We start from the raw sequence: 72089 nt of genomic DNA, 5'->3' as shown, positions 1-72089 counted from the left end.
AGTGGCTAGAGCATTGAGAGTGTTGATGGAAGCTCCCAGATAAGATTGCACTTGTGCCGGACACAGGTGAGATTTCTGTGCAATTATTGTAAAACCCAACTGGTGAAGTAGATGTACTGTTGTCCGATTGTGTAGTGTCCTTGGTGAGAGAGAGGATCATCTGGGTGTCGTGGGCGTAGAATACTATACGATGTTGAAGAGCGTGTGGCAGAGCGACGATCCTTGTGGTACTCCGTGTTGGACGGTGACCTCAGGGGCAACCAGGAAGTGTACCTGACCACCCTGGGGCCCACCCTCCTAAGTACAAAAGCCGAGCGCTGGCGAGAGACTTCTCAGGAGGAGAGTCTCGAATCTAGGATCGTACACACTATACCAGCACCACACGAAAAAGAGACACCACACCGTAGCTTCTTAAGAATGTTCTTTATCTCGTGATGCAAAAGGATCTTTATGATCAGCAAAGGCAGGTATTTACAAATAGGGCAAGGGCCCAGAAAGTCTCTGTCAGGATGGGGGTAGCGGGACAGTCTTATGGTTCAGTGTCAATATCGGTGCATATCCGGCGCACAGCTCTCAATCCTTGAGCCGGGGGATACGATGTGATCTTTGGGGATCCAGCGGGACCAGGAGAATCAGGGAGCCGCGAGTCACTCAGCCGGGCTCTAGCAGGATGTCAGAGGGCTTACGATCTTTAGGGGAGCCGCGAGTCACTCAGCGGGCTCAGGTGTTCCGAGGTCTGCAAGGGAGCCGCGAGTCACTCCGCTGGGCTCAGGTGTTCCAAAGTCTGCAAGGGAGCCGCGAGTCACTCAGCTGGGCTCAGGTGTTCAAAAGGCGCAACGGGAGCCGCGAGTCACTCAGCAGGGCTCAGAGTTTCCAAAGGCGAATCTGTCGAACGTCCCAGAGCATCCCCAGTTATAGGACTGCTCCTCTTTGATCTCCTGACTTCTGGTATGCCGGGGTAAGGACGTCTAAAATTGGTTCTGGAGGCTCGAGAACATTGTCCTCGGATTTCGGCTAGTCTTTAGAATGTTTTGGCTCAGAAGCGAGATTGTGTTTCGAAGCGGAGGGTTTTGGCTCCGAAGCATGATTGTGTTTCGCGGCGGAGGGTTTCGGCTCCAAACCAGATTTGTCCTTGGAGCATGATGATTTCGGATCCAAAGGTAATTTCTTCTGACTCGATCCAGAGCTGGAAGGCTTGACGGTTTGTTTTGGTGCCGAGGGACGTGGCGTTGGAAACATTGTCTCGGTGCCAACTTTGGCCAGAAGGCAGAGGTGGTGCCGTAGCCTTATGAGTTTTAGAAGAGGATTTAGGGGGCAAGGGTTCTTCGGTACTCACTGTACCATGTCCCGAAGGCACATCTTGGAACTCCAGATAGATTTCGAGCTCGGAATCAGACTCTGGAATCGAGAGGGCCTCTTCTTCTACGGAGGATGCTTCTATCTCTTCTTGGTCAGATTCTTCTGCAAAGATATCCAGTGTGTTGAATGCTTTGGCGCTGCCTCTCTCGTCATCGAGCCTGATGATCGGGTAGAGTCCTCTTGGACCGCAACGACTTACAAGCGTCGCAGTCTTCCTCCTTGTGCTCCGGAGAGAGGCATAAGTTACAAACTTGATGTAGGTCGGTGCGAGGGTACTTGGTGTGGTACCAAGGAAATAAATGGAATGGAGTCCGTTCCATTTGTAGAAGGCTGGCCCTACGTAGCCCGACGGTTGCCCGCAAGGTTTTCTATCGAAAATGGATAGTTTGTCGATTGATCTGAAACGCAGAGAACAAAGAAATGCATACTGAAACAATACTGTCGAGGGTAGAGTGGACTGCGCAGCAAGGGGAACCCGAAGAACGGTTTCGGAGAGCAGCAATACACATCCAAACCTGTTGGGGGTAAAAAACAATCTAACAATGGAGTCAATGCCCATGTGCACTATCACCAAAAGGAGGAGTCACCTTGCCTCGTGACTGGAAAGACTTCTTCAAAGAAAAACAACTTGCAAACATCCGGACCCAACACAAGATGGCAGGAGTATGCAAAGCATTTACATCTACAGCATACATGCCTCAAACATAGGATTAATGGCCCCAAATCCCTGCAGTGGTATCTGGTCATGTTGTGGCTGAGTGTGCCATGTGATGTGGCAGGCTATAGTGCTTGGTGTGATTTGGTCATTTTTGACAAGGTGGAGTGCTGAACGGTTTGGCAAATTTTGATTTTCTTTGTTTTTGGGATTGTGTGATATAGTGCGGTACCTACCGTATGATGTAAGTAAATTACATTGCTAATATACCATAAGGATGTGGGGTGAGTGTTATTATGGCCGAAGCCTTGCTGATTATATGTAGAATAACAGGTCTGGGAGGTCACTACTGACTAGAGCAGGCTAGCAGCTACACAGGCCTTGGGCATTGATCCTATTGAGGATAATATGTGACGGGCCACTATTTACTGGAGCTGGCTAGCAACAACGCTGGCCTCTGGTATTCATTACGAGCAGGGTAACAATACATGTCAATATTGACTGGAACTGGTTGGCAGTAGAGTTGACTTCTGGTTTTGAATATTAGCAGGATTTAAGGTACAGGGGTCACTACTGACTGGAGTTACTTAGCAGGATAATAGGTCTCAGGGGGGCAATACTGACTGAAGCTGGTTAGTATGATCACTAGTCCCAAGGTGCTACTAATGACTCAAGTTGGCTAGAATGATAACAGGTCCCAGGGGCCAGTACTAACAGGAGCTGGCTAGTAGGCTTACATACAGGTCCAAGGGGCCACTACTGACTGGAGCTGGCTAAAAGAATAACAGGCCCAAGGGTGGTGGGGTGCGAGTGGCACCAGTGACAGGAGTTGACTAGCAGCATTGACAACCTTTGGTATTGATTAAGTGCAGGATTACAGGTCACAGGTGGAACTGCTGAATACAGCTGACTAGCAGCAGTGGTGGACTCTAGGAAGAAGGAAGTGAGAAAGCATAACTGGATATACTGGTTTCTTTAACACCGATTTGGTTCCACATGAATGCCACAACGTACATTGATATATTACATTACCAAATTACAATATTCTTATATTCATTTGACGTGACTGTTCGCTTTAATATGCCTGCAAAGTTACATGATTCTATTAGGGCTCAGAACCATTTTATTTAGTGATGTCCATCTGCACACTTTTCTGCATCTTGTAGTAAATTGAATATTGACAAACAGAAGTGTTATTTCCAGAAACAGTGAATTCTGTAGTTTGTCTGTGTATCTTTGATCTGCACCTCACGGACTCCTCACATTCCTCTCGAGAGAAGATCCTGCCTCCTACTCATTAGTTTCGTTTCAGTAACTGTTTCTATCACGTGTTCATGTTTCATTGACTGGTATTAGGAGAAAAGTGCATAAAAATACATTGTGTAGCATTAGCATTATATAGTCCAACTTGCTTTAGGGTGGATGCTCTCGTCCATTGCAAAGACAATTGTCACTTGTTAGCTTGCTTGGCCTTTTGCGATTTTTGCATTAAATGTATGATAGATGTGTTGGCCTCCCGGTGTGTTGTGTTTTATTTTACATATCATAAGAGATGAAGAGGAAAATGACAGTCCAGTATACACATTCTTCATATAAATCAACTCACAGTATACTGTTCTGGAGGTTCAGTCCCACAGACATTATCTCTAACTGAACGCCCTAGGAAGCATGTGCTTTTCAAACCAGTTGCCCTCTGATGCGGCGTCCTCGCTATTGGATAAGTCAATATGTCCTGAATTTTAGGAGGGTTACCTTATCTAGTGCACTCTGTTAGACAGTGCTCACCTGTGGTAGTAAGAAGTTAATAGGAACCTTATCACCTATGCACGGTGCAGGGCTTTGAGTTACAGAGCTCCTTACGCTGTGGAGAAGATTAGGTCACATTTACTAATTTTCCCATATTTGGTCCTGATGAAATGCCAACAGATTGATCCATGACTACACAAGGCATGAAAAACATTGACCTGAATTATAGACCCCAGCTTACCAGCAGGTCCATAGCTGATCGACACTTTCACACAGTGATAGGGGCCATTAGTTCCTCAATTTCTCTGCCACTGTTTTTAATCTCAACAAGGACAAGGATGATCACAATAACTATATTGTGGCAACTGGTTGATAGTTGATCTTATATTCAGGCTTTCACCAATCTCACATCCTATGACACAACATCCTCTGTCCTGCTATGCTCATCCGACGTACTTAATAAAAGATCTCCAACAAAGTGCCCTCTTGTGGTGCCCGCCAGGCATTGTAGTGCCGGCCTGGTGAGGAGTATAGCCCAATGATGAAGCATGCCACCTTCAGGTGAGTGAACACAACTTGTCCTAAAAGCACATGCTTCCTAGGGTGTCTGCGTTCAGTTTCAGATAATGACTCTGGGACTGAATCTCCAGAACAGTATACTGGGATTTGACTGTTTTATTTTAACAAATGTACATAGTCATTCACTGACAGTGAGCCGATCGTGAGAGATGCCAGCCTGCAATGCGTGGTGACGAATAGAACCACCGGGGCGGTGTGACCCCCTGTGCACCCTGACGGCTGCCTTTGCATACAAGAAAAAGAATTGAAAACAAACTCAAAACTGCGACTGGATTGCTACGTCCCAGTTATACTCTTCACCATAGGAACCTAGGACGGTCCTACCTTAATAGCCACTGGATGGCCAGATGTAAAGCGCTCCTGTCCTATCTATGTCCTGATGAAGACCCCAGAATGAGGTTTCCACTAACCCTTACACCAGACGGGGTCGAAACGTAGACCAGACCACACCTTTTTCTCTACGCATAGGATAAAATAAATGGAATAAAACAAATCCCATGTAAAAGAGCAATACGGAACTACTGATCTTAATCAGACTGTAAAGGTTTTACTGAATTGCACTGTGATTGTTTTATGGTCACAACACCTTTACCCAGTCCCCACACGTATTCCATCACACCTATCCCACCTAACTACCTCCTTTCCTTTATCATCGAGAGCGCGTTGATATGCAACTATGTAAATAACATGTTAAAACTCATGACTGATACAAGTTATACATTTGATTTGTTTCTAATCAATTGATCTATATGTTTTTCTACAAGTTTTTTTGATTCATTGAATTGATTTATATGTTCTTTACAAACTTTTCTGATCCAAAGATTTCTGGAACTTATTGATTGATGCTAAGTTTCCGTTCTACTATGTGCGAAAATAAAATATGCACTATATAAATGGACTGGTTATGATTTGAGACACGCTATGTTCATATGTGACATTTTATGCTTTGAAAAGAAATACTCTCTGACCACTTCATACGTAACTGTTTTTAATCTCAACATGGACCAGGATGATCACATTAACTATATTGTGGCAACTGGTTGATAGTTGATCTTATATTCAGGCTTTCACCAATCTCACATCTTATGACACAACATCCTCTGTTATACTATGCTCATCCGACGTACTTATTAAAAGATCTGCAACAAAGTGCCCTCTTGTGGTGCCCGCCAGGCATTGTAGCGCCGGCCTGGTGAGGAGTATAGCCCAATGATGAAGCATGTCACCTTCAGGTGAGTGAACACAACTTGTCTTAAAAGCACCTGCTTCCTAGGGTGTCTGCGTTCAGTTACAGATAATGACTCTGGGACTAAACCTCCAGAACAGTATACTGGGATTTGACTGTTTTATTTAAACAAATGTACATAGCAGATATTGGCGCTTGCTTGTTTCACAAAAATTATCGGATACCTGCCTCGGAGCGCACTTCTTACAGACGAGTACAGGGTTATCATGTTGCTGCTACAAGCTCCTTACCTGTGAGAGTTATCGGGATCGATGCAGGGGGCAGACCCAAACCAACCACACGTGGCGATCAAAGACAAATACTGAAGAATTAACAGAGCTTCCAAGCTGGTGACCATTACTTAATTGACCTTGAAAATAAAAGACACGTTTTTAGTATTCTGGTGACTCGTGACCATAAAAAACAAAGGATATAAATTCAATATTGTGTCAAATACTTAAAAAATGGAACTGGGTGTGCTGAATCTGATGTTGCCCCAGGTCATGCGTGACACCTTCCACCACTATTGCTTATGGGACTTGTAGTTTTGTTTTTCTCATTAAAAGGATGGGTTCTAAAGTCCCAGTGTTCTAAGCGATGTTGGTTAAAATCAGAGGCCTGAGTGAGGGTGAAGCAGGCTCTGCTCTGCTCTGCTTAGCAGTGAGATGAATGACAGTTCCCCAGCCCTTCCATTCTTTGACAGACAGAGGCTCGTCGGCCATTCATATTTTTTTGCAACAGCAAATAATCTTTTATTGCAACTTGTGTCACTGAAGAGATAAAATCCATGGAAGTGTTTAATTAACTACTGACAAACATGAACAATCAAGAACATGAGTTTCTGGAAAATTATCAAGCACTCAATCAGAATCAGCCGCCCTTCACACCCAGGAATTCTTGAGGCTTTGGAGAGGATGAATTGCACGTGGTATAAGAAGAACAATACATCGACTCAAAGCTCACTTCTCAGGGGTGTACTGAACTGCCAGCCTCATGGCACACTTAGACAGCTCTTCACCTCCTCCTCCTCAAACTGTTGACCAGCTATCAGGGCAAATGAGCCTGCAGCAAAGCATCGCTGGCTTGGTTCCACACCGGACCAGGCAAGGTGGTCAACTCCATACTCCTCCAAGTCAGCAAGCACTCTGGTCGAGCCAGTCCTAACCCCACATGAATGTTCCCCATCACAACTATTTTAATGGTACTAAGTTATGTTTCTGCCAAATGATTGAGTCAAAAATTGAAAGTTTTACTATGAATGCTGAAAGAGAAATCATTACGTTTTTCAATATTTCTGAGTCTGCCACAGTACACAGGAGCATTATTTCTCTACAACAGCAAATCATGTATGTGCCCTGCAGAAAGCATGTTTGAATGAAACATGGAATGCATTGCAGCCAAAAATCCATGCAACAACATAGAGTACAAGATAACTTGTGTTATTATTCCAGCAGAACAAAATGCCATTCCTAATGTGTACGTCATTTTAAAGACAAACCCAGAAAAATGTACAGTCAGTGTTCTTCTTCTGCCTGTTAAAAGACAATCTCCATTAATGTGTCAGGAAATAAAATACTATGAGAAATCCTACTCTATGGCAGGGTGCTTCCTGCCACTATATTTCAGGTTACTTGCAACATAATCTGATTTATACATACATACTCCAGGGTGCTGCCAGCTATCAGGTCTGCACACAGCAGTCTGGAGCCACTCAGGAAGGAGGTAAGCTCTTCATTTCATGTTAAGCCCTTAGGTTACATTCACAGCCTGATGGGTCCGGAGAACTTTATCCTCGCTCTAACTGCGCCGACGTAGCCCAACATAGTCTGTGTTGTGTGCTGGGTGATGCCTGTCATCTTATTATCGTTGGCGGGAGGATGAAGCTCTGATATGAGCTACTACAAGAAGAGCAGAGAAACAGGACCACAGATCGCCACAGAGTGATAACTGCCCAGAAGCTGAAGAAAGAACTCTGGAACAGCAAACCTCCTACACCCTGGAGATTCTCCAGAGTAAGCAAATGATGGTAATGAAATGCAAAGTGCAGCATTATGGTCACTGTAACACTGGACAGGGGACGGGAGGAAAAGAACCGGATAATGTTGAGTGGTGGCGTAGTGAACTGACGTCCTCCCCCTCTCTGTCTCATTATCAGCATAACTGGAACAGGGCAGAACCTTGTTCCTGGGACCTAGCCGACGAATTGGATGACGGCCCCTTTAACTGGAAGACACACGAGTACGCAGCTCCGGCCCCTGATGACGACGCGGGATTCCTAGTGGGTAAAAACGCGGAAGAAGATGTCCTGGCGTGTGACGTCACCGACCGAGGATCGAGAGTGGGAGAGCGGACCGGAGGAGCAGAGAACGTAGCTTTTGGAGGCGAACCCGAGGAGGACAGGAGTAAGCCAGGGGGCCACCGAATCCGTGGAAGACGGGGTTCTTGTAAACCGTAGCCGCGTGTGTGCCACAATATATGCCTAACCTTTCTTTGTCCTCACCGTGTAAATATACCCCTTCTCACCAGTAATCACGCCTCTGCACCCTCGCACGTTTAATAAAGTGTTTAGCACCTTAGTACAGGTGTCCCCTGCACTTGTCCGGTTCCCTGTGGGAGAGTCCAGATAGAGTACATATCTTGACGACCTGTAACTGTTTCTTTTCCCTGGCGGAGTCCAACGAGGAGTTAGGAAGAACGGAAAATCCCCTGAAGTCTGCTTCTTAACCATCTGGAAACAAGACCATAACCAGACGCCATCACGCACCCCAGAGCTTTTCAGAGAGACACCTTGACAACCTGTCATAAAAAGACGTTTTCCAAAATAAAACCTTACCTACCCCGAACTGGTCTTAGGTCTCTTCTTGATCCCACGCCACAGTCACACACTACAACATCTTTCCCTTTAAACTGAAGATAACAGCCTACAATAAAAAACTAACCAAAAAGCAACAAAACTAGAAAATGCATTTCCAAAAGCTGCAAAAGAGAAACTGTTAATACAAATGAACAATATTAAACGTTGTTGTTACCTTAGTAATGTGCTTGTGGTGTCGGAAGATAACTTTCTCTTATTTGGCTTCATAGATCCACCAGTCACGCCATCGCTATTAGCAGACAGGCCACTGTCAGCAGCATCATAACTTCAGGCAGACCAGCAAAGCGGATCTCACCACTCACATTGGGAGGACAGACTCGTCTCTGCTACATACATCCACTCTGTTCTCAAATTTCCTTGGGGCTGCCAAAATGCAAAGAGCTGCAATATATTCGCCACACTTTCCTGACTACCTTGTTTTAAAAAGTTGTGACATTCAAGCGTGATTCTTGATTCATCACCAAGCTGAATTTTTTTAGAGGTTCTATTGCCACACAATACTATTCCCATATTCCAGTTTGTCCACAGGGTGCTTCAAGCCTGGTAGGTTGTCTCCTGCCTGTTTTGCAGATAATTTCAGATAGTTTCTGTAAGAAACTGAATTATTATTTACGGTAGATGAGGAACAATCACAACCGTTGTCAGAATGAACTTTCAAAGCCATTCAATTAACCTAGGATCAACCCCCTGGTACCTAAGCACGGAACAGGCAGGCTTAACTTAAGGTAATATGTAAACTATTTATGCAGAAACCAAAAAAGTAAAAGTCAAAATGCAAAACAATAAAAAACCCAAACCAAAATAGAAAAAAAAAGTAAAATGTATTGAACAAAATAACACTAAAATGACAAAATCCAATAAGGGGAATGAGATATGAACTGTAACGCTGTAAGAATCACAAGGTGCCAATGGATGAGGGGCCCGGGCATGGATTAGTCTCTCTGGAGCTGACTGCCAAGTCTGAGTGAACTTGTTCTCCCAGTTGAGCAGGAAGTCACTATACCGGAGGAAGGGCTTTAAGTGGAATGAAAAACCTTGTGATGGCTCCCAGAGGGACGTGGTCGATGTAATGAAGGACATGGCTTAAAAACCCAAACTGAAAATACATGCTCGGCATAGTGTCTCGCCCCACTGGTATTTTGCTGCTTCGCCATTCCATCCATATATAACAAGTAACATTACATCTACTACAAGCCAGGACTATTGGCTTTGTCAATGGTTGTTAGTTGCATAAGATAAATATGCAACAGCAATGGCTTCAAAGCTTGAGGGGGGCTGCTAAGGGTGAGAGGGGGCTGCGAGAGGTGAGAGAACTGTAGCTGGTGTGAGAGCGGCGTGGCAAGGGTGTAATGGGTGCTGCGAGGATGTGAGAGGTGCTGTGGGTTCGTGAGAGGACGCTGTGAGGGGTGCTGCTGGGGATGAGAGTGGCGCTACTAAGGGTGAGAGGGGCTCTGCTAGAAGTGAGAAAGAACTCCAGGTGGTGTGAAAGCTGCACTGCTTGAGCCTGGTGGGGGTAACAGATGTGCTGAAGAGGGAGCGAAAGGGCACTGTAGTAGACAAGCAGTAATTCGGGGGTTAGAAGGGTAACACAGGGTTCGGGGACGGCGGCTGCAGAGGGCAAGGGATGCCCTGCAAGGGGGGAGAGGGGACATTGCTGGTGGGAGAAGGACACTGACGTGTACCTGGGAGCTGTGCACGAGAGGGGATCGCTGCAGACTTCATCGAGGGCATTGAAGAGGGGCGGCTGGGGGCACTACCACAGTGAGGAGTGCCATGGCAGTGGCTAACAACAACAAAAGGATGGAGCAGATAGAGTGATAAGTGTGTAAACGGGCGCCCCTCTGGTGTGAGATTGGATGCCCCACGGAGGGAGGCCGATCAGCGCGTCACTGGTTGAAGGTGTAACTCGGGGAGTGATCAGAGGTCTGGTAGTGAGCCGTCACAGTGAGATCTTGAAAGGAGTGAGTTTGTATGGGAGGGGAAGACCCTGTGTACCGGGACTGTATGTGCACGCGTGTGGTTGAGGTGTGGATAGGGCGCACACTGCAAGAAGTCACTGTGGGGAGATTGGATGTGTGCACGGGTGATAGTGAGTGTATGGAATCACCGTGTGAAGGTTGCATCCGTGCAGGTGGTGAGGAAGCAAGGAGAGGGTGAACCAGTGAGTGTAATGACTGTCTGCTGGAGGGCTGTGTGCAGCGATGAAGGGCTGCTCGTTGAAGGTGTGTGCAGCGTGATTGTGAGGGGACTGTGAGTGCAGGTAGTGTCTGAGAACAACTGTTGCCAGCAGTGCGTGATACGTCACCGATACCCTGAAAACGCGCTGGCGGTATATATATCGCTGTGACACCCCTCATGGAAAGTGCGTGCAAGGCGCGTGTCTACAGAGAAATGTGTGCACCGGGAACCATTGTGCAGACGTTATATCAGAGGGAGTGTGTCAGTGAGATTGTGCATAGAGAGGCTTCTTGCAGAAAGTCACTACAACAAAGTGTGTGCAGGGGGAGTGCGTGTATGGGGGTCACCAGTTAGGAAGTCACCACAGCCGATTAGGAAGTCACTGCCAGAAAAGTGTGTGCAAAGGGGGTCACCAACTAGGTAGCCACTAGCCACTGCAGGGAGAGTGCGTGCAGGGTGAGTGCGTGCATGGTGAATACCAGCTAGGAAGTCACCGCAAGGAAAGTGTGTGCAAGGTAAGTGCGTGCATGGGGGGTCACTGGCTAGGAAGTTATTGCAACAAAAGTGTGTGCAGGGCGAAGGCATGCATGGGGGTCACAAGCTAGGAAGTCGATTTAAGGAAGGTGTTTGCAGGGTGAGTGCATGCATGTGGGTCACCAGCTAGGAAGTCGCTTTAAGGAAAGTGTGTGCAGGATGATTGCATGCATGGGGGGTTACTGGCTTGAAAGTTATGTGGCCTACACTGTCATCCACTCGAAGGGTGCTCTGTTCTGTATTATTATATGTGTGGTATACGAGGCTCCTTGTCCACCACCACGTCCACCACCACCACATCCACCACCACCACAATGTCCACCACATCCACCAATACCACCATGTCCACCACCAACATGTCTATCATCATCACCACGGCCACCACCAAGTCTACCACCACCACATCTACGTCAACCACCACGTCCATCCCCCAATTCCACCACGGCATCCACCACCACCGCGTTCAACACCACTGCGTCCATCACCACCACGTCCACCACCACCACATCCACCACCACCAACTCCACCACAACCACCACGTCCACAACCACCACCATGTCCATCGCCACCACATCCATCACCAGCACGTCCACATCGTCCACCCCACCATGTCCACCACCACCACCACCATGTCCACCACCACCACACCCACCACCACGTCCACCACCATCATGTCCACCACCACCATGTCCACCACCATCACCACGTCCACCACCACCATGTCCACCACCATGTCCACCACGTCCACCACCATGTCCACCACCACCACGTCCACCACCATCACCACGTCCACCACCACCACATCCACCAACACCCCATCCACCACCCCGTCCACCACCACCACCATATCCACCACCACCGCATCCACCACCACCGCATCCACCACCACGTCCATCACCACCACCACATCCACCACCACCATTTCCACCACCACCACCACCTCGTGCACCACCACCACATCCACCACGTTCACCACCACCATGTACACCACCACCACGACACCCACCTCCACCACCACGTCAACCAGCACCACACCCACCACCACCACGTCCACCACCACTACCACCACCACCACATCCACCACCACCACGTCCTTCATCACATCTACTACCACCACATCCACTACCACCACCACATCCACCACTACCACTTCCACCACGTCCACTACTACCACGTCGACCACCACCATGTCCACCACCATCACGTCCACCACCACCACGTCCACCACCACGTCCATCACCACTATGTCCACCACCACTATGTCCACCACCACCGCATCCACCACCACCGCGTCCACCACCACCACTACATCTACCACCACCACGTCCACCACATCCACCACCACGTCCACCACAACCACTAACAACACCATGTCCACCACCACGTCCACCACTACATCCACCACCATCACGTCCACCACCATAACATCCACCACCACCACGTCCACAACAACCACATCCACCACCACCACATCCACCACTACCACGTCCACAACCACCACCTCCACCACCACCATGTCCACCACGACCACCACGAGGCCACCACCACGTCTACCACCACCACGTCCATCACCACCACATCCACCATGCCCACCACCACGTCCACCACCACGTCCACCCCCACATCCACCACCACCACGCCACCACCACCACCACGTCCACCACGGCGTCCACCATCACTATGTCCAACACCACCGTGTCCATCCCCACCTCGTCAATCACCACCACGTCCACCACCACCATGTCCACCACAATGTCCACCACCACCAGCATATCCACCACCACCACCAAGTCTACCACCATCACTATGTCCACCACCACATCCACCACCACCACCACCGCACCCACCACCACCACCATGTCCACCACCTTAATTTCCTATGCAATGAATAACGTTAACAGATTTTTCAGGGCGCATCCGCAGAAAAGTCCTCTTCCTGTTGGAAATTAAGAGAAATTTAACCCCTCACCTAAACAATACATTTACGAAAAAAATGGACCGAATGAGAGCCGTGGCCTGCGGCCTTGGTGCTACAGTAATATTACACCTGGAGGCCAAGAAACCAAGCGTAGAAGCCCTGAGATCACGGCCGCCGTGCCGCAGATGCACACACCGCGGCGGCCTTCTGTGGGTTCTGCCCCGGTAGCTCGCGTGGTTTAATGTAACAGGCCATTGGCTTTGAATAGATTGCACGGGCTTCCCAGGGGCGGGATACACTTACAGGGGCAGATTTAATCTTCCATGAAAAATCAGTGGGATGCCAGTGGAGCATGGGACAAAGAGGCGCGAGTGGTTTATAGCCGCTGCCAAAAGGACCACTGGACATAACTTCTTCAAACAGTATATGTCCATCTTCACCATTGACCCAGTAATGCACACCAGAATCGGAGTCCTCAAGGACAACTGTGACAATCAAACCACACACACAGGTATCTAGGTAATCCATAGGATTGCTTCTGTTGTGGGGTGGGAAGGGGGAATTCCATAAATCTAATGCCATTTAAATATAATTAAATTGGGGACTTTACTGTAAGGAAAATAGTACTTCAAGGAAGTAAGCGGCCACTAAGGCATTTATGCCACACACATGTTTATTTGTTGACAGGAAAATACACTATGTAAAATGTTTCAGTAACTGACAGCTTTTGGTTAAACCTGGGCAGAATCATTCAAATTCAAACTTTGTTGACAACGAATTAGAAATGTATTGTTGTGTGTACAGCGCCCTAGGCCATAAGAGCCCACACAAAAGCTTCAAATTTAAGTTTTCTAATGTTACTAAAAAGACCATGAGACTGAAGATAACAAGCATTTGCAATGCAACAGGTAGGCCATTTACACGAGTTTAAGCTATTGGGATTGTAAATGACAAAGCATTTTATTTATGTTTTGAAACCCAAAACATAAATAAAAGGCATTGTCATTTACAATGCCAATAGCTCAAACTTGCGTAAATGTGAGACCAATTGCTTTGCAAATGCTTGTTCCAGTTTGTTGCGGGTCCAAACACCCATTTGGTAGCAAGTAGTGGGTTTACTTCAACTGCCTGGTATTTAGTAAACATCAAATGAATTGCTAGTGAGCTGCCAACTATCAGGGTCGCACTGAGATAGAGAATATTTACGGGCACCAAAATAAAAATGCTCACCATTAGTGAATAGCTGAAGAAGTGGCATCTATAAGCTAACTGTAATGCACAGTTATCATGTAAAAGGAAATTAATAATAGACTACTGCGTAGAATATCTATGCAATGCAGTAAAAAAAGTACATAGATATGCAAGTCAGATTCAGAGAGCACTATATTCATTCTATATCATGCATTACAATATTTTAGCTTTTTCCCACTGGAAACTTGCTCTGCCCAATAAAAGTCAATGTTAACATGTTCCCCCACGTTTCATTAAAACTCTCCCACATTGTTGTACCAAAATACATTTAAGCCTTCTTTATTTATGTACATGAGGGTATACACTGCTCAAGTGAGTGCTTATATTACGTGAATCACGGTTCATTACCATTAAAGAGAGGCATATTAGACTTGCAATGTCCTCTGAAACCTATTTTTTGTTTTGTTTAGGACTCGTGCCCCCTGTACTTTTCATTTTTGTACTTGCGGTTTGCTGTTTTCAGTATCTGTATGGACTTAAATATACAAAAGTGATGTTATTACAATCCTTAAAATAGCAAATGTGTCACAAATTGTGGCTTACGTGAGGACGGAGGGACAGGAGACTGATTAGTTAAGTGGTGAATAAATACACCAGCCTCGTCACACTCACACTTCTTTGAAAACTTGACAAGCCTGTCTGCTCAACTGCGACCCCTTTTCGAAGAACATGGAAATACACATGTAGCTGGGGTGGTCGCCGGGAGGATCTAGATCAGTGATACTCAAAGTACGGCCCGGGGGGCGCATAAAGCCCTTCAGGTCTTTACTTGCGGACCCCTGGGCAGCAGCAGCACTGGGCTGCCGTTTACTTGACTTAGAACTAACATGAAAAAGAAACGTACATATACAGCAAACACTTATTTAAAGGTTAATTGCAGTTAGGAAAAGGAAGTAACTAGGCCGTTAACTTTAGGAACACCTTCATTCTTAAAGGCAGCCACTAGATATACATGCTTTGTTTCCCTACCCCGACTTTACACCGTGCTGGCATCAGTGCGGCCCTCGGTCACACCACAGACCAAACTTTGCGAAAATGTTTGTGAGTACCTGTGACCTAGATCAACAAAATGCGGGAGTAGTTAGACAGGAGGACGAAACAGAACCTTGCATCTCTAAAAGGCACAAACAGGAACCAATTAAAACAAGCATTGGCATAGCCAATAGGTCTCACCTTTGGGACCTTATAAGTGTTTAGCCATGCAGCAGTTGATGTTGTTGCACCAAGGATATTGTGCTGGATAACTAAACACGTATAAGGTCCCAAAGGCGAGACCTACTGGCTATGCCAATGCTTGTTTACCTGATGGGCATTGGCTGACCGCTGCCTGGTTACTGAGGCCCTGGTGAGGTTGAGACATATTTGGGGGAGTTTTATCCTCATCAGATGATGCTGTGCAGGCCCAGCCCAGGTGCAATGAGGCGCATCGGTGCTGCCTGGGAGTGCGTTGCCAATGCTTGTTTACCTGATGGGCATTGGCTGACCGCTGCCTGGTTACTGAGGCCCTGGTGAGGTTGAGACATATTTGGGGGAGTTTTATCCTCATCAGATGATGCTGTGCAGGCCCAGGCCCAGGTGCAATGAGGCGCAGTCGGTGCTGCCTGGGAGTGCGTTCTTTCACTTTCGATTGACGGGGCTGCCCCCCTCCACTCTGGTGAGAGCCACAAACGGAATTTAGGTCAATATTCTCATCACAGACTTTTCAGGTGAAACAAATGTCCCCGTTTGCTGAGGCCTTGAAAAGAGCGACCCAACTCCAGCAGTGAGGGCCAATGAGCATTGTTGAGACAAAATAATCAACAACAACAACAACAAATGAATCCCGGACAGCAGGCTGGAGTCCCTCCCAGCAGCAGACAGTCTTTGTATCCCATGGCCTCACCTGGTCGGGCCTCACCTGGGGTTTATTTCGGGGCCTGGGCTCCCTGCTGAGGGTCATGACCTCACCTGGGGTTTATTTCGGGGCCTGGGCTCCCTGCTGAGGGTCATGACCTCACCTGGGGTTTATTTCGGGGCCTGGGCTCCCTGCTGTGGGTCTGGCCTCACCTGGGGTTTATTTCGGGGCCTGGGCCCTCTGTTGAGCCCGAGTGCAGGACTGAACCATGAGCGCGGGGTAAAGAGGCCTTGGATTAACTGCGCATGCGCGGAGGACAGACACCTCTCCCACCAAGGACCACGAGGCGCCTCGCGACACAGCAAACGCTGAGATTTCAGGGCAAAGCGTCTCGGGTTGGCTCCTCTATATTGGGGGAAGTGTCTTTGCTCTGCGCAGGCGCAGTGAGACTGAGTATCTTCTGTCCAGGGCACAGGCTGCACTCCGAGCAAGGCCCTAACTCGGCGATAGAAAGGAATCTCTTCGCTCCGCACATGCGCAGCAGTGACGAGCGGTCCTGCGCGTGCGCAGCCGTGAGACGCCATGTTTTGTTCGCGCGCCTGTGGCTCGGCGTGAGCTCGCGCGTCACTCCGGGGGCAATAACACACCGGGCCCCACTCCTTACAGGCAGCCGGGCCCCCGGTGCCGGACTCAGCGGGGCTGCCCCCACCTCTCCCCCAGGCCCTGCTGCCCCCACTGAGCGGTGCACGAGGAGAGGTGAGGCACTCTAATCGCAGTTTACAAGCTCCATTGGGACTGTCATCTTTGCGCGTGCTGAAGACAGTGTCTGTTTTCCGCGCATGCGCAGTTGCCCGGCGCGTGAGACTGACCATTCTAAGCCTGGCTGCAGCAATCCCCGTTTCTAAGGTGCGTTGGTCGCTCTGTATCTGGGACATTTAAACGGCCGCTGGGGCTGGGGGGAGCGTGGAGCTGCTGCTGCTGCGCCCCCAGTGTGGTCATGGGGCGGCGGGGGGAGCATTGAAGTGTTGAAGAAGCTGAGTCAGTCACCGGTCACTCCTTGTACAGACCCTCCGAGGGATCATAAGAGGGTCAGTCACCGGTCACTCCTTGTACACACCCTCCGAGGGATCATAAGAGGGTCAGTCACCGGTCACTCCTTGTAAAGACCCTCCGAGGGATCATAAGAGGGTCAGTCACCGGTCACTCCTTGCACAGACCCTGCGAGGGATCATAAGAGGGTCAGTCACCGGTCACTCCTTGTACACACCCTCCGAGGGATCATAAGAGGGTCAGTCACCGGTCACTCCTTGTACAGACCCTCCGAGGGACCATAAGAGGGTCAGTCACCGGTCACTCCTTGTACAGACCCTCCGAGGGATCATAAGAGGGTCAGTCATCGGTCACTCCTTGTACAGACCCTCCGAGGGATCATAAGAGGGTCAGTCACCGGTCACTCCTTGTACAGACCCTCCGAGGTATCATAAGAGGGTCAGTCACCGGTCACTCCTTGTAAAGACCCTCCGAGGGATCATAAGAGGGTCAGTCACCGGTCACTCCTTGTACACACCCTCCGAGGGATCATAAGAGGGTCAGTCACCGGTCACTCCTTGTACACACCCTCCGAGGGATCATAAGAGGGTCAGTCACCGGTCACTCCTTGTAAAGACCCTCCGAGGGATCATAAGAGGGTCAGTCACCGGTCACTCCTTGTAAAGACCCTCCGAGGGATCATAAGAGGGTCAGTCACCGGTCACTCCTTGTACACACCCTCCGAGGGATCATAAGAGGGTCAGTCACCGGTCACTCCTTGTACAGACCCTCCGAGGGATCATAAGAGGGTCAGTCACCGGTCACTCCTTGTACAGACCCTCCGAGGTATCATAAGAGGGTCAGTCACCGGTCACTCCTTGTAAAGACCCTCCGAGGGATCATAAGAGGGTCAGTCACCGGTCACTCCTTGTACAGACCCTCCGAGGGATCATAAGAGGGTCAGTCACCGGTCACTCCTTGTACAGACCCTCCGAGGTATCATAAGAGGGTCAGTCACCGGTCACTCCTTGTACAGACCCTCCGAGGGATCATAAGAGGGTCAGTCACCGGTCACTCCTTGTACAGACCCTCCGAGGTATCATAAGAGGGTCAGTCACCGGTCACTCCTTGTACAGACCCTCCGAGGGATCATAAGAGGGTCAGTCACCGGTCACTCCTTGTACAGACCCTGCGAGGGGTCACAAGAGGGTCAGTCACCGGTCACTCCTTGTACAGACCCTCCGAGGGATCATAAGAGGGTCAGTCACCGGTCACTCTTTGTACAGACCCTCCGAGGGATCATAAGAGGGTCAGTCACCGGTCACTGCTTGTACAGACCCTCCGAGGGATCACAAGAGGGTCAGTCACCGGTCACTCCTTGTACAGACCCTCCCAGGGATCATAAGAGTGGCAGTCACCGGTCACTCCTTGTACAGACCCTCCGAGGGATCATAAGAGGGTCAGTCACCGGTCACTCCTTGTACAGACCCTCCGAGGTATCATAAGAGGGTCAGTCACCGGTCACTCCTTGTACAGACCCTCCGAGGGATCATAAGAGGGTCAGTCACCGGTCACTCCTTGTACAGACCCTCCGAGGTATCATAAGAGGGTCAGTCACCGGTCACTCCTTGTACAGACCCTCCGAGGGATCATAAGAGGGTCAGTCACCGGTCACTCCTTGTACAGACCCTCCGAGGTATCATAAGAGGGTCAGTCACCGGTCACTCCTTGTACAGACCCTCCGAGGTATCATAAGAGGGTCAGTCACCGGTCACTCCTTGTACAGACCCTCCGAGGGATCATAAGAGGGTCAGTCACCGGTCACTCCTTGTACAGACCCTCCGAGGGATCATAAGAGGGTCAGTCACCGGTCACTCCTTGTACAAACCCTCCGAGTGATCATAAGAGGGTCAGTCACCGGTCACTCCTTGTACAGACCCTCCGAGTGATCATAAGAGGGTCAGTCACCGGTCACTCCTTGTAAAGACCCTCCGAGGGATCATAAGAGGGTCAGTCACCGGTCACTCCTTGTACAGACCCTCCGAGTGATCATAAGAGGGTCAGTCACCGGTCACTCCTTGTAAAGACCCTCCGAGGGATCATAAGAGGGTCAGTCACCGGTCACCACTTGTAAAGACCCTCCGAGGGATCATAAGAGGGTCAGTCACCGGTCACTCCTTGTAAAGACCCTCCGAGGGATCATAAGAGGGTCAGTCATTTCATGGTTTTGCAGATTCTGTTTTCTGAGGAAACCAAAGCCCCCCTCAAGATGCCACATTTGTCATACACCAGGTACTCCTGCAGTGCAATTAGGATGATGATAGCAAGATATGGGCTGGATCTGTGCCTATACCTGCGTACAATGAGTGTCATTTAAGCAATACATATTCGGAGGCACGAATGTGTGTTTGTCGACATGGCCGAACAGACTATTCAGTGACTAATAATTACTGTATCGAGTTACTCTTTCTCTTAACTATAATACACTTGCACCGATTATATGGGGCCCCGGACTGAAAGCTGGGTGTTTCCGGTTATCATACCAGATTTGGGCACACATACTCATCCAATATGGCGTAGTTTACCTATAGACTACATTTACACAGATATGATTCATTGTCTCTGTATAATGTGTGTGTGATGTATCGATCTCTGACACTACATTGTTATGAGCAGCTCTATAAAACAAATAAAACGTATATGAGAAGGTAAGTACCCTTCCATTTTCATAACTTGATTTTGATAGAAAGTGTCACTCTAAGTGTCACACATTTGGTCGTTTGAAGTCATTCATAAGTACACTGAAACTATGAAAATGTCACACATAAGCAATCTGAAACCTTGGCAGCTATGGAGATTTAGTGTGCCTCACTCACATAAATGCACTTTTTGCATCAGAGAGTGATTGATACTGCCAGGATTCTGTTCCAGTGTTAGCCAGCCAGGTGTTCGCTTGGGAACATTTAAGGGATGCTACTAATATTATGATAGTAGTATACCAGGGGGGTTAGCGTTCTTCTTTGCCGCTTTATGTAGCTCATACAGTCTCAATCTCCCTGATGTACGTACTGTACTATGCAAAGGGAGACCAACTTGGCCCTTCAAAAGAGGTTGGAGAAGCAAAGATCATTCATGGAAATGAATTAATAGTTCAAAATGTAATTTTAGATTAGGAATAAAGGAATAGGTTATCTGATTTAAAATAATCAATACTGTGTCTGTCAAACTGTTTTTTGTAAAGAGAGTACCACCAATCATTGTTCTTTTTATCTTTATTCCTTTCATAAGCACCCAAGCGCAAGAGGGCACCTTCATAAAAAGCTGCCACCACCACCAGCGCCGTGGAACGTTTGAAGACAACCACAACCAGGTTGACTCCCACCACCAGCTCTGCAGCCTTGGCAGATGGTTCTGCCGACCCCAGTAAATCATGTTTATTATTATTTCTAACTTGTAACTATTCCCACTAGTAAAAGTATGGCCTTGTACATTTATACTATTTACTTTTCTTCAACTTTACTATCAAAGGTTTTTTATCCCTTCATTTTCCAGTGTTTTTCTATCTTGTGCGGCTGACTTTCTCCTGTCTGTAACTTTTTTCTGGTCCCCTGTTAGGTTTTGCATGGACATCGATTCACCAAAATGCCAGGGGTAGCAGAAGTGACATCACACAGCCTTTGACCTTAATGAATCATAGCATTTGTAAAGCACACTACTTACTCGGGTTTATAGACGAGGGTTCGTCTGAGAGTGGTGTTGGGGTCGGTGGGGATCTGGAAGTGGAGGTGTTCGGTGGTGCTGAGGGCTTCGTCGGTGTTGGGCGATTCCTCCTCCTACTCCGTTGGTGCGGTCCCTGCTGGTGATCTTGTAGCCTTCCGGGATGGCTATGGCGATGTCGGGTGCCGAGGAGGGGTTCAGCTAGGTCTCCGTCAGGAAGGTGACGTCTGGGGTGGTTGAGTCGAGTAGGTCTCAGAGTTCAACTGCGTGTTTGCGGGCAGAGCGGGTGTTGAGAATCAGGGGAAGTTATATCGTATGACCTTTAATCCTGAGTCTTTCCAGGAGGTGAAGTCATATAACCTTAATCCTTAGGACATCACAAGAATTGACATCACTAATATTCTATAATAACTGCATCATTATTATGAAAATACAAGTTAAACAAATGTCTGTTTTAATTTCCACCTGTATTATGGTGCTGATATGATCTTCGAAAGTGGTGGGAAATAATACTAGCTCTGAATTGTAGAAAGTGAAGCAAATGAGCCAAACCTCCTCTATGGAGTGTGCAGAGAGGTTCAGAAACTGAGGAAATGTTTTTAAGTATTGGGTCAAATAGTGCATTGTAAAGCACATTTTTTCAAATAGATTAGCTAAAAAGGGCTCTCATGAAAATATTCATGTCTTTTCCTATTATGCCAAGGCAATCAACCCCATTGTTTCAAAATGTGATCTAGGGCCCCTATATGTTAAAAAATATCTCTAGCATGTCAGGACCAGCATTTGATCATGGCTGCCACGCTCCCATTTCCCACTGTTGTGCTCCCATATGCAAAGACTTACCTCCAATGTGCAGTAATCATATCTACAAAAACATCAGCGAACACATACAGAGGAAAAACCCTTTAAGTGCAGCTAGTCAATCATCAGTCTTAAAAAGGCATCAGCAAACACACACGGGGGAAAAACCATACCATTGTAATGAATGTGGAAGTAGTTTTCATGACTCTTCCGCATTAAGGATTCATCAGCAAAATCACACAGGGGAAAAGCCTTTCCAGTGCAGTGAATGTGTGAAAAGCTTTAGTCAGCTATCAATCCTGCAGAGTCATCAGAGAACACACACGGGAAAAAACATTCCATTGCAGTGAATGCGGAAGTAGTTTTAGTAACTGCTAAAACCTAAGGATGCATCAGAGGACACACACGGGGGAAAGCCATACAAGTGCACTGAATGCAGGAAAGGCTTTAGTCGCTCATCAGTTCTACACCACCATAAGCAAAAACACATCTTCATTGAACACACATGGAAATAATCCAAGAGATGCAGAGAATCTGGCAAGACCCTAAGCACATCAACAATAATACTGACCCATTTGTGGACACACACAGGAACATAAAAGTGCAGTTAGTGTGATAGAATTCTTGACTAGAAGGAAAGAAATAAAACGGAGATATTTGTGGTATTATGAAAGTGTCTATTCTCAGCAAATGTTAATTTCTCTACATGGAGGAAAAACCAAGAAGTACCAGGAAGCTTATTGGGAGACTAGCATAATGTGGAATAAAAGAAACGAAACATTGTATCTTTTCGAGTGAAACAGACAGAAAGAAAAGCATCCAAGCACAACTGATCACGCTACTGGTTAAAGCAACACTATGAACAATACTTGGACTCATGGGTATTTTCAGCGAAATTTAGGGATTAGTGATGAAAACCCAATAACCCATAAACCCAAAACAAATGTACTCCCATGGAATGCTCGTCCAAAAGTCAAAGGTAGTTCCTAATAGTGAACAGTGTAGTATACACGTCATTCAATCAGAAGGATGGTAAAGAGGCTTTACTCCAGGGGAGTGACAAGCACAGGAAGAGCCAACACAGGCTGACGCACAACATGCAAAATAGGCAAGCTACTGACAACATTTATCAAACAATATCCTAGGATAAAAGCTAGATATGAGCATAGTTTTTGTTCTCTACACTAAATAATACAATCAACCACTCACTCACTCGTGTCTCTCTTTAATGAAGAGTGCTGTTATCAAATTTCCTGATACTCATTGTACGAAACATAGATGGAAGAAAGGCTGAGTCAGTCATACCGAGCTGACTGGTGTTCTGCCAGTTTATATTTCTATTATCCCTACCTTGGGAAGGCAAGAATAACACTATAACGCTATAAACTCTAAAGTAGAAAATCACTTGTGGGAGGGAGGCAGCAACTTGAGTCAGTCACACGTAATAAAAGAGGCACATATTTCCCCTATTGGAATTTATATCATAAGACAAACATATATGTTCAAAATCTGACTCAATGCCGATGAATATAAAAGATATTTGAAAACTGTAGACTGTATGAAGTGCTTTTTTAGTGTCATCACTGCCAGACGTTCATGGGCATGTGGCATTGTTAAGAAATCGTTTTGGTGTAATAGTGGAGGAAGAAGGTGTTAGACAGATGCTGATAACATAACATATAACAAATCGAAATTGATCAGCGTGTGGGGGCCATCGGTATATGTATTACACTGAAAGCTGGACTACCTGATCAGGATTTTTGTTTTTTGTCCTCATCTTGCCAACTCGCTTGCTAGGGTTGATCTTACCCCACAAATGTCCGGGAGGGGACGGAGTACATCTCTGCAGAAGAATACTGCTGGTTCCACTTCCAACTCCTTTACGAAAAGGGGACCACAACACAGGAGAGGCCAGGACCCACATCATGTTTGGCTTAATCATTGGACCCACTGATGTTATCTCTCCAATTTACCAACATTGTCCAGATCTTATCCTGACTCCTTGGGTCACAGGCCATATCAGACTGGCTCGTATAGATGAGAATTTTGAGGCACTCAGAAAAAGATGGGGGACTTTCAGACTTCCAAAGCCTACATATCTCCCGCCTCGCCACCAAAACCACATAGAAAATAAACTTGGGAACAGCAGAATGTATTTGTACATCTTCCTCTTGGTTGAGTCCAAAAGAAAACAAGACAAGGGCTTACCTTAATCTGTTTACCTATTACTTCCCCAAGAAAATCACACACCGAGGTCCAGTAAGAAGCGATCTTCGGACACAACATAAACATGCAGATCATCTGCTGATGGAAGCATACACCTTGGGAAGTTGTAGATATTACCTGTGACCTTTGATAACTTCACTGGGGACCAATAAACTCTATGGGTGGAAAACAGATGAATACGTTTAAGCGAGGCGGGTTTTACCAGAGTCCAGAGAGATTTGCTTCAAATATCCATCCCCAAGCTCCTTTGCACATAAATTTGAGATTTCAATCTCGATCTTTTCATCCGCCTCCATCAAGGTCCAATACCAGAATGAGACTTCCTTTTCCCATCGGTCGACTCTCATGACTTGATCGAACTTAGAGTTGTAGAGTGATGGCGGTAGAGTGGTTGAGTGAGGGCGGTAGAGTGGTAGAGTGAGGGCGGTAGAGTGAGGGCAGTAGAGTGAGGGCGGTAGAGTGAGGGCGGTAGAGTGAGGGCGGTAGAGTGAGGGCGGTAGAGTGAGGGTGGTAGAGTGGTAGAGTGAGGGCGGTAGAGTGAGGGCGGTAGAGTGGTTGAGTGAGGGCGGTAGAGTGGTAGATTGAGGGCGGTAGAGTGGTAGATTGAGGGCGGTAGAGTAGTAGAGTGAGGGCGGTAGAGTGGTAGAGAGGGCGGTAGAGTGAGGGCAGTAGAGTGAAGGTGGTAGAGTGAGGGCTGTAGAGTGAGGGCGGTAGAGTGAGGGCAGTAGAGTGGTAGAGTGAGGGCGGTAGAGTGAGGGTGTGAGGGCGGTAGAGTGGGGGCGGTAGAGTGGGGGTAGTAGAGTGATAGAGTGAGGGCTGTAGAGTGAGGGCGGTAGAGTGGTACGGGGAGGGCGGTAGAGTGAGGGCGGTAGAGTGGTAGAGTGAGGGCGGTAGAGTGGTAGAGTGAGGGCAGTAGAGTGGTAGGGGGAGGGCGGTAGAGTGAGGGCGGTAGAGTGAGTGTGGTAGAGTGGCAGAGTGAGGGCGGTAGAGTGGTAGGGGGAGGGCGGTAGAGTGAGGGCGGTAGAGTGAGTGTGGTAGAGTGGCAGAGTGAGGGCGGTAGAGTGGTAGAGTGAGGCCGGTCAAGTGAGGGCTGTAGCGTGAGGGCGGTAGAGTTGTATAGTGAGGGCGAGATGGTGGTAGAGTGAGGGCGGTAGAGTGAGGGCGGTAGCGTGGTAGAGTGGTGAGGGTGTGAGGGTGAGGGAGTGTGTGAGGGTGAGGGAGTGTGTGAGGGTGAGGGAGTGTGTGAGGGTGAGGGGTGTGTGAGGGTGATGGGGTGTGTGAAGGTGATGGGGTGTGTGAAGGTGAGGGTGTGTGTGAGGGTGAGTGGGTGTGGTGGTGTGAGGGGGTGGGGGTGTGAGGGGGGTGAGGGTGAGGGTGTGGGTGAACAGCCACTATCAGCGGAGCAGAAGGCAAGAAAAACGAGTGCAATCAGGAGAGCAGAAGGCAAGAGAACAGGCACAATCAGGAGAGCAGAAGGCAAGAAAAACTAGTGCAATCAGGGGAGCCGTAGGCAAGAGAACAGGCACAATCGGGGTAGCAGAAGGCAAGAAAACGAGTGCAATCAGGGGAGCAGAAGACAAGAGAACGGGCACAATCAGGGGAGCAGAAGGCAAGAAAAACGAGTGCAATCAGGGGAGCAGAAGGCAAGAGAACAGGCACAATCAGGGAAGCAGAAGGCTAGAAAAACTAGTGCAATCAGGGAGCAGAAGGCCAGAGAACAAGTACAATCAGGGGAGCAGAAGGCAAGAGAACAAGTACAATCAGGGGAGCAGAAGGCAAGAAGAAGGATTGCAATCAGGGGAGCAGAGGCAAGAAGAACGAGTGCAATCAGGGGAGCTGAAGGCAAGAGAACGAGTACAATCTGGGGAGCAGAAGGCACGAGAACGGGCACAATCAGGGGAGCAGAAGGCAAGAAAAATGAGTGCAATCAGGGGAGCAGAAGGCAAGAGAACGGGCACAATCAGGGGGGCAGAGGCTAGAAAAACGAGTACAATCAGGGGAGCAGAAGGCAAGAAAAAGAAACTGTCTCACACCACTGCGGTTTTGTGTTTTAAACACAACTAGGACATAGATTGCACGACCAGAGTTTTCCTAATGCAGACTGCATAAATGAAACCAGCGGCACCGTTCGCTTTTGTCAAACAAGCTCTTGGCATTGCTGTGGGGGTGCGGGGCGGGAGCGCATTGCTTTGAAGTTTGAAGGGGGGGGAGCAGCTTGGGAGGCAGCATTCCATTGCGGTGCGAGGCTGATGGGTTTGACGTGCACGCGCGTCTCACACGACTGGTTCACATGAACTGGACGTAATCTGCGCTTGGTCAAGAGTTTGTTTTGCCTACTATATACTCTCGCTATTAATCCCTGCGGGATATAATAGCGAGACCTAACAATGTACATATGCAAGCATATAAAAACTGTATATAGCGTTTTCCTACTATGCTTTCCCGTGGTGTAGCACGGTTACAACAAATTTTTTACAACGCACTACCATTACATCGCAACTTTTACCACGCAAACCATTACAACGCAATGCGCTGGGGGGCGCTCTAGGATAGGGAATGTATTTAATATACTATCCAACACCTTCCCTGCTATCCACGGGGACTGGAGTTGGAATAGTAAATTAAATAATTCACTATCCAGCGCCTAAAAGCATTATGCGTTGTAATGGACTGCGTGGTAAAAACCGCGTTGTAAAGGCATGCGTGGTAAAAGCATGCGTTGTAGTGACACCAATCCTTTCCCGTATGTGTGTGTCTGTTGGTCTCTGTGTTTCTGTCTCCCATTCCCTGTAGGGAAAGTATGTAGCTCCCCTTTGTAGAAGAGTCGGTCAATAAGGAGCACACTGCATTGAATAATTTCTTGGTATGCACTTTTTATTAGTATTACAGGAAATCACAATGATTGATTGTCTCTGTTATATTCTTCAGTCCCTTAGGTGTGCCTTGGCCGCCGCCGTCCCTCGTACAGAAGGAAAAGACTCAGGTAAGTGTTTTTGCTTTATGGTTTAGTCAAGGGAAGATGTGAGGGATAAATGATAACTATGCATAAATGTGAAGGGTGTAGAGCACAGCTTTCCAAATTTTTCTTGTTGGTGACTCACCCTTTTGTGAAAATATTTTCAGGGACACAGTAACACGAGAAAGCGCAGCGAGCATGCCCGGACCACCAATGGTGGGTTCGGGCCCCACACAGACACACCCCACCCCACACACACACACCCCACACACACCACCCCACAGACACCACCCTACAGACACACCACCCCACACACACCCCCCACACACAACCCCCCCACACACAACCCCACTCACCCAACACCAACCCCACACACCCAACACCAACCCCACACACACACACACACACCCACACACACACACACCCACACCCCCCCCACACACACACACACCCCACCCCCCCCACACACACACCCCCCCACACACACACACCCACACCCCCCCCACACACACACACCCCCCACACACCCCCCACACCCCCACACCCCCACACACACCCACACCCCCCCACCCACACACACTCCCCACACACACCCCCCACACACACACACACCCCACACAGAGAGACTTGAGGGGCACTGTTAAAGGGTACTAGTGAGGGAATCAGTGGCAGAGGTGGCCTTTCCCCCCATCTGTCTCCCTCCATCGGTCTCCCTCCCTCCCTCTCTGTCTCAATCCCTCTCTGTCTCACTCCTTCTCTGTCTCCCTCCCTCTCTGTCTTCCTCCCTCTGTCTCACTCCCTCTCCCTCAGACTGTCTCCCTCCCTCCCTCCCTGTCTCCCTCCCTCCCTGTCTCCCTCCCTCCCTGTCTCCCTCCCTGTCTCACTCCCTCTCTGTCTCACTCCCTCTCTGTCTCACTCCCTCTCTGTCTCATTCCCTCTCTGTCTCACTCCCTCGCTCTCACTCCCTCTCTCTCACTCCCTCTCTGTTTCACTCCCTCTCTGTTTCACTCCCTCTCTGTCTCACTCCCTCTCTGCCTCACTCCCTCTCCCTCCGACTGTCTCCCTCCCTCTCTGTCTCACTCCCTCTCTGTCTCACTCCCTCTCTGTCTCACTCCCTCTCCTGACGACCGTCTCCCTCCCTCTGTCTCACTCCCTCTCTGTCTCCCTCTCTCTCTATCTCCCTCCCTCTCTGTATCCCTCCCTCCCTCTCTGTCTCCCTTCCTCTCTGTCTCCCTTCCTCTCTGTCTCCCTTCCTCTCTGTCTCCCTCCCTCTCTCTCTATCTCTCCCTCCCTCTCCCTCTGTCTCTGCCTCCGTCTCACTCTATCTCTCCCTCCGTCTCCCTCTGTCTCTCCCTCCGTCTCCCTCTGTCTCTCCCTCTGTCTCACTCTCTCTGTTTCACTTTCTGTCTCCCTCCCTGTCTATCTCCCTCCCTCCCTCCCTCTCTGTCTCACTCTCTCTCTCTGTCTCACTCTATCCCTCTCCCCCGACCAACATATTCTGTGGGTTCCATAAGGGTCTGTGACAAAGAGGAAAAAATGTTGCTTTCATTCTTAAATCTTTTTTATATTTTCCTGTATTGGTGGTGCCCAGGTGCGCAGCGCCCCTACCCACTCCCTCCCCCGCACTCCTCCATGTCCAAGGCTCACACGGGCATTCTCCATTGAACTGAATTGTTTATGTTTTTGTTTTCGTAAGGTTACAAGCCGCAGCGTGCAGTATGATGTAAATGTGAAAGCTTCTATAGGGCTTCTTGGCAGCTTTTCTTCCCAATGCACCGCGATCCCGGGGCTGCCCCAAACCCCAGGTCAACCCCCTGGACCCAATAACCCACCGTATTCACTCATTGAAGGGCCCTTTGCCAAATGGACTATCCACAAATGAAGACCATTTAACGTGCTAATAAGGCTTTGTTGTTATTCATATAAGAGCCCCTGCAGCGCCACTCTGCCTGTTGCTGGAAGGCCCGCGGGGGTGATCTAAACAGCATACTAAAACCGGGACATTTGGATGTTTTACCCGGATGCTGTTGTAAAACCCGGACATTTCTCTACTTTGGAGAAAAGTGTCGGGACACTGGGACACTCCGCCAAAAACGGTGGTCACCCTACTTCAGCACCCCTCCCCCTGCCCCGTCGTGTGTGGCAGCCCGGGACCGCTCACAGCCGCACCCGAGCACTTCACAGGTCTTTAAGACCTTGTGCATGTTAATAGGGCTTTGTTGTTGCTTCGCCCCTTCTAAGAGCCCTTGCAGCTCGACTCTGCCGATGCGACACACCTGCATATGGGTCGCGCCACATAGTTTGGAAAGCTGTGGTGTAGAAGTTGGAGCAACCAAAAGAAAAAGAGTAGCCGATGATTTCTGCTCTTGTCTCTGTTTCCGTCTCACTTATTTCCTTTTCCCTTGGTCCCTTTCACCCCTCAGCCTTTCCTCCCGTCCCTCTCTTACTCAGCCCCTTTCCAAAAGCCCTGTAGACGCCCACGCACCTGGAAGAGCCACGTCACTCCGGGGCCGTGGCGTTGTGACTCTGCGTCCTTCAGTGAGGTCTGGTCTTCTGCTTCGACTTTCCCTCCTCCGCCAGGTTCGGGTGTTCTGCCCGCCGACAAGCTGTTACATATACAAGGGGGTCCCAGTACAGATAACAGACAAACAATTGAAAACTAAATGAAAATACAACTAAACTGAAGTCTTATCACACTTGTTTTTACTCACAGTGTGATAACATAGCAAAGGATTACACAAATTACAAAACCAATAAAGGCATTTCATAATCATCATAGAAAAATGTGTGCCCCAAGGGAAGAGGGGAGAAGGGGAGGCAGTGCAGGGTGAAGGTAAAATATAGCAGATCTTAACTTCTATCTAAAGAGTAAACATTTCTTCATAGTTTATAAAACAGTCCGTAATAGCCCTGGCTTCAAATGTGAGCCAGTTATGAAGAACGACATCAACTCTTCATGACCATTTAGTTAGACAACATGCTCAAAAAGCTCCTGCATGTATCAGGTTAACTGTTAGCTTAAGCCGTTGTTGAGGTGAAATCAAAAGTTGACGTTTCGACCCCAATATGAAGGTAGGCGGCAGTTACAGCCTTAAAGCGCAGACAAGCTGTGACCTCCCCTGGGTTCCGGTTCGCTCTCTCGTAAAGCTGTTAGTTCTTCTCTGTCTTTCCGGTCTTCCCCCGCTGGTTTCTCTGCCTCGCGTTCCCATGCCGCGTGTAGCTGGACCAACTACTGACCAACCTGACACGCTCTCCGCCCCCGCCTTCTTCAAGTGTGTATCCTCTGATGTCCGTTCTCAGCTCCGGCTTAAAAGGGCCGCCTGCCGATTTCCCTCTCTCCACTTCTTGATGACAGCAAAGCGGACAACTGGTAAAAGGGTTCAGCCAATAATAAATGTCCAGAATGGAGTATCCGTGATCTTTAATTTTTCTTCAATTCTTTTTCTTCACATGAACTCATGAGACAATTTTCTTCACACACTTGTATCTTTAGATCTCCACAAAACAGCCAACATGCATGTTTCGTCTTTGGTGCATCAACACCATAAAGACTTCCTCAGGGCTGTAAATACAAGATACAAATAAAACCAACATCAGGTACTTCTCCACTCATGGTGGAAGCTAAGCCTAACCTCCACCAAGTGGAAAACCCAGTGTGAACCTTATATCCCTATAGGGTCATTACGCCGCACAGAGATAGGCAACAAAGAAAAGCATAAGTCCAAGTGTAATAACAAAAAGAAGAAAGAAATATTTAAAAAAAGTAAAAAAGTGAAATAACATAATTCAATGTAAGGACCTCTTACATAGCAACCACCAAGAATGACCCAAACATTCATCTGATAGGACATGCAGCGTGAAAACCAGCCCAAAAGGTAAAGCTACTTATTCCTAAAACTCACCTAAAGCAACAATCTGTAGTTCAATAATTTCCTTTATAAGTATTTAAGGCGAGTAAGCACAGCTAAAAATAAACATATAATAAAAACCATAATAATTATTTACAACATTATACCTATATTTACAATTGGATAAACAGCATTAGAAAACATCAAAAACCATATTAGTGGTCCCTTACCTTAAACGAATCTCTAAACGAGGCATATTATTAATTCTGTGCTTAAGAAGGGTATGAGTTTTTGCCCCACACCAAAATGTGATATGTCAAATGTTAAAATTGATCTGTATAGATTTGTACGCAATCTCAAGATTAAGAAATATTTTGCAAATGCTGAACAAAATAAACCATTGCAACAAGCACCAGTATGTGTGGGTAACCAATCTATCCAAGATATCAGAGACACTGTATTACTGTTATCTATTACTGATAATGAGCAAGATCCGATCACTTTAGATCAAGTTGTGAGAGACCTGGATCTAAATACAGTTGGGAGTGATGACAGTGGCTTAAGGCAAAAGTCCAAGTGGACACCGCAACTTACTAGTGGTAACAATATTGAGGTCTTCCATCGTATTGTTAATCAAGAGCTTGACAAATATGAAGATCAAATGCTCCGTAAATCTAGTAGGCCCTATACCCCACACAATTTAACTAAAGGAGAACAGAATGCCCTTAAATTATTGAGTTTAAACAATCAAATTGTCATCAAAGAAGCAGATAAGGGTGGAAATATAGTTGTGATGGGAAAAGAGATGTATGAGGCGGAATTGTTGGGTCAATTGGAAAATGCAGAATGTTATATAAAACTGTCTAACACTCTGATTTTTGATATTATACGAATTGTTAACTCAGAACTTAGAGATTGGAATATCAAAGGCTTGTTGAATGATGATGAACATGCTTATCTTAAGATTGTGAAACCACATTATCCGTGCATCTATACATTGCCCAAAATTCATAAAAATGCCATTGGAACGACTCTCTGAGTTCGTTGATATATTCTTACAGCCCCATGTTCTTAACCTAGCTTCTTATATTAGAGACACAGGCCACATCCTTAATATTCTGGCAGATTTTAATTGGGACAATACTATGACCTTAGTCACATTGGATGTCGTATCCCTGTATACGAATATCAAACATGAACAGGGATTGGATGCACTAAAATATTTTTTGTACAAAAGACTGATGGAGCACTCTGACATGTTAATCACTATGTCACGTCTTATTTTAGAACATAATGTATTTTTGTTCAACCAGGATTGGTATAGACAGAAGTGTGGAGTCGCCATGGGTTCCAGATTTGCACCATCTCTGGCATGCCTCTTTATGGGGAGGTTCGAGATGGTGCATGTCTGGGGCCCAGGGGGTGCAAAATGGCAGGAGAACATTCTGTATTATGGACGATACATTGACGACTGTTTCATTATTTGGACAGGTGATACCGAGAGACTTAATGAATTTGTAGGCCATATGAATAACAATCAATTTAACATGTCCTTTACAATGTCATCTAGTAAGGAGAGTGTTGTCTTCTTAGACACGGAGCTATTTATTGCTAATGGTACAATTAATAGTCGTCTCTACAGAAAAAGTACCTCATGTAACTCAACTCTATATGGTAGTAGTGCTCACCCCAAGGGACAGATTGATGCTATCCCATTTGGGGAAATGTTTAGAGCTCGAAGAAATAACAGTAGGGATGAGGACTTTCACAATTGTATTGAGGATATGGAAGTACGCTTCCTAGAGAGAGGTTATCATAAAGATACTATTTGTGTGGCCAAGAAGAGATCGTTGAAGTTAAATAGAGGTGAAACATTGCGGCCAAGGGGTGAGAAGAAAAAGACTAACATCATTAGGTTGGTAACGAATTATCATCCTTGGTCCCATAAAATCTATAACATCCTAAAAAAACATTGGCACTTGTTGAAGTCTGACCCAAGTATAAATACTTATATGAAGAATAAACCAAGTATCTCATATAGAAGGGGTTTAACAATACGTAGCATGATTAGCCCTAGCTATCCCAAAAGTGTCAACAAAGGACCCTCATGGCTCCATACTTACAATAAGGGTTCATTTAAATGCGGGCACTGCAGTATGTGCAAATTTGCAGAAAATGGTATTAAGGAATCCAAATACAATGGGCTTGCGAAATATAAGATCTTTCAACATATTGATTGTAGTACTAAGTATGTTGTGTATGCTATCAGGTGTAAGTGCCAAAAGATCTATATAGGAAGCACAATTAGGTGCCTTAAGGACAGAATCGCAGAACATTTCAGGGCTCTCAAAAAATTAGATCTCAGATACCCATTGGCCAACCATGCTAAGAGTTGCCCTAGTCAAAGGGGACATTTATCATTTACCTTTCATGGCATAGAACATGTCTTCGGTGATAAACGAGGTGGCAACAGGGAACTCAAGGTGCGCCAATGTGAGGCCAGATGGATACTCAAATTACGGGCGGTTGAGCAGGGGTTAAATGTGGATTCTGAACTTCAATATTTTTTGGGATGTTAAATTGTATCTCTTTGGCAACATTGACTTGATCTTGTGTTGTGATAAACTGTAAACATCAAGATGACCTTGATTGAATGGAATAATAATGATGATTTTTTTGAATGTATTATCAGTCTCATACAACTGTCTGTATTAAGGTCATTATTGGAGATTCTTTGATACTTTGCAATATTGGAGGGCATGAACGAACTGGTCTAGAACTTTCTCTGTCCCCATGTGTTTAGGTGTCAACCCCTAAATTGTAAATATGTACAGTAATTTCTCTCTTTTTTCTTATATGTGACCTGTTCACTCTAAATTCTTTTCTTTTGGTGTCCAACTAATTTTTGATTATCACTTCTTATTTCTTCTTATTTTTCTCATTTTATTATTATATAGTTCTTCACTTTTTTATTATTTTATTATTATATACTCACTGCAGGACATGCGAGCAATGTGAGAGGTTATTCAGGGTGCACGATATGCTATATACCGGCTATTTGTTGATAGTAATAGCCCAATATAACGCTATCTGTTTATATATTATTACCATTACATGGACGAACCCACTCCAAGATGGCGCCCATGATTTTCGGTTGCGCAACATCGGAGTAGTCCGTCTTCTAACCAGGTGTTTTTAACTAGGCGGCACGGCGGTACGCCGAACGATTGTTTGTTTCCGTGGGCGAGAGGCACGACTATACTACAGGTGAGGAGAGCGCTCTTAGATATTATTTTCTCGGTACACAGTTGTTTGATGAGGGTTTTTAGATATTCGGCTACACGCCGAACGCCTCACAGATTGCGTGGACGAGAGGTACTACTTTATTTAAGGTGAGGAGAGCGTCTATGGATGTTACACTGTCCCCGGCTTAAGGTCTAGTACAGCGAGATCTCTGTAGGACAATAGTTAATCACGGACATTGGCATGACAGTGATTTTGGCATACTACTATATTTAAATGTTAAGGGTATTAACTGGTTTGTCATGATAAAACGCGAATTTGAATCTATTTTCTATAATGTCATTGAGTAATTGCTGCTGTTACCTCTAATGATGGTGACCTATACTTGTAGGTTTTAGTTGTTGTAGACGATGATACTTTGGCAGTTGTGTTTTATACATTAAGGAGTTACTTTTCTCACACAGGAGTACTACACTAATATGTGTGAAGATAATCATATGAGGAAATTAATAATATGCCTCGTTTAGAGATTCGTTTAAGGTAAGGGACCACTAATATGGTTTTTGATGTTTTCTAATGCTGTTTATCCAATTGTAAATATAGGTATAATGTTGTAAATAATTATTATGGTTTTTATTATATGTTTATTTTTAGCTGTGCTTACTCGCCTTAAATACTTATAAAGGAAATTATTGAACTACAGATTGTTGCTTTAGGTGAGTTTTAGGAATAAGTAGCTTTACCTTTTGGGCTGGTTTTCACGCTGCATGTCCTATCAGATGAATGTTTGGGTCATTCTTGGTGGTTGCTATGTAAGAGGTCCTTACATTGAATTATGTTATTTCACTTTTTTACTTTTTTTAAATATTTCTTTCTTCTTTTTGTTATTACACTTGGACTTATGCTTTTCTTTGTTGCCTATCTCTGTGCGGCGTAATGACCCTATAGGGATATAAGGTTCACACTGGGTTTTCCACTTGGTGGAGGTTAGGCTTAGCTTCCACCATGAGTGGAGAAGTACCTGATGTTGGTTTTATTTGTATCTTGTATTTACAGCCCTGAGGAAGTCTTTATGGTGTTGATGCACCAAAGACGAAACATGCATGTTGGCTGTTTTGTGGAGATCTAAAGATACAAGTGTGTGAAGAAAATTGTCTCATGAGTTCATGTGAAGAAAAAGAATTGAAGAAAAATTAAAGATCACGGATACTCCATTCTGGACATTTATTATTGGCTGAACTGTTTTCTGAAGAATTGTGAAACGACACAAGAAGGGTTATATACTTTTTGCTCAGGGGGACCTACTAAATTGAGACTTTATTATTGCAATTTTCATACATTTTCATAAATTGCAACTTGGCAGTATAGGGTGGTGACTGTCTGGACTCCCTTAGTAGCAGATTATAAAATTATACACAGAGTAACACTTTAACCATCAGACATTGCGCAGAAATACCTTACTACCCTTTGGTTGGAAAGCAACTGGTAAAAGGGGACTGTGAATATAGGAGGGGAGAAATATATGAAGGGATGGCATGGCACTCCTTAGCCTCTATCCAATCGTCTACCACAGGGGCTACCTGACACACCCCACCCCCAGACGTTTCCCGTTCGGGGAAATGAGGGATGCGTGAAAAAAAATCAGCAACTTGGTATGCAGAGTATAAGAGATGACAATGCTAAAACTAGTGCCCATCCTGGAATAAAAGAAGTCACACCTAAAAATAGCTTATCCTAAAAACCCACCTTCTAAAAACAAGATACCAAACAAAAGGAGAATCTTAGGAGCTTCAGGTGATGTCCCTAGTGTCTGATTACCGGTGTTTGTTTAGGTTTACAGGAGTCCAGAGGTTACATAGCAAACCTTGTCTATGCATGCCGTGTATTTTTCATTCATTATTGTAGTATTTATGTAATCCACTCATCGCGTGCCAGAAGGGAAATGTATTTGGCTACAGTTGTTTGTATAGCTCTAGACTAGATCTGATCTGTGTCTCCTGCTCCACAGCTTGTACCCGTAAAAGTGCATTAATATCACGTTCCCTTGGAAGCAAATCCACTTGTATTCCAGTTTAAGCATATTTATTGAAGGTTTCACTGAAATATGGGATATTTGCTACCAAACATCTCAGCATAATAAACCTGTGCTGATTGCAGTGTCCGATTTATTAAAAATTGCACACAGAGTGCCCCTTAGAGGGGTCCCCTAAGATCTACCAATCCTTAGTGTGGTCATCGACTGGCCCGAGCCAGTCTGCTACCACAAGAAAGTGTTCTGTCCTCATGGGTAGAGTGCCTGCGCACTCTGAGGTCGAGAACGATGCCTTTCCTGGGTGGAGGTGTTCACTCCTCCCCTGGTCAGGAAGAGCCATCTGTGGCATAGATTTTCAAAGGACTTGCCGCCTTTGTAATGCGACCCCAGCCTCTCCTGTTAGAGGGAGCAAGCGATCTTCATGTCCTCACCCCCTTTTTGGCGCGAGGACAGGTGGGAAACCTTAGATAGAATAGGAGGTGTGCCCCCCGTCCCCTCTGCCAACTCCACCCCTCAGGTGCTGAAGGCGAGGTGAAGTACACTTTGTAGTGCCCACCATCTTGAAGATGGTGGGACTTATCCAATCAGGGCTAGGACTATGTCCCCTTCCCACAGGAGGTGGGCATGATAAGAGGGTGGAGATACCCCTGGAAAGTGGCCCATTGGCCACTACCTTTTACTCCCTTGTAACACCCTTTAAATCAAGAGTTTAGGTGGCATCCCTAGACCCTGAATCTCAGTACCTGCCGACCTAAGAAGAGCTGGGCACTGCAGCCTTCTCTGCTGGTGAGGCTCTGTAGAGAACTACGGACATGGTCCCAGCCCTACTGGCCTGTCTGCATCCCTGGATGATCCTGAACCAAAAGTCAACTCGTCTAGTAGCCCAGCGACCTCCAGAACCTTGGGAGGACTGCCGTTGGACGTTCTGTGGATCATGGATCATAATGCTCCGTCCATCACCACCTTTGGTTTTTATTTGTTCGCCCTAAGTTGGCAGGGTATGCTCAGACGTGAGTCCCTTGCTCATTTTGCCACTGGATTCAAGCAAGCCGGGCGGAAGACGGCTGTAACGCCAGAAACCGGTCCTCGGAAGCTTGTTTCCTGTCCAGGGAAGGCATTGGCAGTTCGGGCTGGACTGTTCCCATGAGGCACAGAGTCAGACTGATTAGCATATAGCCATATCTGAACTGCGGTGGCAGAGCGGGCTAAAGAACGGTGATGGATTATACCCAGATCTTTTGACTGGGTGTGAGTGTTTGATTGGTTCAGATGCTCCGTCCATCACCACCCCCTTTTGTATAGTATATAGAGAGCCAGCTTCCTACACTGGGGGGCCAGCGGTAGGGTACACAACTTTGCGTTTGCTGGACCACTCTGACAATAAATGACAACAAGATTCAATCCAGAAATTGCCTTTCGTTAAATTGTAGTTTTGCAAATTGACTATTTTTCCAAATTTTGAAATATGTCAGGGCCCTGGTTCGGTCCCCTTGAGTACAGCTGTTTCAAAAGTCAAACTCTTGCTTTAGTTAGGAAACCAGTATTAGGGTATTTCCTCTCCAAAAAGGTTCCCAACTTTGTAAAGACAATGAGTGCTAGAAGTAGTCACTCAGAAGAGCTGATACAGGTGAAGGAAATCGACCTCACACCTTATGTCTTTAAATATAAAATAGCTCAGAGGCTTGGGTAAAACCTACAGGTTCAGGACTGGGTCAAACCCTACCAAAGCAAAGCTCCAGGATCTTTTGGCAGAATATGACAAAGAGCATCCAGAGGATGACTCTGGTCTTACAGATCAAAATACTGACAGTAGGAGTGACCGTGTGACACCCCAAGACAAAGAAGCCTCTTCAGACGAAGAGCTTGCTCTGCAAAGACAAGCCAGGAGGGCAGCTTTAGAAGCCCAACTCCTAGCTACAGAAGAGAGAGAAAGGAGTTTGGCCGAGGACCCATCTTTGGTGGCATCACAATCATAAATAAGGAGAAAGTAGATTCCTTTGACCCTAAAAATCCCAAAGGGATTGGCCCAACATTATTTGAGGGTGATGATATCACCAAGTGGTTCATTGCTTTTGAGCGGGCCTGTCTTAGCAGGCAGGTCCACAGGAAGCCGTGGAGTGCTATCCTGTGGGAAATGTTCTCAGAAAAATGCAGGGATAGACTCCTGTCACTCGGTGAGAAAGAGGCGGAATCCTATGACCTCATGAAGGGGCCCCTAAGTGAGGGCTTTGGATTCAGTACGGAGTATAGCACCAGTTTCAGGGAGGCTCGAAAAACCCAAAGCCAGGCCTGGGTTGATTTTGTAGACTATTCACTGAAATCAGTAGGAGGTTGGTTAGTAGGTAAGAATGTGCATGCCTTTGAAGGGCTTTATCATTTATAATAGAAGGAGCATCTTTTTAGTAATTGTTACCAAGGGAAGGTACATCAATTCCTGGTAGACCTTGGTCCACTTTCTCCTCCAGAGTTGGGGAAGAAGGCAGACCACTGGGTCAAAACAAGGGTGACCAAGACTCCTGCTGGTGGAGGGAGATCAAAAGAAAGAGGCCAGAAAGCGACCCTAGGGAAATGGGGTAACTTGAAAAAGAAAGATTCTAATTCAGGCCCCCAAAAACCTGTTCAAGAGAGTGGGCCCAGAGACTCTTGACAGCGAAAGGGTGGGTACCAGGATAAGAAATGGGATCCTAAGAAGGCTTGGTGCCATGGCTGTAGGTCACTTGGGCACTGAGCTTGAGACTCTGGCTGTAAAAACAAGAAATATACCTCTGGTCCACCTGCAGTACCTGCAGCTGCCAATCTCCAGATGGGATCTCAGGAGAGCAATGGCCATGCCAATGAGCTCTCTTAGGCGACTCAAGAAGGGATGTGGCCGTAGCCACCTTAGCTGCCTGGCCCACTAACATGCACATGGGTTTAGGGAGGAGGCCTTGGGAGACACTGGTGCCAGCATCACCTCGGTGACTGAGCAGATAGTTTCCTTGGAACAGTATCTGCCTGGAAGGACCTTTCCAGTCATCAATGCTGAAAATGTGACAAAAACCCATCCCGCAGGCGAGGGTGTCTTTTGATTTGGGAGAAGTTGCTGGCAACGAAGAGGTAGCAGTCTCTTCATCCATACTAGTTGATTGTTTTCTTGGCAATGATTTGGAACCCTTAGCCTTGGCTGAGGCAGAACTGAGGATCCATGCAGAAATGCTTGGAACCTCACACTGGGTGTGTGTGTGAAAATCATAGCACAGAGCAGAGCCTGGTTGTAAAAGAGGTGCTAAAGTCTGGAATAATGACCCAGTCCTCCAGTCCTCCCCCAGTCCTCCATGAGAAAAGGCAGGAAAACTGGAGAACCAGCTTCTAGTCAGACACCAGACCGTTCTCCTCAGGAGGAAGAAGGGTCACCCAGAGACAACTCAGCCTCTGGAGCTGAAGTTTTACCAGAATGAGCTTTTGTCCCTGGGGCGACCCTCTAGGGAAGATCTGTGCCAGGGACAGAAAACCTGTCCCACTCTTGAAAACCTGTGACGGCAAGCTGCAGCACAGGAAGGAGGTGATGGCAGTGGTGCCCACAGGACGTATTGGGAGGAGGAAATCCTTTACACTGAGGCCAAAGACCCCAAACCTAGTGCCACTAGGAGAGTGGTAGAGCCTCGGGCTTTTGGGGAGTTCCTGCGCCTCTATTTGTGCATTATAAGCAGCCACATATACAACTTATTCTGTCCAGACTCTTTGAGATTATGAACAAACGGACTGTGCTTCTCGGCTTTCCATGATAGAACTTCGGGTCAGAGTTGTATATGACGTATTGCTTGGCGTCTGTGCAGCCACATCTGCTTTAAGATCAGGTAAGTAACTCTCAGAAGCTCTTGTTAAGCCATCTTCCCTTCAGTGGGGAAAACTTGTTTGTATCTTTCCTAGAGGACCTGGTTATGACATCCCCGTAGCTGGACACCTTGACCAGACCAGAACTAAAGCCCAGGGATGCACCAGAAGGTGAAGGAGATTTGTAACTCTTGTCCCATCTGTCAAGCCAGTGGCACGACAGGTGGGCACCCAAAGGCCCCCTTAATCCCGCTTCCAGTTGTTGGTGTTCCCTTTGAAAGGGCAATGATTGACAATGATTGACATTGTTGGTCCCTTGACCCCCTACAGCATCAGGGAACAGTTCTGCTGGTAGTAGATCATGCCTCCAGGTATTCTGAGGCTATTCCCCTCAGGACTACCACTGCCCCTGCAGTGGCTAGGGCCCTCATTAGCATCTTTACCAAGGTGGGCTTCCCTAGGGAGGTGGTGTCATACAGGGGTACCAACTTCATGTCTGGCTACTTGAAGCACATGTCGAAGGAGTGTGGCGTGAATTACCGGTTCACTACCCTCTACCACCCACAATGTAATGGCTTTGTTATATATATATTTTTTTAGAACTTTATTTTAATTTTGTCAACATACAACCTGGCAGTCAGAGTATACAGAGACATATCATACCAATATGTTCTACGTAAGTAGGTTAATCAAGAAGCAGTCAATAATTACACATGCACTAATCTGCTTTCCCATTCTCCAGGTGATCAATGTGTCCCATTCCCCTAATTGGGAACGTACCTTATAATTATCATGTGGAGATACCTCCCTGCTCATCCCCAGTGTCGTAGTGTTCTGCCTCGTCAGTTTCAGAGCCAGAGTCTGTGTCTGTTGTCACTCGGGAAGCAGGAGCTAGGAGTTATCTGTATGAGCACGGCAAGTGTTTAGTGTATCCTTAAATATGTCATCCTTTCTGCTAAGGCGCATATGTGTCTCCTCAGCTAGGGCCCAGTCGAGCGCATCTCTATGCCAGAGCGCAATCGTTGGGGCATGCTGGGACAGCCATGTGATTGCATTTTTACGTCATACCAGTACCATAGGCGACTGACCAAATTTATAGGTTATCTTGCGCCCTTCTGGCATCTAAAGAGGCTTAATAAGCAGCATTTGGGTGTCAGATCAATACTTAGTTGTGTGGCATGCACCATTTCTTCGACAGCTTGTTGCCAGAAGGAGTGTATTGCATCGCAGGGCCATGGTTAATGTAAGAAATCAGCCCCCACAGTGTTGCAGCGCAGCCATATATCTGGGCAAGACATGACCATTCGATAAAGGTCTTGTGGCGTTAAGTAGGTTCTTCGCAGAAAATTATAATGTATCAGTCCGTGTGTAGTGTGTGGTATCTACTGTACAGTTTAAAATGAAGCCCTTTAGGGGTGCGAGGGGTCCTGGCTCCTCCTCTTCCTTTCGGGGATGTTACAACCAATACCAGAAGTACCATCCCTATCCGGGCCAACCGCGTTATTCCTCCTCCCTGCAACAGCAGTTGTTTCGACAGCCGGAGTCTGCCTCTTACAAGCAGTACAGAGGGAAATCCTCCTGCTGAAGTAGAGATTCCACAAAAAAGCAGTGCCAACTGTCAACCGCTTTTCCCATCAATCCGACCAAACTTGGAGGATCTCCCATTTCTTCTCCAATTGGTCCGCAATAACTACAGATCGATGGGTTTTGGACATAGTGTCCACAGACTACACTCTGGAATTTGTGAAATTCCCTCCAAATTCTCCCCCCAGACGTCCTCCTCCTGCCCGTCTGAAGGAACTTGTATGCTAAATCAATCTCATGTTAAGGAAAGGAGCGATCAAAGTGTACCGAATCTTCAAAGGGATGCAGGCTTCTATTCAAGATTCTTCCAAATCAAGGAAAAATCGGGGAAGTGGCGCCCCATTCTGGACCTTCGTTCCCTCAAAAAGATTCTCAAGAAGCAAACTTTCCGGATGTTGTCTCTCCAAGAAGTGCTTCAATTACTGTTTCAAGGGGATTACAAGCCAACACTGGACCTTCAAGATGCCTATTTTCATGTCCCTATTCTACCCAGACACAGAAAAATCCTGCGCTTCAGAGTGGCTGGCAGAGATTTCCAATTCCAAGTCCTTCCAACTGGCCTTCGCTCTGCACCCGAATGTTCACTAAGGTCTTGGCACCGGTGGCAGCATATCTTGGTCAAGCTGGTGTCCAAATATTTTGCTACCTCGACGAATGCCTTATAAAGGCACAGTCGTTCGCAGTCGCAAGCAGACACACTCAATCATGCCTGTCTCTGTGTCTTTCCATCAATCTGGAGAAGTCTCAGTTCACCCCCTCTCAAGTGAGGACCTTCTTGGGGGCCATCATAGACACACAGCAAACAAGGGCTTTTGTCTCAAACGAAAGACAACAGCGGATTTCCAAACTGGCAACACTCCCCTAATTCCCAACTGTCGCCTCAAAATGGGACCCCGACTGGAGGAACTTGACAACCAATTGCAACAAGTCTCAGGGTCCTGCGACGATGTCATCAACATCACGTCTCTGATACAAAGAGCATTGCTATGGTGGACTCGCATACCAAACATCTCAGCAGTTCATTTGTAGTGGACACTCCAAGTTTCATCCTCACGACAGATGCCTCCCTCGAGCCCTCACAGTCAAGAGAAATGGGACACCCACCTATGAACTTGGCATATAAACCTTTTGGAATTACTGGCGATATTCCCGGCTCTGAAGTCCTTTTGCACCCTCATTCAAGGAGCTTCAGTGTTGATCCGAATGGACAACACAACAAGCATGCATTATGTGACCAAACAAGGGGGCACGAGATTCACTTTGCTATCCCTACAAGTTCAGCAAATTTGGGATTGGGTGATTCAACATCAGATCACTTTAACAGCAGTCCATGTTCCGGGGGTGTCCAACCTTCTAGTGGATTCCCTGAGCAGGTCGGTCTCGTCAAACCACTAGTGGGAACTTCATCAGCCGACGCTGGACCGCATCTTTCAGCTTTGTGGACACCCCAATCTGGATTTATTCGCAACCAACCTGAACCGCAAAGGCCCGTTCTATGAAAGTTGGCTTCCTCACTCATAATCGTGCGAGAATGCGTTTTTGATGAACTGGTCAAAAATATATGCTTACGCTTTTCCACCGATTCCTCTAGTCCCAAGGGTATTTTGGAAAATGCGGAAATAACCCTGCGGCATTCTTCTCATAGCCTCCAGATGGCCTCGCCAGTTCTGGTTTACGGAGCTCCTCCTTCTGTCGGAGTGCAATCCAATTTGGCTGCGTCCAATTTCGAATCTTCTTACTATAAACCACGGCCTGATCTGCCACCTGAATCCAACTGGCGCCTGAGCACTATGAGTTTGCTAATTTGATTATTCCTCTGGACTGCAAGGAGGTCCTCACTAACGCTAGAGCACCCTCCACTATCAAAACTTACAACCTCAAGTGGAAATGGTTCTATCTTTGGTGTGAAGCTTCAAATTCAAATTCTTCAGTTTAACTCTTAGAAGACAGAGATTCTACACTGTGCAGTAGGTATAATCTCTCCTAAACTTCCGCTTGAGTTTTGGCAAACATCCCCTGCTACTCCAATGGCTCCCAGTAGCGTGGTACGAATTCTGGGAGTCATGGTTGACAACAAATTGACATTAGAAAACTGTCAACAAAACAGCTGGAAGTTGTTTTACTCTGATCAGAGCATTTCGGAAAATCCTTCCGATGTTCTCTTAACAGAACAGAGCGCTGATAGTCCGGAGCACCATCCTCAGTCAGCTGGACTATTGTATTGCCCTGTTACTAGAATCCCAACAATATCTGATTGAGAGATTGCAGAGAGTACAGTCCATGGTGGCCAAACTGGTACTAGTGCAACCACGCCGCTCCTCCACCTCCCGGGCACTCTCAGATTTACACTGGCTGCCAGTCTCGCAGATGATACGATTCAAGGCACTATGTATAGTATTTAAGGCTCTACATGGTCAAGGGCCCAAATCTCTGCAGGAGAAACTGACATGGGATGTCCCTCCACGAGCACTGCGCTCCTCATCGGCTAATCTGGTGAGGGTGCCTAGAGTTAGGAAAGTCAAATCAGGAGGTAGGGCCTTCGGTGCGGCAGCGTCCTGCCTTTGGAATACTCTTCCATTTGATACAAGATAAATGGACAACATCCTGCAGTTTAGAAAAAGGTTAAAAACCTGGCTCTACCCTCGGGTATGCTCCTTGGCATCCTGCTAACTCCTTCCAGGCAGGGGACACTGTCTCTCGGCCCTAAGCTAGTCGCCTGTATCACAGGGCCTGGTTACCCGTAGGGGGTCAGTTGCGCTTTACAAATAATTATAAAATAAATGTTCACCCTGTTCACTCTACGCCAGAGCAGCTTCTGCCTTTTTTCGTACAATTAGAAAAATCCGGTCTCTCTCACTCTACCCTGAAGGTTTTTCTGGCCGCAATCTACAGATTCCGGCAGGATGGCTCCAATTCTCTTTATTCTTCAAGAATTATTCAACAATTTTTCAAAGGCTTATTTCAGATGTTCCCTCTAATTCGACACCCGCCTCCTCCTTGGCATCTGAACATTGTGTTGGCACAACTCATGAAGTCCCCATTTGAGCCCATTCGTAGGGCTGATCTTAAATTCATCTCCTGGGAGACATCACTGCTTTTAGCTCTTAATTCGAGTTAGCGAGATACAGACTTTTACTATCAAACCACCTTTTCTTCAATTCACCAAAGACGCTGTGGTGCTCAGCATTAATCCGGCCTTAATTCCTAAAGTTCCATCTGATTTCCACCTGAATGAGCCGGTCATCTTAAAGACTTTTCCACTAATCCACAGTTGCCAGCAGAAAAGACTTTACATTCTCTAGATGTTAAGAGATGTTTGACATTTTATTTGCAAAGAACAACCAGTATCCGTAAAACTGATCAGCTCTTCATAGCCTACGGCAGGATGCGTAAAGAACCCCCAGTTGCTAAACAGACTCTTGCACGTTGGATATCTAGAGCAATTTCCTTTTGCAATCAGCAAGCAGGCAAGACACTTCCTGCAACGATTAAAGCACACTCTACTAGCGCAGTCTCCTCTTCTACTTCTCTCTTTGGTGGTGTGCCTCTTCCTCAGATTTGCAGAGCTGCGACCAAGCACTACTGTCTGGAAGCTGCCAACAATGCTGACACTGCTGTGGGGCGAGCGGTGCTACGTAATCTTTTTAAGTAAGGTGAGCTGTTTCTTACCTCCTCCTGCACACATTGTATGTATGTATATATTTCTGCTTTTGCAGATGTGCCCATGTTTACTGCTATATTGCAATATACGTATATGTATTCTCTCGTACTCTGTTTACGATTTACTTATGGTTTACTAATGGACAATTCTCGAATTACTGCTATCTACTCTGATCCAAGCATGTGAATCTATGAAAGATACCCCAATACTGGAGAAGAACATAAGTTACTTACCTGAAAACTGTGGCTGTCCAGTATTGGTATCTTTCATAGATTCACATGCGATCCACCCTCCTCCGCTCAGAGGCTCCCCTCTTCTCCTTGGCTCTTATGCCACACTTGTGCTAAAAAATCGGAGAGCCTGAGCCTCTGAGGAGAAGGTTCCAGAGGGTGCTGTCGCCTGATTGGCTGGAGTTTGGACCATATCTAAGGACTTGGACAAGTTATTAAAGTGACAAGTTTTTTCCTGTTAACTTCTATGTTACAATACTTCCTATTGCTCTTTCAGCTATGCTTTCGCTATGCTATTGCTATATTGCTATTTATTCTATGTACCGTGGGACTCCCACTTCGACGACGGGGAATGATTCAAGCATGTGAATCTATAAAAGATGCCAATACTGGAGAACCACAGTTTACAGGTAAGTAACTTATGTTCATCTTCCTGATCTTCCGGAGCGGAAAAAAAGCAGGTAGAGACCACCGTCCCAATCTGGGATTTCACAGATCGAACGCAGTCAATTGTGATGCCAAGGCTTTTAGTTGATCTAGATGGTAGGGGTGGGTTTCCCAACTCAGTCGGACAAACATTAGCGTTCCAGGGCCAGTTTTGTCTGGGTTTAAATGCAGGTGGTTACTGTTCATCCAGCTACCAATATGTCACATGGTAGTTTGAAAGTTACTAACGGAGGCTGCAGGCTTGTCGATTTCCAAGATCAGTTGATGATCGTCAGCTTAGTTGAAAGTGCATACCTTTCTTTAGCCTAAGGATTGAATTAGAGGATACAGAGACAGATTGAAAAGGTGCGGTGACAGGGAGGAACCCTACGGCAGCCCACAAGTCAATTTGACTTTAGAGATAGAGAATTGGGCAAAGCGTACAGCTTGAGTGAGATCCTCTTGGAAAGATGTAAGCCACTTAAGGGTCAGACCCTGTATCCCTGCATTACTCACATTATCCACTAAGCGGGCGATGAAGACTCTGTAGAGGAAGGTTAGTCTCATCCTCTTTCATTTGTGGGGGGAGGGTGTCATGAATACACGTGCCTCTTTTGGACATAGTAAGCCCCCACGTGTTGCCTGGAAATATTGTGGTTTCGACTGGAAGTGCACAGAGGCCCTGCCAACCAGGCCTCCTGTGCCAGATCTCATTCCCTGAACTGTTCCCGTCATTTCCACATTGGCACCCCTTTAGCTCACATATAAGTGCCTAGTAAAAGGTACCCCTGGTACCAAGTGCCGTGTGGTTAAAGAGGGTCCCTAAGGGCTGCAGCACAAATTATGCCACCCTAAGGTGCCCCTCACCAAGCGCATGCACACTGGCACAGCAGCCTAACTGTCTTGGTGCAGACAAAACTGAAGAGCTAACCTGTGTGCCATTCCCATGAACACTGCTAGAAGGGTGTCTTACCCATATCTCAGGCAGGGAGTTAAAGTTCACAGATGTATATAGTGCGACTCATCACCCGTGATGGTTTCCAGACGCTGTCTATGGTCACGGGGTGATAAAGTGATTTGGCCAGAATCACAGGATGTTGCGCTGAAGCAGAGACTCGAACCCTGATCCCCAGTTCCTGAGTCGGCAGCTCTGGCTGCTGCACCACATCCCCCCTCCTGTGAGGGCATATCTGCATGAAATGCCCCTGATGCCCCTGCAATATCCTAGTCGATTCCTGGATATTGTAAGTGACCAGGGAAGTCATAGTAAGTACCTAGGCTGGACACTAGTCATTATGAGTTCGCCGATTCAGAAAAGGGGGTGGTGATGAACAGAGTGTCTGAATTAAGCAGACCACTCTTACCCAGTCCAAAGATCAGGGCTTGATCCATCACCGTTATTTATCTCACTGCCCCATCCCAGCTCAGAACCTGGCTATATGCAAATTAGTCTGTCCCTGGCCCAGTGCATCATGGGAACAGGGCAGACCAAACTACCAAGCCAATTCTTCACCAGAAAGGAGACAAGCTACCGGGGACCGGTTTCTGGCATTTCAGCCTCTTCGGCCCGGCTTGCTTGAATCCTGATGGAGCAGTGAGAAAGGGACTCATGTCTGAGTATACCCTGCCACACCTATAGTGGCCAAAAACGATTCAGAAAAGGGAGTGGTGATGAACAGAGTGTCTGAATTAAGCAGACCACTCTTACCCAGTCCAAAGATCAGGGCTTGATCCATCACCGTTATTTATCTCACTGCCCCATCCCAGCTCAGAACCTGGCTATATGCAAATTAGTCTGTCCCTGGCCCAGTGCATCATGGGAACAGGGCAGACCAAACTACCAAGCCAATTCTTCAACAGAAAGGAGACAAGCTACCGGGGACCGGTTTCTGGCATTTCAGCCTCTTCGGCCCGGCTTGCTTGAATCCTGATGGAGCAGTGAGAAAGGGACTCATGTCTGAGTATACCCTGCCACACCTATAGTGGCAAAAACGATTCAGAAAAGGGGGTGGTGATGAACAGAGTGTCTGAATTAAGCAGACCACTCTTACCCAGTCCAAAGATCAGGGCTTGATCCATCACTGTTATTATCTCACTGCCCCCATCCCAGCTCAGAACCTGGCTATATGCAAATTAGTCTGTCCCTGGCCCAGTGCATCATGGGAACAGGGCAGACCAAACTACCAAGCCAATTCTTCACCAGAAAGGAGACAAGCTACCGGGGACCGGTTTCTGGCATTTCAGCCTCTTCGGCCCGGCTTGCTTGAATCCTGATGGAGCAGTGAGAAAGGGACTCATGTCTGAGTATACCCTGCCACACCTATAGTGGCCAAAAACGATTCAGAAAAGGGGGTGGTGATGAACAGAGTGTCTGAATTAAGCAGACCACTCTTACCCAGTCCAAAGATCAGGGCTTGATCCATCACCGTTATTTATCTCACTGCCCCATCCCAGCTCAGAACCTGGCTATATGCAAATTAGTCTGTCCCTGGCCCAGTGCATCATGGGAACAGGGCAGACCAAACTACCAAGCCAATTCTTCACCAGAAAGGAGACAAGCTACCGGGGACCGGTTTCTGGCATTTCAGCCTCATCGGCCCGGCTTGCTTGAATCCTGATGGAGCAGTGAGAAAGGGACTCATGTCTGAGTATACTCTGCCACACCTATAGTGGCCAAAACGATTCAGAAAAGGGGGTGGTGATGAACAGAGTGTCTGAATTAAGCAGACCACTCTTACCCAGTCCAAAGATCAGGACTTGATCCATCACCGTTATTTATCTCACTGCCCCATCCCAGCTCAGAACCTGGCTATATGCAAATTAGTCTGTCCCTGGCCCAGTGCATCATGGGAACAGGGCAGACCAAACTACCAAGCCAATTCTTCACCAGAAAGGAGACAAGCTACCGGGGACCCAGTGTAAGAATTGGCTTTTGTAGTCTGGTCTGCCCTGTTCCCATGATGCACTGGGCCAGGGACAGACTAATTTGCATACAGCCAGGTTCTGAAACTGGGATGGCGCAATGAGCTAAAAAACGGTGTTGGATCTAGCCCTGATCTCTTGACTGGGTGAGAGTACTCTGCTTAATTCAGAGACTCTGTCCATCACCACCCCTTGTTGTAAATAATTTTGTCCACCCTAAGCGTGGAAGGGTATACTCAGATGTGAGTCCCTTGCTCATTGCACCATCAGGATTCAAGCAAGCCGGGCCGAAGACGCCTGAAATGGCAGAAACAGGTCCCCGGAAGCTTGTTTCCTTCCCAGTGTAAGAATTGGCTTTTGTAGTCTGGTCTGCCCTGTTCCCATGATGCACTGGGCCAGGGACAGACTAATTTGCATACAGCCAGGTTCTGAAACTGGGATGGTGCAATGAGCTAAAAAACGGTGTTGGATCTAGCCCTGATCTCTTGACTGGGTGAGAGTACTCTGCTTAATTCAGAGACTCTGTCCATCACCACCCCTTGTTGTAAATAATGTTGTCCACCCTAAGCGTGGAAGGGTATACTCAGATGTGAGTCCCTTGCTCATTGCACCATCAGGATTCAAGCAAGCCGGGCCGAAGACGCCTGAAATGGCAGAAACCGGTCCCCGGAAGCTTGTTTCCTTCCCAGTGTAAGAATTGGCTTTTGTAGTCTGGTCTGCCCTGTTCCCATGATGCACTGGGCCAGGGACAGACTAATTTGCATACAGCCAGGTTCTGAAACTGGGATGGTGCAATGAGCTAAAAAACGGTGTTGGATCTAGCCCTGATCTCTTGACTGGGTGAGAGTACTCTGCTTAATTCAGAGACTCTGTCCATCACCACCCCTTGTTGTAAATAATTTTGTCCACCCTAAGCGTGGAAGGGTATACTCAGATGTGAGTCCCTTGCTCATTGCACCATCAGGATTCAAGCAAGCCGGGCCGAAGACGCCTGAAATGGCAGAAACCGGTCCCCGGAAGCTTGTTTCCTTCCCAGTGTAAGAATTGGCTTTTGTAGTCTGGTCTGCCCTGTTCCCATGATGCACTGGGCCAGGGACAGACTAATTTGCATACAGCCAGGTTCTGAAACTGGGATGGTGCAATGAGCTAAAAAACGGTGTTGGATCTAGCCCTGATCTCTTGACTGGGTGAGAGTACTCTGCTTAATTCAGAGACTCTGTCCATCACCACCCCTTGTTGTAAATTATATTTATTATGAGTTCGCCAGCTCCATGATTGCCTCACTGAAATATGTGATGTTTGGCACCAAGCATCTCAACATAATAAACTTGTGCTGATTCCAGTGTCGATTTTAATAAAAATTGCACACAGAGGGCCCCTTAGATGGGTCCCCTGAAACCTACCAATCCTTAGTGTGGTCATTGACTGGCCTGAGCAAGCCTGTTACCACCAGAGTGTGTTCTGACCTCAGGGGAGAGTGCCTGCGCACTCTGAAGCTGAGAACAATGCCTTTCCTGGGTGGAGGTGTTCAGGTCTTCCCTGGACAGGAAGAGCCATCCGTGGTGGGGAGCTTCAAAGGTCTTGCCTCCTTTGTAATGCGACCCCAGCCTCTCCTGTTCGAAGGAGCTGGCCTCCATCCTGTCCTCACCCCCTTTTTGGCGGCAGGACAGGCCGGAAACCTTAGATAGAATAGGAGATGTGCCCCCCTCTGCCAACTCCTCCCCACGGGTGCTGGAGGCTAGGTCAAGTACACTTTTCAGTGCCCACCATCTTGAATATGATGGGACTTATCCAGTTAGGGATAGGACTGTGTCCTCCTCTCACAGAAGGTGGGCATGTTAGAGGGTGTAGACACCCCAGGCAAAGGGCCCATTGGACATTACCTGTCACTCCCTTGTAACGCCCTTAAATCTAGTTTTTAGGTGGCATCCCCAGTCTCTGAACTACAAACTAGTTCCCACAAGCCGCTGTTACTTATCTGCAAGCAGCCTCTGTCCGATTGCCCTAGTCCCCCTTAATTTATATTGGGTTTCCAACCTTGAACTTGCACTTGGGCGCCCCTGTGCCGCTGGTGGTGCACTGTTGGTTCTGAAGTGAACCTTGTCCAATACTGACCTTAACTTCCGAAGAATGGTCTTGTAAGGAGATGCTCCCCGTATGTATGTTGAAAGTTTTCTTCACCCCATAGGTTAACATTGCAAAGTCTGAAAATTGCACTAATTGTCCACTTTTTATATTGAACAGTATTTCTATTGCAAAACGTATTTACTCAAGATGAAATTCTGTGGTTCCGCAAAATAAATCTAACCAGGTATCATTCTTAAATTGGTCTCAGATTTATTCAATGAGTGTGTGTCATTTATTGCACCTGTGTGTACAACAAATGCTTAAAACTACCCTCACATATGTCTAACTGCTCCCCCACACTACCACAAAAGAGCATTATTATTATCTGCTTTAACCTCTGTAAAATCTCTGGGGATCCACTGGACTCTCTGCACACTATACCTCTTTTTGGTATAGTATGGTGAGAGCCGGCACCCCACGCTCAGGTACTCACACTCAGACATAGACAGACAGACACTGACACACACTCTCTCTGTCTGTCTCTCTCACACACATTCTCACACATACCCACCGTACCTCACATAAGAAACATATATTTAACTTCTAAATGACACCTTCAATTAGGACCATTAGTAAATAGGTTCTTGCAGAATTTAAAAGATCCTACTTCTGAGGATATCTGGGCAGTCATCCCCATGACAGGAAAGAAGAAATGCAAATGAAAAAAATGCTTTAGGAGGCTAAGCATTCTTAAATTAAGAAATGAATGAAAGATAAACCAGGAATAGAGAGAAACAGACAAAGAAATAAGAAAGAAAAAAAAAGAGTAAAATAAAGATAATAAAAACAAGGGAATAGAAAGTACGAAAGAAAGAAATGAGGCTCCCATATATTATATTCAGTGGTGCTTGTAATACGGTGGCCAAGATATCCGTCACGTTTGTGTCTGAGTAACCCGGCCAGCGAACTCTAAATCAGGCTCTTGACACTTTGAAATGTTGCTGCTGTTAACTGTGCACCATTACTTCCTCAGAAGTCACGGGCAAGAGGCTCCTGGTCGCCTGTCACATACTTTTTATAATTACAAGGGTGTGACAACACCACATAACACCGCATAAACAACAAGTGCAAATTAAACCGCAGGGTTCAAATAAACCCCCACACACACCGTAAGATTACTCTGTACTAAACACACAAGCCTCAATAACAGGTAACTAATACAAAGACTGATGGACATAATGAAGCAGACCTAGAGATACATGCATAGCACAGACAAGATAAAGGTCTTGATTTAGAGTTTGGTGAGCAGGGTACTCCTTCACAAGCGTGGTGGAGTATCCCGTCCAACAAACGGATGGTCTGCCTGTAAATAGATCGGACAGCCCTTCCTCTCTAGATCAGGCTGTCTAATGTATTTTTCTCTTATTCAGGACCAACAGGGAATACATGGCAATCGTGGTGAGAATTTCTTTTTAAATGAATCCCACTTCCTGGGAGAAAATTAATCAGGGAGAAAGTTCCAATGGTGTGAGAGTGATTAGTTATTGGTTTTTAAAAACAAACTCCAGCATTGGAAGCTTGTTGTTGAAAAACACAAAAGTTGGTGAATTGCTGCCTGAAACATCCCCAAGGGATCCAGAGAATTGTAGATCAACTTCCTATAGATGGTTGAGATTGCTTTTTCGGTCAGTGGATTAGTTAGCAGTTGGTCCTCCAGTAGGGATGCATCAGGCAACTTCCCCCCTTCCCAGATGTGACCTTGCAGAGCGTGACCCACCTGCAAATGTAAGAACCGTTTTTAGTCACCTAATTTATACTTTTGTTGTAGGATCGTGAAGGACACAAGTGCCTGTCCCCTCCACACATCGCCCGGTCGCTCTAAGCTAACCAATCCCCATTTTGTGAAGCCCTGCAATCCTCCCACTGCACTTAAGAGATCACCATCATACAGTGGAGTAATTTCAGTCAGCTTACCTTCTCAGCCTAAACACTTGATAGCCTCTCTCCACACCCTTACCACTGTTTGGGTATGAGTACTTTCTTCAATACAGCACCGGGGTGAGGTAATCTCTCTTGCCCATGGCCAATTGATCTACCTGGTAAGCAGGATCCTCGCGGTCCGCAAAAACCCAGTTGTTGACTGCCACCAGCTGCGTGACCCAGTTATACTTGAGAATGCTCCGGACCGCCAGTCCACCTTAATCTCCCCTCTATACCTTACTAAGCACGAAGTGCAACCATCCCACAACAGGAGCCAAAGTTCTCAGTCTACCTTTTGAAAGTAAATATCTGGTGGGATCTTAAAGGACGTTTTTTGCACGATGTACAGGAGACCCTGGAGGGTATTCACTTTAAATAGGGCAACTCGGCCCAGAAAGGAGAGCGGGAGCGCCTGCAAGTGTGGGGCATCCCAGCGAAGCTGGTCTAATTTCTGGAGTATGTTCCTGTCTGTGGCTCCCTTGTAATAAACACGCCCAAATATTTATGGTTTAAATCTTTATTAATTTTTAGACAGAAGAAAAACAGGACCCTCAGCTCCCACGACAGAATGCAAAGGAGACCACAAGGTCGCAATTTTTAACATTACCACAGGCAAGAAGCATGGAGCGAGTCGACAGAATCAACAAGAGAAGAACAAATAAAGAATTTTCCAAACTAACCCCCCACCCGCCCCACCCGCCCCTTGTCCACCGAAAAACATAAAATTGGAAGGGATAAAGGGGAAGGCTACGCCCTGATCAGCGTCGTCTTGTATGAATTTTCATGGAACTGTCACTAGGAGTCTGCGTGTCTGGGAGACGCAGTAGTCGAAGATATCTGGGGCATTTCAACTCTCGAAATTCGGACACCAGGAGGGTCAAGAAGGGTCACCACAACTCAGGGAACTCCGACCCCCTACCAGCCAGTGTGAGCGTGAATTTCTCCATACCCAGTATCATCCAAAGCCGTTGAAGCCAGCCGGAGAGTGTAGGGATTTGGGCGGTGCGCCAGGGGATCAAGATGTTCTGCAAGGCCTCCCCTATGGCAATCACTATTAGTCGTCCCCTTCGGGATTTAAGTGGATTCATCAATGGGTTAGGCAGGCCCAGGAGGATATAGGAGGGAAAACGAGAGAGCCGAGTTTCTAAGTGAAGATCTAGTTCATCCAGTACTTGGGACCAGTATGGCTGTATGTGGGTGCAACTCCAGAGGATGTGTTCCAATGTTCCTTTCTCCCCACACTCCCTTCAACAACAGATCGCTACATCGAGGGTCAAAGCGATTCACGCGCTCCGGCGTATAGTACCAGTTAGTAACTATCTGACACATGAAAGTATGCCTTAATTTCATTGCCCTTAATTCATACTCTGGACCATAGTTGAGGGATAGGTCTAGGCATAGTCCTTGCAACACACTATAGATTTGCGTGCGGCAGAGGCCAGAACTCAAAAGTCACGGTACCAGATACAAGTAGGTGGTAACTCAGGGCAGGGGAAAACACCTTTTTTCCGTGGGAGGGAAATTCCCATCTCAAAAATCTACATTAAAAATAAATTAATAGTATTCTTTTTTAAATATCTGTTTGGTGCCAGTCGATATGACTTTAATATCTGCCTTTGGGGTTCTATGTTACAAGTCCATAGGGTACATGTTTCCTTTGTGAGCTTAATAAAATGTTGGAAATTCTACAAATCGTCACTCCTACATCCAAGTACTCTCAGGCTACCATTCTACACTCTGCTTGTAAATTATTTTTGTGGAAATTTACATGTATTATGCATTAACTATTTAATTTTAATACTATAGGTGATTGAAATTACGGACGAAGAAAGCAAGATTTAGCACCAGGCAACTGAATGTTAGTGCCATAAGAAGGATTATTTTGAAAAACTGAAGGACATCCAGCATTCTAAGTTTAAACAATTTCCAGAATCTAGCTGTGGCGAGGAAGTGGGAGCTGAGGAAAGTACTATATCTGTAAGTGAAGTCTCTAATTTAGCATTTCATAAACACTGAGCAAAGCCATATCTGTGCACACAGCATCAGAAATAATCCCAGAAAGACCAATCACAGCATCCTCATCTGAAATATTATCAGAAAGACAAATTGCCTCAGCATGACAGAATAACGATCATCTAAAGCATCATGTAATTTCAGAGAGGAAGCACACACTGCATAAAAGAAAGATATAACAAAAGGTTTCTTCTGTAAACCATCAAAGAAAAGACTCTGAAAGAAGACTCCGAAGCTGACACGTTAACAACCAAAAGATTGGAAAATCGCCTCTGTTCAACAACCATTTTTAACCAGTTACACAAGTTTGAGACTATCTGCCTCGGGATATAACACCTCGACCCACTCTGCTCTGGCGAAAACCTTAAAAATCCACCACTTTATTGTTTTCATGACTATCTCAGATTGTTTCTTTTTTAATGTGTACTGTTCTGTAATTCTATGTAAATCGCCTCAACATTATCTGTTGTGCAGGAGTGATATGTAAAAACTGATTAAATGAGCGTCGTTGCGCTATAGCTAATGTAAATAAATCCTCGTCTTCAGAACTACACCTTACACCAAACATAGAAAGGGTAAAATTAACTGATGTTCTGCGACTGGTGAGCCACAATAGTACTGTGCATGTTCTAATGTTCTCACTTACTGCCATTAGGTCAGTGTAAAAAGGTACTTCTCAGTTTAATCATTAAATATCAGACTAACACCTTATCACTGCACTATAAGAATAGTTTTGAGAAAAACTTCAGTCACAAAATAAGTTGCTGCCGGAGAGGCTATAACCAAAAGACTATTATCTGCTAGAAACATTTCGACAGGTGTTACAGGGCTGCTTCTAGACATATTTTGCTCAATTAAAGTGTTAAGAAGATTACACACAATTTCTTTTAGAGATAAATACTGAACATTATCTAAACAAGCCAGACTCTAAAATCTGGTTCACTCGTACCGTGGCATATAAGCAAGAGAAAACTAAATGTAACGCTAGTAATACACCTTATAAAAACACGTGCTGTGAGAACAAATTCAGTGTTCAAACCCACCTCAATCAAAGCAAAATAACCCAAGTTGGGGAAATAAGTTACCTGTGCCAAAAAAAGATTCAGCCATCAATCTCATCCCACTGAATTTGAGAGAATGCACTCTGGGAAAAACCTCTCTCAGTGCTCAGAGTGCCAAAAAATTTTCAGCAGTAAATCTTATCTCACTGAGCATATGAGAATCCACACTGGGGAAAAACCTTATCAGTGCTCTGAATGCCAGAAAAGGTTTAGTATTAAACGGAGTCTATATCAACATGCATTAACCCACTCTGGGGAAAACCCTTATCAGTGCTCTGAATGCCCAAAACATTTCAAACTTAAATCATTTCTAACTGCACATTTGAGATTCCACACTGGGGAAAAACCTTATCAGTGCTCTGAATGCCAGAAATGCTTCATTTACAAAAACAGCCTCAAACGGCATACAAGAACCCACACTGGGGAAAAACCTTATCAGTGCTCTGAATGCCAGAAATCTTACATTGCAAAATGCCATCTCACTCAGCATATAAGAACCCACACTGGGGAAAAACCTTATCACTGCATTGAATGCGACAAATGTTTCAGAGACAACCCCAGTCTCACTCAGCATATAAGAACCCACACTGGTGAAAAACCTTATCAGTGCTCTGAATGCCAGAAATGTTTCTGTGGCAAAGGAAGACTCACTAAACATACTAGGACCCACACTGGGGAAAAACCTTATCAGTGCATTGAATGCGACAAATGTTTCAGTGACAAACGCAATCTCACTCGGCATATAAGAACCCACACTGGGGAAAAACCTTATCAGTGCTCTGAATGCCAGAAATGTTTCTGTGACAAAAGAAAACTCACTAAACATACTAGGACCCACACTGGGGAAAACCCTTATCAGTGCATTGAATGCGACAAATGTTTCACTGACAAACGCAATCTCACTCACCATATAAGAACCCACACTGGGGAAAAACCTTATAGGTGCTCTGAATGCCAGATATGTTTCAGTGAAAAAAGACGTCTCATTCAGCATATAAGAACCCACACTGGGGAAAAACCTTATCAGTGCTCCGAATGCCAAAAATGTTTCAGCCAAAAATCTAGTCTCACTGCACATGTGAAAATCCACTCTGGGGGAAAAACATTATCAGTGCTCTAAATGTCAGAAAAGATTCAGAGGTAGAGATGGTTACATGCACCATAAGAAAACTCACCATCAAAAATGATTCAGTGCTCCAAATGCCAGAAAAGCATCAATTTTAAATGCAATCTCACAGTACATGAGCAGACGCACACAGGGAAAAAAACATTACCAATGTTGTGAATGCCCGAAATTCCAATGTGATAGGCGCAGCCTCACTAACCATAAGCGACTCCATACTGATGAAAAACCTTATGAGTGCTCTGAATGCCAGAACATTTTTATGTACAAATTTTGTCTCATGTGCATAGCAACTGATGTTTTGTTTTGCTTTAATAATCAGCTTATGTTTATTAGCTTTTATTATTCAATAAAATGTTTCAAACACAACAAATGGTAGTCGATATGTATTTACAACTGCAGCATTTTTATTGTATGGGAACTTTCAAAAGGGCCAAAAATATGGTCTGCGGGATGACGGAGGACCACATTGGCATCATCAGGGGGAGGTTTGGGCAGGTGATTGGGGGTATGTGTAAGGTTGGAAGTAGGGGGAACAAAGCATGTACATTGTGTGGACTGTGACTCCTGGAGTTATTGTGAGGGATACCATGCTATACTGTAAATGAATCCCCTAGTGATTATTATCAACCAACCTTATTCGGTTTTATAAAAGAAAATGATAAAAGTCATATATAAAATGATAAAACATCTTCCAAGTTACATATTGACAAATATAATATGTCTAAGTTAATCAAAACACAAGATAAAAATTCATGAATTACAGTACAGAAGTTAATCGCAGCTTGACCTGAGTCTAACAGCAACCAGTAAAAAGTTGTAAAAAGATAAGAGCTGGTCTCACCCGCCTAAAACCCGCTTTTTTGAGAATGGGAATAATCAATAACTTTCTAGGAACAGCATAAAAACTACAAAACATTACAAAGTGGATGTATGACGTTACAACGCATACTTTTACCACGCATACCATTACAACGCGGTTTTTACCACGCATACCATTACAACGCATAGCGCTTTGGGGTGCTGGATAGTGAATAGTTTAATTTACTATTCCAACTCCAGTCCCCGTGGACACTAGGGAAGGTTATTGGATAGTAAATGAACCTATTCCCTATCCTAGAGCGCCCCCCAGCGCAGTGCGTTGTAATGGTATGCGTGGTCAAAACCGCGTTGTAATGGTAGTGCGTGGTAAAAAATGCGTGGTAAAGGTTGTATACCTTACAAAGTGCATCATGTCCTGAGGAGACTCACTGTTGCAGCCACAGGGCATGAGGCACTGGCCTCTGTGGAAGCTGCAAGGGTGTGCCAAGAGGTAATGGAAGAGGTTGAGCTGAAACCGATCATGGATGCTTTTAAACCCTAGAAGATAAGGTTCGCTGGTTGGTACAGTTTTTGACACGATGTACTTACGCACACTAGGCTAACACAGCTCATTTCCCTCTCTATCACAGCGGCTCATTCTTAAAAAAACACTCTTTGACCAGAGAAAGGTCCCTCTTACATATGCGCTCAGGGTAAGCGAATAGTTGTCACCTACCCTGGTAAGGCAAACTCTTATATACTGGAGCCATCGGATGCTTGAGACACGGTCAAGTGAAAGGCATTCCCATAGGACATCTTTGCAAATTGTATTTTCTTACCTAGCCCAAATATTAAGCCACAAAGCCAGGGGACGGAAAGTCAGTACATCTGAGAGGAAAGGCATCCCCAACTCTTCATGCACAACATAAAATGGGGTGCTTTGTGGGACTGAAAGGCCCATCGCAGGAAAGAGTTTTCAGCACTTTGCACTGCCCCTACCCCAATGTGGCCCAATATCTCCCTCCCATAACTAACCTTTGAGATATATTTAGCTTCATATATCTTCAAAAGAGGCCCTATTGGCTTCCCTCCCACTCTGCTAGCAAAGTTAAAAACAGCTGCAAAAGCTTTCATTAGATCCCCTTTCTTCCAAGTAAGCAAAGGGCACCAACTCAAGGAATCGTCAAACACTACTCCCAAATAGGAGAAAACATTGGTCTTTGGTATTGACAAAAGTCCGAGATTAAAAGTGAACTGTTTAGCTTTACGAGAAGTTGTAGGCCCTTAGCTATCCTCGCCAAGAGGACTGCGTCATCCGCGTATAGAAGGACTAGTAGGCTACGCTTGCCTACCTGGGGACAATCCGCATTTGTGGCCAAAAGGGCCTTGGCTAAGGAATTAATATATAGGTTAAAAAGAACGGGTGCTAAAATGCACCCATGACACATCCCTCTCTTGAGGTCAAGCAGACTGGACACTTTCAGGTCCTTTGAATAGTGGACAACCGTGGTTGAATCACGGTGAAGATCCCTCAGAAATAAAATGATGTTACTGTCAATGCCAATGGAGGACATCAACTGCCGCAGCTTGGACCTATTAACACAGCCGAATGCTGAGGACTGGTCCATGCAGGCTAGGTATATGGGGCTGGAACGAGCCACAGTGTATTTGTTCAGAACCATGTACAGGTGTAAACACTGTTCCACAGTGGAACGACCTTGGCGAAAGCCGTTTTGGATATCGGATAAAAAGTTGTTTTCATCAACCCAAGATACAAGTGTGTCAAGTACCATGTGGCCCACCACCTTCACCACAGAGAAATGAGCCTAAAACAATAGGTACTGTACCGATCTCCCTTTTTAAATGCCGGGACTATATAAAGCCCAAGAATCTGAGCGGCCAACCTGGACTGCAGCATTGAGAACAGTTGTGAGGACAGGCACCCAGGTTTCCATGTGGGCGATGTAGAGATCTGGCGGGATTCCATCTGGCACGTGGGCCTTGTTTTTAGACAGACCCAGAATACCGCCTCTCACCTCTTTCATGGTGAAAATAAGTTCTGACTTGCCTTCCACCCTTTCCTGCCCCTCAATTGGAGGGGTATCCGACTGGAAGATACCCTCGATATTATGTACCCAATCATCCTCTGTGACATGGGCATCTAGTAATTCTAGTAATTAGCATTATTTCCAGATAGAAATGGGCTGTTAATAATGCCCCAGAACTTTGAGCTATTACGCAGTGTACTAGCCTCCACTAAATCGATCCAGGCCTCCTCCTTCAGGGCAGGCTTGCGAGTTGCTAGAGCAGCCTTATATGCTCTTCTTAGTCCTTTGACCGCCACCCGGTCTTGTTGCTTAACACCCAAGGCCAGTCTCAGATTCCTGGAAGCGTGGGAGCACGTGAGTCAAACCATCGTGGACCTGGTTGCTTACGGCCCCCACCCGGGGCCTGTAGTAACTTCCTTATGACTGTAGACATGGATCCAAATGCACCCATGATGTCCGGAGCACTTGCATCATCATCAAGACAGGTTGCAAACTCGCTGTGACACTTAGTTAAAAGGGACTCGTGGAGTAGCTCCCACTTTACGCTCCTTCCTGCTTCCACCACTTTAAAGGGGACACCAGCCCCCCAGCTCACCTTGGTGTGTCGGAGTGTTCGGGTCCAGCCTGTTAAGACACAAATGGGGTTGTGGTCACTACATTCACTTGCCTGCACAGAAAAATCGGTAACCAGAAAATAAAAGGGAGTCGATGCAAAGGTGAAATCATTAAAGATCTCACACCCTCTCCCAATAAAGGTGAGAGTAATGTCAGCTTATTCATTACAGATGTTAGATCAAATTCAAGCAAGATGGAGTTAATCTCAATACCCTGGGGAGTATGTTCCATGTGTAAGCCTGCTTGTCATGCACAGCCCATAGCTTCCACTCCTCGCCTGACGTCCACACATAAATGAGTGTTAAAAATCCCCTGTTGAAAAAATGTAATGATAACTCTTACCTTTCAAGATGCTATGCTGAAGTACAGACCCCAGCAGAGTTATATAGCCCTCATCCGGGTGTGTAACTCCCGCGTTGTAAAAGTTTACCAGAAGTAGCTTGCTCTTTCCACTGGACAACAACAGCACATGTAAATTGAGAGAGACATAGAGTGAGGTAGCGGAGATGCCAAGGACAGCTGAGAAACAAAGGTGATAAGTCCCCACTTGGCTCTCCCTGACCTGGACGGGGTAGCTGGAACGAAGATGGTTTAATACCCATCCGGGTGATAATTGTTGTCTACAGCCCATGTTTCCTGGAGGCATATCACATCAAAACTCTTAACAAGGGCCAACCATTCGGTGTTCTCGATCTTGCTCTCCAGCCCCGCGATATTCCAAGAAAGAAAGTGACACCCTCGGTTCACACTCAATACCTGTTCTAGGGAAATACATTTTCCTGGGATGCGGGTGCCACAGGGTCCGGGAGACCCACACATCGTTAATCACAATCTTCCAATGAGCTAGGAGGAGTAAACCTATTTGCTGTGTTTACCCCTGTCACCCCCTCTGCACAACCCCTATGGTCCACCTCTTGGAGCAACTCGTGCTGGGACCGTAGTTGGTAATAATTGGGTCTGTAGAAGTATCCCAGCGGAAGTGTCAAGATTGCTGAGTTCCAACACCTGTAGTTAGACTGGGCAACCGTGCTTAAGATTCGTCTTACCATGACTGGATTGTTAAAATTGATGATAATGCAGTCCCCTGCCAGGATTTCTTGGCGCTACCAACCCACTGTGTCTGGCGCACCATGAAAATTTTGTTTTCCACCCTAAGCCCAGGGGCAATGTTTTAATTGAGCCCGTGCACCACCTTATTGTTCAGCTGGTAAAAGTCTTCCTTGCTCCCGGGGTTGAGGCATGGTACTCTAGCTAACACCACAACACGCGTCGTGGACTCTGGTAGGAGATGAACAGAGCCCAAACTAGGATAATAGTTATTCTAGTCCCCAGAGGCATGGCTTCCAGCCCTTGCCACCTATCATCGGAACTGTACAATCCGCCCACTTTGAAACCCTGAGATTGCAGAGAATGAAAAGATACTGGGTTCTGGGTGCCCCCCGCACCGCTCCGGTTGGCTGGACGGTGCTGAGGGTCAGTCATGGGCATAATAGGTGCCGTTGTATCTCCTACCATGTGACTAGGCTGCTTCGTGATAGACACTGCTCTGTCTCCTGCTTCTGTGCCACTACTACTGGGACTGGAAATGGTGGTTAAGATCGTAGGCCTTGTATGAGGGATACTTGTGGAGAGAAGGACACGGTCCCTTTGCAAGTAGCTATCAGTGCAGACAGGTTGCTTTCCAGTGCAGAAAGTCGGAGTAGGATGGGGTCCAATTTAGTTCCAAATGCTGACAGCAAGGCTGCTTAGAGCATGTCTAACCAAATAGCATCCAGGTTAGGCACTACTGGGTGGACTGCTGAATATCACTTTGATCCAATGTTCTTTCTGCATTTACAAGGGCCCCCAACCGAGGGGCGCTTCCTCTTATCGCCTCTTGGGCCCAACCCATTGCCCGGGGTCATGCCAGGGACTGACCTAAAAATTGGCGACTGGGCATCCTATGTATGACTTTTATGGTTTATTTCTTTTATGAAACCAAATAAAGTTTGTTGAATCCCCTAGTGTTTAGAAGAAACATGAATTAGACAGTACTGGACCTTAAAGTAACACGGGTAACACAGGAAGTAACTTGATTGGTATGAAATACAATCTTAGGTACCACTATCTCCTTATTCCTTTAGTCTCTTATCTGTAAACACTTTGAGTGCTTGGTAACGGCCTCTGTTAAAGTAGCAAGTGCTTTAAAAAATTCTTGTGAACCCCCCAACAAGGTGTTTAGCTCACTGAGTTGGGCAGCCACAAACCTCACTCATTTATTCCTGGCTTGACCTCTTTGCCAAAATATTGTGGTTGAGAACTCTCTATTAAAGGTCTGGGCAGCTCGCACTCAGTGGCATTTACTTGATAAGAACAGTCCCGGTCTCACCATTACACACAGTGACATCCACGTTGTATAACAAACAAGATGGAATCTATAAAACCAGGAGATTTGTTTTTCTTAATTCTCAGCCTACCCTTGTGACAAATTGTTCTCTAGCTCTATCTCTTAGTTTTTAACAGTTACAGGAAGAACTTAATTCAAACTAAACATGTGAGGTAAGTTTGTGATAGAAAAACAGGACTGTTACCTTGTCTAGTCTTAGATGCATACTTCGTATCATCCCACTTGTACCATACAGCAAGCGGCAGCTAAACCGTCACCCGACTGATTGGCCATTTTACACAAGGCCTTTGAACACTGCACAAACGTGCATGTACACTCTGCGGCTGCCAGCTGCATCCCGCTTATGTTGTAGGTCTTCTCTGCCATGTTTCGTTAACCAGTAGCGCAGAGAGAAGCCACAATGATTTATTAGTTCTTCAGAAGTCGAACGTGGAGTTTTGAAACTTCTAGTGAATATATGATTCCCTCTCTTTTACTTATACTTTAAGGGGTCCATTAGGATGGCGGACGGATCGCCAGCACCATGCAGGCGGTGGCGATCCGTCCGCCATCCTTGCCCGTCCGCCACCTTTTTTCCTCCCGCCATATTACAATGGCGGGGGGGACCGTGGTGGACGGGAAGACCGCCCGCCGCTTTTCCGCCACGGTCGCCTTGCGTACCCCCCTGCGTTTCACAGCACAACATGGCAGGCACAGCGCGGTGCCTGTCATATTGTGCTGCGAAACGCACAACATGCATTTTTCACATTGCGGCGGCCGGTTCTTTAAACACCGTCCGCCGCAATGTTAAAAATGCGGGATGCACCCGCCACTGTGGAGGGTGCATCCTAATTGGGAGCACGGTTCCTTCCTTGTGGCGGACGGTACCTGCCCCAGACAGGATGTCCGCCATCCTAATCGACCCCTAAGTTCTTTGACTCTAAGTTCCCTGACTGATTGTAACAAAATGTAAATTGTAGCTAGGACAAGTGGATACTGTCCTTATAGAATCAATCAATCAATCATATCACTTGTATAGCGCGCTACTCACCCGAAAGGGTCTCAAGGCGCTTGGGGGAAGGGGGCCGCTACTGCTCGAACAGCCAGGTCTTGAGTTGTCTTCTGAAGGCGAGGTGGTCCTGGGTCAAAATCCCTTTGGGATCATAAAGAAGTGCCGCACTCAGCGCAAAATACGTGCCCTGCACTGAAAAACTAGGAAAGATTGCATCAAAGATGGCATTATGAACTTTAGCACTGGATCTTATATTGCGATCCTAATTTAATTAATTTTCCTAATTAGGTTACCTTGCCCCGTGGACAAAACATTGATCTACAGTTTTTATCTCATCCCGGCTGGGAAGTGAGTCTTAACATGCTTTCAGCATTTAACTAGCCTCCTTATTTAAATAAAATTAGGCTAACAAGGGCTTTTATTCCCATTCAGGGGCCTTTTTAGGTCTCGCTTAGGTAGCGCTTGCGCTGTCTCTTTGAGACATGCTGTATTCAGGATATGGGAGTGAAGCTCCACCCACTTTCTGCCCATCTTTTTAATTATCTCCTGTTACTGTCATTTGTAAACGGTGGCTTTTCATTGGTCAATAGAATACACACGGTATATGGAACGTACTCCCTAGAGACCTCCGATCCCACCGCTCCTTCTCCTGCTTCAAAGGGAACCTGCCACTCCTTCTCCTCAACAAATACCTTACCACACACACCAACTGAACTAGGCTCCAATAGCTCACTCTCTCCATGACTCAATCGTTTGGGGTAGTTAGTTATTTGATTGTTTAGCTGTCTAGTATGTCATTCACTTCTATAATTTATGCTGTTCTAATTAGACACTGCAAACACACCTTTTTTTGCCTGATTATCTTTATCACTGTTAATGCTGGCTCGTCAATCTGTAGTATAGCATCCTACGCAGAACTATGTTATTCTATTTCTCATTTTATGCATCCTATGTAAAGCTACATTATGCTATTTCTTTTTATGTAAAGCGCTCTGATACCTTTGCGTCTAGCTTACGCTATATATAATTTATAAATAAATAGGCTTAGTACTCCCTTAGAGTCACCTTTTCTCATGTTGTAACCTCTCATTGGGACTGCCCCCTTACATGTGTTGCTTCTCTGTATGTTTTACTTACATTCTGGAGCACTATTTTCTTATAAGACTTTCTCCAACCTTCTGTTGCAGGCACGACACGCTCACCCGCAACGAAATAACTTTTTTTTTTTTGCAATGCAGCATACCCTGCTTGGACTTTAATAATGGCGGCCGCTCGACTTTTCTTTTCTCGTGCGTGTCTCGTCCAACTTTATTTTTGAAACATTGTAAGCTTTTTTTCTCCCAGCGTGTCACGATGCTAATGGATCCCATGTGTCTTCTTTTTGAAATCGGAGGCTGCACTGACTTGCCCCTCACATGAAACTTGATACTTGATCAAAAACACACATATATATATATATATTCACTGAAAAAACCGTAGGTTATAGACCATATATAGTTAGGAATTAGCATTTACAAAACCTTGAAAATTCACTGAAAAAACCATAGGTTAGAGACCATATATAGTTAGCTGGACATTTTATTGACATAAAACCAATGAAATTCCATATATAGTTAGTTGCACTAACTATATATCGCGCACCCGCAATCCACTGCTGATGATGTCACATATTACATCATTCATGACATGGTCAGTGACATCACTGATGACATCACTGATGACATCTCAAATGACATCACTGATGACATCACTGATGACATCACTGATGACAACATCCAGTGACTGTATGTTTCTGTAAAGTTAAAATGTGTCTTACATATTGAAGAATGAGTGGAAGTATAAGTGTCTGGACAAAGGATTTAGTAGGTGCATGACTGAATGTATGAGTGAGTGATTAAATGTGTCTCACTGAGTGCATGGGTTAGTGACTAAACTGTCTTAATTTGTGCATCATTATGTCTGTTGTTCTGTAAACTGCTGCATGTGTTGATCAGTAGCTATATGATTAACTATATGGGTTACTGATTTATTGTCCAAGTATTTGTACGGGAGACTGAGTGTGTGTGTGGCTGGCTGGGAGGTGTGTGACTCTGTGCAGATCAATGTGTACTTGTATCAATGATTGTATAAGAAGGTAAGTATGTGTTAGTATATGTTTGAAAATGTAAGGTGCTCTATGTTTAACTGTATAGACAAGAAAATGGAAGTGTCATTGATTCTTTACAGGACTGACTAGGTGTGTGAGTAACTCCATGGATGAGTGGCAGACTGTGAGTGTCTGTATAGGTGTATGAGTGCATATGATAGTGTTGTAAAGATGAGTGATTGTATGTATGAATGATTGTATGGGTGAATGAGTGAATGTGTGTGTAGACATAGGAATCAGTGAGTGCGTATGTAGTAACTAGTATTGGTGTGTCAATGGTTTCAAAAATTATACTCTGTATTTAACACTGGGTGAAACAGAGGTTATATTAAAATGTGAGGAGATGCATTGTATTGTCATATGAATGATATCATCAGTGATGTGGTCATTGATGTCAAATGAGATGTCATCAGTGATGTCATCAGTGATGTCATTTGAGATGTCATCAGTGATGTCATCAGTGATGTCACTGACCATGTCATGAATGATGTAATATGTGACATCATCAGCAGTGGATTGCGGGTGCGCGATATATAGTTAGTGCAACTAACTATATATGGAATTTCATTGGTTTTATGTCAATAAAATGTCCAGCTAACTATATATGGTCTCTAACCTATGGTTTTTTCTGTGAATTTTCAAGGTTTTGTAAATGCTAATCCCTAACTATATATGGTCTATAACCTATGGTTTTTTCAGTGAATTTCATTGGTTTTTTAACAGCTAATATCTGTAGCTGTAAAATGTATTCTTCTTTAAATCCAAAAATATATTTTATATGTTTATGAATAATTTTTTTTTTAAATATTTTTTTTTCTTCGTTCCCGCTTCGCGAATCGGGAAGCTTCCCGTTAGCTGACCTTGATGCCGCAAAATAGACCGCGAGCCGGTAAACGTTTCTTTACCGCAACTGCCGCGTTAGAAAACAACATCGTGACGCCTCCCGTCCGCATGACGTTTCATGTTGTCGCGTGATACGTCATATGACGTGCTACGTTAGCGAACTGGTACGCGAAGCGAGTCGCAAAGCGCAGGTTTCTGGAAGCAAACCGGGAGGCCCTGCAAAGCGCTTAACGTAAACACAGCAGGTCATGTGACTTGGTAATAACACTTTTCATTGGTTCATTTCACTTTTGGTTTCCTAATGATGTAAGACTAGGTCATATAATCTAAAATGAACACTTTTCATTGGTTGAGAACTCTTGTTTTTCCCAAATGATGAAAATCCCTCCTTCTTTCCTCACTCTGACTTTCATCATTGTGAGAGAAAGACCCTTTGTTACCAGTGAGCAATGGCTTCTTTAGTAGCTTCAGCTGGTGCTTCCCCACCACCTCCACCACATCCAAGGAAGAGTGGACCACCTGCTCAAGTTATAATTCAACAAGAAGAGGAAGAAGAGGAACAGGACGACGAGCACGAAGAGAGGCAGTTTTTCCCTGAGGAGCCCAGGACGTCTCACCGGAAAGAAAACTTCATTTGGCAATTTTTTAAAATTCCCAAAGGTCAGAAAAAAGTAAATGCAAGATACGTAACTTGCCTTATATGTCAAGATAGACTGTCCAGAGGGACCGAGAAAAAATACAGTTTCGGAAACTACACAATGCATCGCCATATGACTAGGTGGCATCCTAACAACTACAGTGCTGCACAGTTTCGGAACGACCTAGATAATCTCCCTATTATGGCCAGAAGATCTGTTGTACCGGAAGTAACGGGACCAGAGGGCAGGGAGATGGTGCCAAATATACAAATGAGATTTGGTGAAGTAAAACACGTCTGCGTACATTGCAATGGATTCATTTGCTACAGAGAAAGTAGCATCACTCTGATCAACAGAGCTATTGACTATCATATGCAAGTTTGTACGAAACGCCCAAAATAATAAATACTTTTTTTTTGTTTTGTTGCTCCTGTTGAGCCCTTTACAATGAATCGTTTTCATTGCCCCCTCCAAGAAAAACTAAAAAAAATATAAAACTGTTCAGAAAAATTCAAAAAAAGTAAAAAAATGTTCAGAAAAATAATAAAAATATAAAACAACAAAAACAATAAAAAAAAAGTTCTTTTCAGAACTACCTCCCCGTTATTAAAAAATTGGTACAATATTTGGAACTGTGCCAACCTCTATTTCTCGTAGTTCGCTTCCCAGTTCGCTCGCCGGTACGCGAACCGGAAGTGAACCAAAAATTTTTTTTAAAAAAAAGAACAGTAAGTATAAGGGAAGGAAACAGACACTTATGTTAAAAGAAAGACAGCTATAAGGGAGTAAACTAGAGATACTATTACCCGTAATCCACTGCTGATGATGTCACATATTACATCATTCATGACATGCTCAGTGACATCATCAGCAGAGGATTGCGGGTTTTTTGGCAACGTGCCTTATCCACGGTTTAATAACGCTGCCTTTTGCTTTATATAAGTTTTCAAATTTTATGAAATATATACCAATAGGTCGTTATGAACCTTTAGGTAGTGCTTTTCTTCATGAGGTCTGGTCGCTTCCATACACATACAGATGTTTCAAAGATGATCAAGAAGTTTATCTGAATGGAGAGGAATGCACTGAGACGCCACATCATTCACTAATGTGTAGGCACATACAGTTACACGGTTCATGCAACAAACACCGACCAAATATGGCTTGCGTGTTGCAAGGCACGCCAGTTCCTGCTATCATCCCCACGTTCAAGTTGTTGGAAAATGGTAGTTATTTGATGCTCAATAATGAAGATTGTTCTGGGTTAATTAAAAGTATTCCTTTTATCGTAACAGTAAGTGAACGGGTTATTTGCTGCAGAAATGTTCTATTTCCTCCCACACATGAACATAGGGAGTTTTCAATCTCGCCACAAATACCAACCTTGGGAGCAGATTTCAACGGCATGGCAAGAATAAGAGCTCTTTTGTCTCAGAGAGAGGTGGCCTTGAGTTCGGCCCGTGAAACTTTCGTGCTTCACATAGCGAACACCCGTACAGAGGTGCAGACCCTTTTCAATACAGATTTGCCTTTCCATTTCAGCAAGATGGTTCGGACTATCTTTAACGCGTCCTCCACAAAGGCCCTGGCGCACTTTTTTAAAGTTGTTACCAGTGGTCTCGTGACTTCATTTGAGAAAATCTTTGGAGTCATCCCTGCTTTCTTTCATTCTATTTTTTCCACTCTGCTTCGTGGATTCCCATTTTTACTTGCATTACCAGCGGACGCTCTTGTGCTTTTTTACATTTTTAAATATGGATGTCCCTCCTGTGCAAGCTCCCGCCCTGCAGCTGCTGACACTGTTCCGCAATCGCATGCTAGAATATTATGGCACAATGCCGTTGGCGATATTAAGCACGGCATATGGATTATCTTTTCGATTCTCCTACTTCACCTGTGTCCAGCCTGTATTTCACTGCCTGACCTGTGATTTCGATTGGGCCATTGATTTGTGTCTCTGCGGACCGGTTTCTCCTGACGTCGACTTTAATCAGCTGATGACTCCTATCATTACTCACGAGTTGGTTTGTCCTGGCGAAAGGATTATGGCTGTGGCATTGATGCATGGACTAATTGGTCCCTGGAATTTACTGGCGGCAACACAGTCTTTCTTGGAACAGAGCTTTCTTGAAAACCCACCGAGCTGTCCTCTGATGGTGATAGAGGATCCGGTGCTGGGAGAGCACGTATGTTCTTTTCCGCTTTTAAATTGGATGGCTGAACTCTTTTCGGATGAAGACGGTGACTTCCTATTGGAGGCTGTTGCAGCTTATTTTGCATACACAGTTATGTCATAGACCTTTTTCATGTTTGATATGCTGAGTACTAGCATTTCATTGACAATTCATTGACTTATTTGTCAAGTTTTTATTATTTAGCTTGCCTATTGGCTTAAGACTCGATAAAGTACTTGGCTGTTTTATTTTTCTTTAGCATTAAATTTTCCTAGTTTTTAATGCTTTACCTTGCGGACCGTCCACATATAAACTTGCAATCTGCTCTCATGAGATGGCACTTCTATTATCTTATTCAGTTCGTTTCCGGATCATGGGGAGGTGTCATCTAGGTCCTGGATATCTTTACACCGTGTTAAGTTAGCATGGGCTCATTACCGGTTTAAACGCCATTTTTCCTTTTTTGCAACTTCTGCACACGACACTTAGTTGTTGCTTTAGCTTTCAACCTACTAGTTCATCGTGGTTTACATGAGAATAATATGTTATTGCTCTACTATCTGCTTTGCTTGTTAAACTATATCTGTACAGCGAGTGCTGAAGTTTCAAGAACAACACGATACAGAATTGTTATGAGGTCTGATCTCCACGACTTCATACTCATAACATAAGTGCAACTTCTGCCAATTCTGGGCATGAGGCGGGTTTTATATTGCTTTGCCGAACACACATACACAACAGTTGATGCGGTTCACATGAAGAGAGAGCTGGTGTATGCTGATGTGATTCCTTCAAATCTAAGACACTAAAGTATGGGCACGCCCTAAACCAACACAAAGAGACCTTCTTAGCAAATAATATAATATGTGTATTAGGGAGGGTGAGATATAAGCAGCCGCGGGCCGTGGAGGGAGTTACGGTGGGGCAGGGAGGCGGGAAGGGGCAGGGTGGAGCCCTCTCCACCCTGCCCCTCCCCCTCCCCGCCTCCCTGCCCCACCGTAACTCCCTCCACGGCCCGCGGCTGCTTATAAGTGTTGCTAACTCTTATTCATTTACAGCATGTTAACATACTGTCACCATTCGCTTTTTATGTACTAGTAACTATGCTGGTAATTTTGCTACTGATAATATGTGTACTTGTATTATCTAAGATACTACGCCTGAGAAGACGGCATTAGTAAATAAACATTTCAAATACACATGTGTTCTTCTTAACTCCATGTTCTGGTTTCTAAGAAATATATAACGACCGACTGTTCATGAGTTCCACGTATCCTGAGGTACTATAAGTTCATATTCTGGATTGTCTAAACATTGAGAGTTTGTTATAGCCAATGTGACACTGTACCTAGCTTGCTAAGGGGTTTTGATTACTAAGGTGAGTTTTGGGACACCCTAATTCGCCGAGGTTCCAATCCTCTGTCCACAGTTCTGTGTGAGAACAGAAACCCTGCGACAGGGGCACCCCTGAGCCTTGCTGGAGCTTCATCACACTTGCGATACAACTCCAGCAATGCGCCACCTTTACGGCACAGATACGTCACGCATCTGTGCTGTTTTTGCCCCATGATGCGCCGCATTGTAAATGCAGCACACCATAGGTGACGGAACAGCGGCACAGAATGACTAACACATCCCTGGTGATGCGCCAGTCATCATAAATCTATCCCTATGCTTCTTATCTTGTTAGAGATGAACCGCCATATGTATCATCAAAGTTTTTTGCATTTCCTAAATAGCGAACTTTAAGGAATAAATAGCGATTCTTTACCATTCCTAGTTTGCGATGACCTATTTGCTAATTACAAATTACCCATTCATTTCCATGCAGCAGGAGGCCCATAGGAATGAAGGTGCAATTTGCGATTAGCAATTACCTCATCGCAAATTACGAATTTTTCCGAGGGTGCAGGGGTGTCTCAAGAACACCCTGCTGCACCCCCGAAAAAGAAATTTGGGGGCATATGGCGCACATACATTTTGAAAACATTCCTTTACCTCAAAAACGATTTTCTTTTTTTTTATATATTCATACTTTGAGTTTCAAAACAGTCTCAGAAACACACCAATTTGTCTTCAGCAGAGCAAAAGGTATGCACTCCAGAGTCTGCAGCTATCAAAAGCACAGAAATGCTGTAATTCCTCACACATATCTCTCATGTCACACCAATCAAAACTCTTCCCTCACTTTTTTTCAAAGCAAAACCCTGCCCCCTCTCTGCTTTTTCTGCATAGCAACCACCTCTTGCAAGACCTCTGGTGTTTCCAAGTTCACACAACAATGTTGCAATTGAACTCTGAACTCTCAGTGCACCTGCATATCCAGAGCATTCTTTCATTTAATGATTTTTTCTTCGCCACTCAAAATACATCTTTCAACGAACTCATCCATGCACACTAACTTTCTGTTTTCAGCAATCAAAATCCACCAATCACTCTTACTGCTTCATTAACACAGAAACTCCTCAGTTTTTTTCATTTTACACTCTCATTTTTTCAACTGCCATTTCATTGCCACACTTCATCTGACTGCAGGAGAACCTTCTCTCGCCATGTTTTCT

The 72089-nt window shown here is 45.8% G+C and overlaps 1 protein-coding gene across 3 annotated transcripts; it reads left to right on the top strand.

The window, feature by feature from the left end:
• Nucleotides 1-16757: 16757 nt before the first annotated feature.
• Nucleotides 16758-57259, top strand: LOC144806307 (uncharacterized). 3 transcript variants are annotated; one of them, XM_078672699.1, is made up of 5 exons: nucleotides 16758-16910; nucleotides 20472-20606; nucleotides 26856-26910; nucleotides 54496-54666; nucleotides 54847-57259. In XM_078672699.1, exon 5 carries the CDS (start codon nucleotides 55840-55842, stop codon nucleotides 56881-56883), a length of 1044 nt encoding a protein of 347 aa, XP_078528825.1. In that variant the 5' UTR covers nucleotides 16758-16910; nucleotides 20472-20606; nucleotides 26856-26910; nucleotides 54496-54666; nucleotides 54847-55839; the 3' UTR covers nucleotides 56884-57259. The 3 variants fall into 3 exon arrangements, with proteins under 3 accessions (XP_078528825.1, XP_078528823.1, XP_078528822.1); XM_078672697.1 differs by adding an exon at nucleotides 34439-34514 and having other exon boundaries at nucleotides 54496-57259; XM_078672696.1 differs by lacking the exon at nucleotides 16758-16910 and adding an exon at nucleotides 16938-17060 and having other exon boundaries at nucleotides 54496-57259.
• Nucleotides 57260-72089: the final 14830 nt, after the last annotated feature.

Source organism: Lissotriton helveticus (assembly GCF_964261635.1).
Source record: "Lissotriton helveticus chromosome 1_1 unlocalized genomic scaffold, aLisHel1.1 SUPER_1_unloc_60, whole genome shotgun sequence".
In the NCBI taxonomy this organism is placed as follows: Eukaryota; Metazoa; Chordata; class Amphibia; order Caudata; family Salamandridae; genus Lissotriton; species Lissotriton helveticus.
Note: the sequence above shows the minus strand (reverse complement) of the source record. Positions and strands in the feature narration are given on the sequence as shown.

Bases quoted from the DNA above. Each gene is read 5' to 3' on its own strand.
- LOC144806307 (XM_078672699.1), top strand. From the start codon at position 55,840: ATGCACTCTGGGAAAAACCTCTCTCAGTGCTCAGAGTGCCAAAAAATT.